We start from the raw sequence: 72,089 nt of genomic DNA on the forward strand, positions 1-72,089 counted from the left end.
AATTTAGTAAAGATATAGTTTGCTATGTAACAAAATGAGTGATCAATGATTAAATAACCGTCTTGTAACTCTTATAGAAAGAGATGTTCTTGCAACAATTGACAATGATGTCAGTTTAATTAGCTCATTTGCAACAAATGAATGGTAGATGATTTTCGTTGTAAATGTATTGTACTTAACAATATTATATCTTATTTTCAGTATAATTTAGTTCATTGTTTCTTCATTTTTATATTTTTTTTTGTCACATTTTCTTTAAGATTTTAGCCACACCAGATTTTCATGTCTATATCCGTCCCTGCTACCCATATGTAAGACTCTGATTTTTAGAGCGTTGAAGATGGAATCCAACCTCTAAAATATGGGATAATTTTGAAAGTAAATATATTTTCTCTTAAATAAGCCGGTCTTACACTTGACAGAATAACTAATTGTCACGATATAACGAATTATTGGTTAAGCCACTAAGATTGGTCCAGTTGTGAGGAGTTTGAGTAATATGTTGTAGGTCATGGTTAAGCCACTAAAAAAAGTTATATTGGTTATTATGCATGCAAGTAAGGAACTGAATCAAAACTTTTTCAAAAATAAAAGGTAGGGTTCAAATCTAACAACTGCGATATGATAGATCCATAGTTTTTATGGTAAAGAAAGTTTGCTAACTACATGCAAGAACTCCATTTGCATGTAAAACTAAGATCCTTAAGATTATCTTTATTTATTTGTTTTTTTATTTTTAAGAAGCTAAATTAGCCCACCTAAATTGGCGTCAGAGAGAATCAAATATCCAATGTTTTAAAAACTGGACCGGACCGGCCGGTCCGACCGGTTGAACCGGGAACCGGAGGGTATTCATAGGGTAAAGCAGCATTTGACTGGAATACCCGGGGATACTGAAATTTGCAAGGATGTGCCTCCAGAAGTTCGTTTTTTGGTGAAACAAAATTATGATGAAAATAGCAAGAAAAGAAAAGCCTCAGAAGCGGGTGAAGTTTCAGCCACCGCAGAGGGGGTGGATTACAACAAGTAGAAGCAAACTCAACACCGACAACTTCTAAAAAAGGAAAGAATGTTGGTCGAATTGGTACTTATTTTTTACCTAGAACAACACCGGGAGCTCAACCTACTTTAAAAAGTGTGATACAAAGTAAAGAAGTGGTAGAAAGGTGTGATCTTGCTATTGCGAAGTGGTTTATTGATGCATCTCTTCCTTTCAACGCTGCAAATTCCCCTTATTTTCAACCTGCAGTTGATGCTCTTTGTTGCATGGGTCCTGGATATAAAGTACCTACTATGCATGCCCTTCGTGGTAACTTGTTAAATAAGTGGGTTGTTGATGTGAAGAAACAAATAGAGGAATATCGTACTTATTGGAAAGATACGGGCTGTACTCTTATGGCAGATGGTTGGACCGATCGATGCAGGAGAACTCTTATCAACTTTTTAGTTTATTGCCCTAAAGGAATAGTTTTCATCAAGTCTGTTGATGCTTCTCAACATTCTAAGACTGCAGACATGTTGTTTAAGCTTTTCAAGGAAGTAGTGTTATATGTTGGCCCTGAAAATGTTGTTCAATTCGTCACGGATAATGCTGCGAATTACGTTGCTGCTGGAAAGTTGTTGGAAAATGAGTTTCCGAGATTGTATTGGTCTCCTTGTGCAGCACACTGTATCAATTTAATGTTGCAAGACATGGGTAAATTAGAGGAAGTAAAGGAGGCGGTGTCACATGCTTCAAAAATTACCAAATTCATATATAATCATTGTTTTGCATTGTATTTGATGAGGCAATGCACAAGAGGAAGAAAATACTTCGTCCTGCTCCAACTCGCTTTGCTACTAATTTCATTGCTTTGCAAAGTATTTTGAATCATAAAGATGCTTTGAGAACCATGGTAACATCCAAAGAATGGACAAGCACACATTATTCCAAAGATGCCAAGGCAAAACAATTTGTGGAACAAGTCTTAGACTCAAAATTCTGGTCTGAATGTGCTGACATAGTGAAAATCACAGAACCACTTGTACGTGTGTTACGTATTGTTGATAGTGAAGATAAGCCTGCTATGGGATATCTCTACCGAGCTATGTATAAACCAAGAGAGGAGATTGAGAAGAGGTTTAAAGAAATAAGATGAAGGTGGAGCCTTATTTGAAGATTTTGGATAACCGTTGGGATGCACAACTTCGCAAAAATCTTCATGCTGCTGGTTATTGGTTAAATCCTTCATGTAGATTCAGTCCAGAATATGAAAACCACGAGAACACCACATCTGCCACGTTGGATGTCATTGAAAAGTATGCTTATGATAGTAGAGAACTTCGTGCAAAATTAACAGCTGAGATGAGATCGTTCGGAAATTGTCGAGGTAGTTTTGGAAGGAAAACAGCAGTAGAAGATCGAACTAAAGTGTTACCAGGTAAAATAAATTGATAATCTCTTTTTGTATTTTAGTTCAATGTCAATATGTAATATGTATTTTAAAATGTTTTTATTTTTTATTTTATCACATAATATTGTAGATCAATGGTGGGAAATGTATGGGACTGAAGCACCCCATTTGAAAAAATTGGCTATTCGGATTTTGAGTCAAACTTGTAGTGCCTCCGGTTGCGAAAGAAATTAGAGTGTGTTTGAGCACATTCATTCAAAGAAAAAGGAATAGGTTGGAGCATCAAAAACTTAATGATCTCGTCTTTGTTCGTTACAACTTAAGGCTACAAAATAGGTATTACAAATTTACAATTATTATGCACAAATTTATAATTCATATATAATCAGTTTGGGACTGCTGGTTTTTTTTTTCTTTTGGTGCGGTTTTGCCTTTGTTAGGGGACAACCTTGGCTTTTTAATAGCTACTCTAGCACTTGTTGATTATTATAGCAAATGGAAACATTAATCTATAAAGCTGTTGGTGATGCATTTTGATAAATTATGAGTTCCAACTGTTACACCAGTAGCACCATTTGAAACTTGTTTTTCCAAAATGAGACCTGGTGTGCCTTTTATTGATTTGGTTTTGCATAGTGAGAATGTGAGCTGCTATTGTTAGTGATTCTGTTTAGAACTTCAATATTCTGGTTTATGTGAAATCTATAGTTAGTGAATAAGTGAGCTGCTATTGATGTATTGCCTCCAAAGTTTAATTTCTTTTTGCAAAATAAATACTAGTATAAATACTTATATCTTTTCTTGTATACTGATTTTTTATTTGTAGCATATAATCAAATTCTCTTTCTAATGATTTGTAGAAATCAGAAGAAACAAAATTATGACCCTATCAATTTTGAAACACTCGGTGACCATTCTGATTGGGTGTTGGAGGATTCACCACCATTTTTAACTATTGAGGAAGTGGAAGCACTACACACCGAGCTTGCTAGTATGACAATTGAACCTGTTTCGAATGATATTGGTAAGTTAGTTATTGTGATTGCATTTTTCTTATTTTAATTCATTACTATGTCAATTGCTAAAATAAATCTCTAAATTGATTTTATTGTAGATTTGAATTTGGATGAAGTTGAAGATGATACATGATGACGGATCGTCACACTCTCTAATCCATGCCTATTTTAGCAACATTAGATGCATTTTATTAGGTTTTAAGCAATAAATGTAAGAGAAATCTATTCATAAGCATGATTACTTGTTTTGCAAGAAAACAGGAAAAATTGCAGGAAATTGCTGATTTTCACTACGCTGGGGGCGTAGCCCATCACGCGCTGCGTGATGGAGTTCACAGGGAGCCAAGTTTTTCACCATGATCACGCGCGGCGTGATGCCTGACCACGTGCGGCGTGAAGCTTTGATCAGAATTGGATTGCTCTCTGCCTTGATCACGCGCGGCGTAGCACTTTAGTCTCTCGATGTGTGATATCCATTCATGTATTGTCTCTCGATTTTGCTTGTCGTCTTTTTATTTGATTGGTACTTTTGTAGCACACACGAGGCATGTTCCTTGGTACCTTTGAGCTTTTCTATCCACCCTTACATAGTATTATCCTTTGCTTAACCAATTTGAGCTGAAAAAGAAAATGTTATTTTGCACAACCTTAAGAAATGTTTGATGTAAAAAAAGGAATGACTTTCTTGGAGGTTAGGCACCTAATTAGTGGTTGATGCGCATTGCTAACCACTAAGTTTGGGGTTGCTCTTTGGAATTAGCAACAAATAAAGTTTGGGGTGAGGGTACTAGAGAACTTATACAAAGTTTTGATTGAAAAATTTCAAAAAATTTTGCAAGGCTTTAGTCATGAGAAAGATAGAAGAAAAGTATGAAAAAGAGAAAAAAAAAAAAAAAAAAAAAAAAGGGGCATGAACATGGAAAAAAGAAAAGAAATATTGAAAAAAGAAGTACAAAAAGAAGTGATAGCCTTGATTTCAAAAGAATTACAAAACTTTATTTGATGAATTGAAAAAGTTCTCTAGTCCACTATAGTTCAAAAGAAGAAGTTGGTTTATGAAAATTTTTGACCTTAGGGGGATCTAACTCCAAGTTTTTCTACTACTTATCCCAAAAATGTCACCATCCACCCTAGCCAAGCCACGTTATAACCCTAAAAGACCTCTAAAGTGTGTGCACAAAGTGAACCGAATGAATTCTTAGACTACTTGCAAAATTATTGTTGACTTGCATTGATGTGTTGATTTGAGTGAATTACCAAAATTGAAGAGTGTATGCGAGTAGTGTGATGGAATCATAGAGCCTTGGTTGAAAAGTGTGAATTACTTGAAAATGCCTTGCGGGAACGATTGTGCAATTGAGAATTGTTTGCAGGTGGATCATTGATCATCAGGTGATTCTCACGTATGTATGATTCGAGTGAATCTAAGGAAAATGCCAAGGTCTTGACACAAAAGCTTGAGGTAAAAGTTGTTTCCTTGAGGACAAGGAAAGGTTTAAGTTTGGGGTTGTGATGACGGATCGTCACACTCTCTAATCCATGCCTATTTTAGCAACATTAGATGCATTTTATTAGGTTTTAAGCAATAAATGTAAGAGAAATCTATTCATACGCATGATTACTTGTTTTGCAAGAAAACAAGAAAAATTGCAGGAAATTGCTGATTTTCACTACGCTGGGGGCGTAGCCCATCACGCGCTGCGTGATGGAGTTCACAGGGAGCCAAGTTTTTCACCATGATCACGCGTGGCGTGAAGCTTTGATCAGAATTGGATTGCTCTCTGCCTTGATCACGCGCGGCGTAGCACTGACCACGCGCGGCGTGAAGAAAGGAAAGACAACTACGCCGGGGGCGTGGAGCTATCACGCGCGGCGTGAAGATTGCAGAGTTGAAGATCAGAGACCTCAGATTTGATCACGCGCCGCGTGATACCGTTACACGCACGGCGTAGTTGAAGGATTTGCAACCACGCGCGGCGTGGTTGCGATTATTATATAAGGATTCTGCATTTTCTGTGAAAGGGGTTGGAAAATCTGCTACATTCATCTACTTTCTGGTTTTGGAAGCTTTAAGAGTTGGATCGAGACCTTTATAGGATAGCTTCAAGCTCCTCAATAGCATGGAATCTCAAGCCATGAAGTTGAAGCTAGGACGCGATCGAAGCAACATGAGGAGCTAAATTCCTTGTGGAGGTAGGATCTAGGATAGCTTAGGATGTAGTTGAATCTCATGTAATCTGCTCAATTGTAAGGATTTACTCTGTTAACAGTGTTTACTTAATGCAATTCTTCTCTTAATGCTTTATGATCCTTCATTAGTGTTGTAATGATTTTGAGTTAAGTCACGTATGAGAATATTGATTTAATGTCTGAACTGAATTGCATTGAGCACTCGAGTGTTTCCGGTCGAGAGATTGAAACATAGAGTGTAGCGAACGATCGACGCGCTTTCATATCATTCGTTGTAGGTAGCATCCGCCCGAGAGATCGGGGAAGTATCGACAACGAATAGAGTGGATTTTGACAAGAGATTGCGATTCACTAATTTGTTGATCCAGTTGTGAACACTTGAGTAAATTCGTATGATGCGGTAGATTGCATGTGATTTAGCTATAGACTAGGTGATTCCGATGATTCTACCTCGTTTTTCCACTTATCACAAAGCACGTTTTCTAACAATTCATCACTCAACATACCCCCAATTTATGTGTATTTCTTGCATAATGTTTATGAACACTATTAGACTAGTTTAATCACACAATCCCTGTGGATCGATATTTTATTACTACGTGGTATTTCGTTCACTTGCGAAAATTATCCATCAATACACAACTCAATTCCGGAGAAAACTTGGAACAAAGGGATAATATTGTTGATGGGGGACATGATGTGGATGCTTTTGATGTGGATGCTTTTGATGAAGGAGAGCCCCAACATTGAAACAACTATGCTGCCTCCTTGGAATTAAATTTATTAGACACCGTTTATGTTTTATGTTTAAAACTTATTTGGATTTTTATTTTGTACTATTTTAATGTGTGTGATGTGATGACAATGTTTAAGATTTTAATTTAAGAACTTGTGACATTGTGAGTTTATGGCAGTTTCAAATTTTTATATTTTTTATGCTTTTTTTTCAAAGACCGATTTATCTTATTCGACCGGTTTAATACCTATATAGTATTATTATAGAGACCGGTTCATTCTGCCGGTTTAATCCGGTTTAATCCGGTTTGTCATGCGGTTCGACCAGTGACCCAATGGTTCGACCAGTGAACCAGTGCCCTCGTCAGTTCGATGTCCGGTCCGGTTTTTAAAACACTACAAATATCTTTATTTATCTTTATTTATCTGTAACACGAGCATTAAAACATATAAATCAATTTTTTATACAAGATCATTTATAAGTCTCATGAACAAATATAACGATGCAAATATCTTTATTTATCTTTATTTATCTGTAACACGAGCATTAAAACATATAAATCAATTTTTTATACAAGATCATTTATAAGTCTCATGAACAAATATAACGATTTGCCCTCTTTGTTCTTCCAACTCTCGTAGAAATGAAATTTCTCCATAATTAACCATAAACAATATTTTCAATTAAGTACAAATGTCAAAACCCAACTTTCTAGCTCATAATCAAAACAAGTTGGTAAAAAGTGAAAACTTTATGATCTACCATTTAAAAAATATATGCATGATTCAGAGATTAAACATATTACCGTTTATTTAAGGAGTTTAAATTTCTTACCATTTACATCAATTTATTGTTAATATATAAAATATTTTACTCGCAGGGACAGATGCATTAAGAGGCATGGTGTGGCTAAAGCCACACCAGATTTTTTGATATTTTATTTATACACATGTATATAAATATATATTGTGTTAAATACTATTTTTCGTTACTAGTTAAGTGTATTAATAAAGAAATTTATGTCGTATTTTATGCGTTTAATACTTTAAAAATATACTACTAAAAAATTATTTTTTTAATATTAATTTTATCTTTGATTTTCTCTTTGGTTACTAGTATGCTTAACAAGTGCCCCGGAGCACTGTTTAACATGACTCATAAAAAAAAGTTAAATTGGACAATTGGGCCTTAACTTATTTATGGGTTTCGTATTGGTCTCTTAACTAATTAACGTTACAAATCGGTCTCTTAACTAATTAAAGTTACAAATTGATTTCTTAACATTAATTATGTTGGGCATATTTGTCATTTCCTTTAATTTTACTCAAAAAAACGTTAACTTTATCTTCGGTCTAAGAAAGAGGTCTGAACTCGTAATTATATTTCTTAGCATGCCTATCAATATTACTCATAAATAAATTATTTATGAGTACATATAACGAATAACATAAAACAATGTTAACTTTTTTGAGAAAAACTAACGAAAATGACCAATATGACAAACAAAATTAAAGTTAATTGGTCAATTTGTAACGTTAATTAATTAAAGGACCAATATGAAACCAATAAATAAGTTAAAAAACCAATTGTCCAATTTGGCCAAAAAAAAAAACACATTGTCTTCAATTGAAGTAGTAAACACAAAACACGTATGTTTCTCTCCCTCTTCATCAATCAACTTTATCGCTCACCCTCACGATAGCCACCACCCACCAAATTTGAGCCTCTCATTGTCATTTGGAGCTTTAGATGTGAAAAAATTATTGAGAATGGTTGAGCTTTATCCAAGTGATTTTGTAGATGAGCTAGAAATGGTGGTGCGACATCAACTTCAAAATTATATTAGAAATGTTTAATTTTAGCCACACCAGTATTTTATGTCTGGATCCGTCCCTGATCATACCTATTTCATTGCAAAAGAAAATAAATTATTGTACATATTTTCTCATAATGTTGGGCATGTATTCTTTTCTTTGTCTGAAATATGAAACATGCATCTATCAATACACATACATATTTTTCCACCCCAACATGAGTTTAAATGTACTTATTTTTAAACTGCCTATGACTAATTAAAAATTTGGTACATCTTGAAAAAAACCAAGGAGCATTTCATAGTCATATGACTCAATGTCAGGAATCTCGTCTGAAATAACAAAATCAGCAATGCTCTCGGTCTTGGTCCGACGTTTTTTCACAATCTTTTGCGGTTGATAGAACTCGCACCAGATCTGGTTTGTGGTCTTCGACGACCTGTTTCTTTGCTCCATGTTGAGTTTTTCTTGAACTCATTATTGCCTATATATTACTCCCTTATTAGTTTATAATTGATATGTATGATGAATATAATGTGCAAATAGAAGTAGCTATATATACATGAAGAAAAGAAATAGATTTTTTTCTCCCTGAACCCCCACTTTTTAATTTTATTTCCGTAATACCCCATTCTAAAAACAATTATCGTAATACCCCTGTTTGGAGACAAAACTGCTGCGCAGCAGGCACCTGCACATGGCGGAACTGCCAACCGCGCCATGTCTGTATACATGGCGGAAAAGGCAGGCTTGCCATTGACAAAGGATGGCGGAATTGGGAATGGTGCCATGTGCTCAGAATGGCGGAACTGCCACTGATGCCATGTGCAGGAGATGGCGATATGCAGAAGCACGCCATTGACTATGCTTTCCAACGCTGCTCATCATACCAGTTTTGTTTTTTTTTTTTCCATTTTCCACACTCTCATACCATTTTATATAAATACACACTTTACACTTTCATTTTTCACCCACTAACTTCATCTTCTTCATTTGAATTTTTCCTCATTCACTTTTTATTATACAAAAGATGGCATCTTCTTCCAATGTTTGTGACAACTATTTATCATCAACACCTCTATTTTCTGTGAAATTTGAAGGCCGCCAAAAACATTTTAAATTAATGATTGACAAATTGAGTTCTCTTTCGGCTTTAAAGAGTAAGATTCAAGAAATGTTTTTGTTGAAAAACAATGAACATATAGAAATCGAGCATATGGCCTATTTAAATTCATGCACGGACATCACAAGTGACTCACTCGAAGCTACAACGACAAAATATTGGTACAAATTGAAGGGTGATTTGGAAGTGCAATTGATGTTTTCCTTTGTTGAAAATGAAAAAGAACCACATCGTGGGGAGCCCCTAATATGGTCCTTAAAAATTTAGGTGCACTGGTGATCCTCTTAATTTGACCTGCTACAACAGGTTTCCTTAACTTTTTTGTTGGTGGGTCTCATAACAGTAAAAAAAATTAAAAATTTGTTGATATTAAATTAGGATGATAGATTCCGTTAATGCCTTTGCATTGAACCGTGAATCTAAGTAGTAGTAAGTACAACTCTATCAAAAAACAACCAACAGCCAATCTCACAGTATCAATGCTTCATTGCAAATAAAATCCAAACAGTTTAACAAGATTTCCATTCTCATTGGACCTGTTAATTATCACCGCTCATGAAACTGAAACTTTCTATTTTCATATTATCAAAAATAGATATTTCTTTAATAGATCTTTCTCCTTCTCTATCACGTTTCCCACTCCCATAAGAAATAACTTTAACATACTTGCAGTCTCCAACAACTGATAGTATTGGATCTGTCTTATTCATTGCAAAAACATCTCCTAGACCAACTGGTACATCATCACGACCCATCATATGAAGTATGTCATAAATTATGTCTATTGTTGCAAAGGACGCGTGCGTTTGATGTGGTGTTGCACGAATAGAAAACAATAGCACGAATGAGGAGATGGAGGTGCGGCGTCACTGTTGGGTTGTTCGTCGACGGCGGCGGCGCGGTGGCGCTTGAAAACAGAGGACGCGTGAGATCGAAACAGAATACGATCTGGTTCGCGACGGTTCTTGCAAGGACTAAGAGCAGAGTCACGATAGAGAATATCAGTGTTGGATGAGAACATAAAGCGTTTTTTATATGTTGATGAAATTCTGGGTTGTAGTTGTTCAATTGATGATTTTCTTTTTATGGGTTTACTTTAAAAAAAAATATATTGAGTTTATACGAAGATCGTGATTAATTTGTGGATTTTTACGAAGTTTATGATGAATTTCTGTTTTTAATTAAAAATATTTGTAAAATTGAAATTATTAATATTTCAACATTTTTCCTAACATTATATTATAGTATTAAAAGGAACTACTACTACTAATGCATTAATAAAAAGAAAAAGAACTACGGTTAAAAAAAAAAGATTTGTTCTCATCAATTTTAATAATATTTTATATCTTTTATCTTTAAATGTAATTTTATCTTTAAAGATAAAAATATAAAAAAAATACAAAACATAAAGTCAGGAACAAAAAAATAATTAGTTAAAATAAAAGAAATCTACCCATAAAAATAAGAACCAAAACCATGATAAAATATATGCATAAAAAATAGGTCCTTTATTTTTTATACTGTAAATAAATAAGGGATCAAAGTGTTACAAAAAAAAACTAAAGGACTAAAGTGTTACAAAAAATAAGATAAATGACATGTAATGTAATTTTGCCTAAAAAATAAAAATTTGGGGAAAACATAATTTAGGGATTTAGGGTTTGAAGTTGGGTTACCCTTTGATTAAAACTAGGTTTTCGATTAGACTATTATTACGATCTATCTATACATTTGGAGTTCAATGATCAAAATTTTTTTTCTCATTTGTTTGTTGGTCCAATTAGGTGATATTGAATGATCAGATTGATAAAATTCGAAATCTCCAATCAAAATCGGTAGATTTTGTCAAACTTCACGGCTCATTAATTAAAACTAAGTTTCATATGAGACTTTTTACAATCTGTCTATACATTCGGAGTCTAATGATAAAAAAAAAAAAATCTCATTTGTTTGTTAGTTCAATTATGTGATATTGAACGGTCAGATTGATAAAATCCGAAATCTCCTATTAAAATCAATAGTTTTTGTCAAACTTCACGATCTTTTCATTTAAAATAGGTTTCCGATGAGAGCCCAATACTAGAGCTGTCAAAATGGGCTAGCCTGCCAAGCCTGATAGTTTCCCGGGCTCGGGCCTTGAAAATCCTAGCCCGAATTATTTCCAGGCTTTTTAGCCCGGCCCGATAAAGCCCAATAAAAATATGGGCCGCGGGCGGCCCGCAAACCCGAAAAAATTATAATTTTAAAAAATTATAATTAAAAATAAATATAAATAATCTGTTTTGGATGATTTGAACTTAGTTTGTAATATAAATTACAAAATATCGTCTACTAGACTAGTACTTAAGTAGCGGATGAGTAAAAATAAGGCACCCAAGAAACTCGTAGGTAGTGGATGAGTAAAAATAATATGCGCGAGAAACTCGTACGTAGCAGATGAATAAAAATAGGGCGCGGGAGAAAGTCGTAGATAACGGATGAGTAAAAATAGTGCGCGCGAGAATTATTATTATATATATATAATATAAGTAACAGATGAGTAAAAATAGGATGTGCGAGAATTATTAATCCTAGAAGTAAAAAAAAAAACAAAAAAAAACCGGGCCGGGCTCGGGCACTAATTTTGGTAGCCCATTTTTTATTCGGGCTTTTTAGCCCGGCCCGACGAAGCCCAAAGCCCGACCGGGACGGCCCGAAATCTGTCGGGCCGCCCGTTTTGACAGCTCTATATGAGACTGTTATTATGATCTGTCTATACATTCGGAGTCCGATTATCAAAATTCTTTTTCTTATTTGTTTGTTAGTCCAATTAGGTGATATTGAACGGTCGGATTGATAAAATTCAAAATCTCCAATCAAAATCGGTAGTTTTTGTCAAACTTCATGACCCTTTCATTAAAAATAGATTTCCGATGAGACTGTTATTACGATCTGTCTAAACATTCGGATCTGATGATCAAAATTCTTTTTCTCATTTGTTTGTTAGTCAAATTAGGTGATATTGAAGGGTCAAATTGATAAAATTTGAAATCTCCAATCAAAATCGATAGATTTTATCAAACTTCACGGCTCTTTCATTAAAACTAGGTTCCCGATGAGACTTTTATTACGATCTGTCTATACATTCGGAGTCTGATGATCAAAATTCTTTTTCTCATTTGTTTGTTAGTCCAATTAGGTGATATTGAACATTCATATTGATAAAATTTAAAATCTCCGGTCAAAACTTAAAGTTTTAGTAAAAAAAAAAATTTAGATTTTGAAATATTAAAAAAATTCTTCTTCATTGAAAGCCAACATGACAACACAAAATGGTCATAAAAGGGAAAAATTAATTCATATTCGTATTTTAATTTATACTAAAATACAACACCCAAATAATTTTGGAAATAATCAACGATTTAAAAAAAGTTATACATTGTGTGTAAAAAAAAAAAAGGTTATACATCCAATAATATGTAGTTCTTTGCTAATCGAAAAACAAAATTATATAATGAATTTATGTTTTTTAGTATTTAATTCACCGTAAATATTAGATAAGAAAAAAGATGAACAAATAAAAAAACTAAAAAAATTTCAAAACCAATATTATTTCAGATGAAGAAGATGAGAGCATTATGAAGTTTTAGATATATGACTATGACTAGTTAAAGGGGCAAACATGTAATCAACTACTCATCTCTAAAAAATTTGTTTTTTTTCTTTTAAAAATTTTGTGGGCCCCACTCACCAATAAAAGGAGCAACCTGCTATAGCAGGTTCAATAGAGAGGTTCATTGGTGGACCTTTTATTTGGGGGTTCATATTAGGGGGACCCTTGTACGCGACCTTGAAAAAAATTGGTTAAGTTGTTGTTGTATGTGGTTTATTTTTTATATTATGTCATTTTTTTATGTTTTATGTTTGTGTAATTTTATTAACGATGTAATCCTAAATTTAGCAATTTAATTTTATTTCCTGATTTCGTATGAATGTGGAAAATAATATATATGTGTGTTTTGTTGCGAAATATTAAAATATAATATATTGATAATAGATAGAAAAACACATAGAAATTACATAAAAAAATAAAATTAACTACGATTAATTAGAGGGTCCGGCTGCATTAGGACATTCTCGATAGTTATGACCCGGCACTCGACATAAGCCACATCGGAACTCTCTTTTTTCAAAATCGTCCATTTCAGTTCGGATGCGTGTCTTTTTGGGACGTCCTCTCTTGGTTCTTTTCATATCGGCGCGAGGACAAACAACGTCACCTTCATAAATGGGCCATAAACTCTTGCTTCGAACTACCGGGAAGGCCTCGTCATACACAGCATTTACAGTGGTAACTCGGTACACGTCGTCAATGAATGCTTCATATGAAATGTTAGCATGATTACATGCAGCAATAACATGCGAACATGGCAAGTGTAACGCCTGAAACTTTCCACAGTCGCACATCTTTTCTCTCAAGTGTACCCAGAAATGATCCTTTGGTCGGCCTTCATGGGGATCCTCAGTTTCCTCCACTGAGAAACTATAATTTCGCCGATCAAACTCAGTGACGATACATGAGTTTGACTTACCGAGTGCATCTAAATTCCGCCCTCCTTTGTCAATGGCAAGCCTGCCTTTTCCGCCATGTATACTGACATGGCGCGGTTGGCAGTTCCACCATGTGCAGGTGCCTGCTGCGCAACAGTTTTGTCTCCAAACAGGGATATTACGATAACTGTTTTTAGAATGGGGTATTACGGAAATAAAGTGAAAAAGTGGGGGTACAGGGAGAAAAAAATCAAAAGAAATATATAGAAAATACATAAAATGTTAAAATAATAAATGAGATTCAAATAAGATAAGATCACAGTCTGTCATATTTAAATTTTTTAAAAATAAATAATATTTTCAGCATCTTAATAAGATTAAAAAAAAGAAAAATTGTTTCCAAAGAAAAAAGGAAAAAAGAAAAGAAAAAGAAACCTCCTTGCCTTAATTATTCGATAACTTCCTTTTAGATTTTATGTCCTAAAAGAGATCCAGTAAAAAAAGAAATAATCTAAAAGAGATCCATTATAAAAATTTCAACAAGTTTTGATTCTCAAATATTTTCTATCGTGATTTTTGGTCTCTACTTTTCAATCAACTCGTGTATATTATTCAAAATTTTATTTTATTTTTTTTGCATTCATGTTTAGGACATTATAAAAATATGTCTTGCGAAAGTTTAAATTTTATTAACAATGGATAAATTAAATATGAATTTTTTTAGTTTTTTGAGCTTAAAAATTCATAAATAATTCATCTTATGTTAAAAAATTCTAAATTTTTGTGGGAGAGGTTCTTATAATCTTGAATATCAGAGCCTGGTGAATTGAGATGTAATCTCATTCTATTGATCAATAAAAACTCAATATATTACATGGAGAGTTGCTACTAATTTATATACAAATCAATAAACCTTTAAAGTATTGTAACATATGTAAACTAATAAATAGGAAAAGACTAACAGACTTCCAAACTATAAATGAGATGAAATAGCATCCTTATCATGTAATATCCCCCCACAAGCTGGACTATGTATGTCACAAAGGCCAAGCTTGGAAATTAATGACCCAAAAGAGGGCGCCAACAACGGTTTGGTCAGCACATCAGCAAGTTGAGCAGACGAAGGAATAGGAAGGAGATGAATGAGTCCACTCTGGATTTTCTCGCGGATCACATGACAATCAATTTCGATGTGCTTAGTTCTCTCATGGAAAGCGGGGTTGTGAGCAAGATAAATAGCAGATTTGTTGTCGTAGTAAACGGACGCAGGTTGTGGAAAATTAACACATAGGTCACGAAACAAATATTGTAGCCACTGCAATTTACAAGAGAGACTAGCAAGAGCGTGATATTCGGCTTCAGAACTTGATCGAGAAACCGTAGATTGTTTCTTTGATTTCCAAGAGATGAGAGAAGAACCGATAAATACACAGTAACCAGAAACAGAACGACGGGTAGTAGGGCAAGATGCCCAATCCGAGTTAGCAAACCCCGATAGCTTCAAAGGAGAATTGGCAGAGAAGAAAAGTCCCTTTGTTGGGCAACTCTTTGGATACTTCAATACACAAGTAGCAGCCTGAAATGAATGTTTTGGGGACGAGAAACAAACTGACTAAGTTGTTGGACAGCAAAGGCAATATCTGGGCGAGTTGTAGTGAGATACAAAAGGCGTCCAATCAAACGTCTAAAAGCAGATTCATCATGATATAGAGGAGAATCTGCATCATGTAGTTTCAAGGAAGAATCATAGGGAGTAGAACAAGGCTTCACAGCAAGATATCCGCTGTCAGAGAGTAAATCCAAAGTATACTTGCGCTGATTGAGCAAGATACCACTTGGAGATCGAGCTATCTCAAGACCAAGAAAGAAACGAAGTTTTCCAAGATCTTTAATACAGAACTGGTGATCCAAGAAAGTTTTGACATGCTGAATTTGAGCAAGATCATCACCCGCGAGAACAATATCATCTACATAAACTGGAAGAGCCGTTATTTTGGTTCCAGAAGTCTTTGTAAATAAAGAATAGTCAGCAGAGGAATGTTGGTAACCAATGGGAACAAGAGCTGTTGAAAGAAAGTTTGGCATACCACTGATGGCATGCTTGCTTAAGGCCATATAGAGATTTGTGAAGCTTACATACTTTGGTTACCCCTGGAGAAGAGTTGGGAACCACGAGGCCAGGAGGGAGTTTCATGTATACCTCTTCATGAAGATCTCTGTGAAGAAAGAAATTATTGACATCATGTTGTTCAAGAAACCAACCTTTGATAGCAGCCAAGCTGAGAAGAGTTCTAATAGTGTTCAATTTTGCCACAGGAGAGAAAGTGTCAAAATAGTCTACACCTTCCATTTGAGTGTAACCCTTGGCGACAAGGCGAGCATTATAATGCTCAATGGATACGTCATCATGAAATTTTACCTTATAGACCCACTTGCACCCAATTGAGATTTTGCCAGGTGGAAGGTCCACAATTGACCAAGTATTAGTGGCAGCAAGAGCTGTTAATTGAGATGTAATTCTCATTCTATTGATCAATAAAAACTCAATATATTATATGGAGAGTTGCTACTAATTTATATACAAATCAATAAACTTTAAAGTACTGTAACATATGTAAACTAATAAATAGGAAAAGACTAACAGACTTCCAAACTATAAATGAGATGAAATAGCATCCTTATCATGTAATATATAATATTATAAATATGAATAAAAAAATCATTCAAAAATGTGAAAGTATAAAAACGTTGATATAAAAATAAGGACAAAAAGTTGTGATAGAAAATATTTAAGGGGCCAAAATTTGCTTTTTTTTTTTTTTTGAACAAGAATTTGCTAAAAAAAATTATATGGACTAAAAACAAAATTTGAGATATTTATAAGGACTCAAAACTTATTTAACCCAAAAATCTTTCCGAGTTATGTTCCCTAGGCTATGTTTGGATTGATGAAATGAGATGAAATGTAAAGTGATGAAATAGAAGAATGTTTCATTGTTTGGATTTTAAAAATAATAATGGAATGAAATGGAATATGATAAAATGAATTTCATCTCATACCACCACTTATCTTCAATATTATGTTCATCTCCTTTTTAAAATATCTAAATATGGAATGGAAGATTTATGTCATTCCGCTCAATTTCATTTCACTTCACTTTATACTGCTCCGCTCAATTCTATTATATTTCATCAATCCAAACAGTGTCTTACCCTAACAAATTCTCCTTGTTGATTCTTTCAAATGTTGTATGATCGAATTAAACTACTTTACAACAATCATCTTCCGTTCATTGTATAATGAAAAAAAGAAGAAATATCAATTGTAGTGCGGTGCATGGTTAGATATTGTAATAGCAATATATAGATCTTTTGTTTTTTTTTTTTTGTTACAATATATAGATCTATTTTATTTTACAAAAGATTATGAAGCATTTATTAACCATTGATCAAATGATTCCTAGGAACATCGTACTAGTTATAATTAATTAATTAAATACGCCATTGTCTAAGACTAGATATATGTAGTACGAGTGCGATATGATGATACAAATATGTGGAATTTTTTAAATTCAGATTATGATATGACTTGTATAAAAAAAAAATATATATGATATGACTAAAATACATTACAAAATTTTAATAATAAGTTAAATTTATATGCATGTAAAATACATGATAGAAATATACATCCATTATTTTTCCTTAACACACATGAGCAAATAATGAGCAGATAGAGCTCCAATATGGCACCTCAAGATTAACATTTTTTTTTTGGGGGGAAGGAAATCTCAAGATTAAAACATGTGTCACAATACTAGTTATATAACTAATTAATAGTTAAACAAATAATTCAAACAATTTATTCTGCACCTCTAAAAAAAACAGTAAATTGGATAAAATACTATCTCATAATGTTGGCCATATATTCTTTTCTTTGTCTGAAACATGCATCAATACACATTCATACATGAGTTTAAATGCACTTATTTTTAAACTGCCTATATGACTAATTAAAAGTTTGGTACAAATAGAAAAAATCCAACCAACAATTCATACTCATATGACTCAATGTATGGAATCTCATCTGAAATAACAAAATCAGCAATGCATTTCGAAGATAGATTAATGGTCTTGGTTCTACGCTTTTTCACTATCTTTTGTGGGTATAAGGTTGACAGAACTCACACCAGATCTGGTTTGTTGTCTTCGACACTCTGCTTCTTTCGCCTGTGTTGAGTTTTTCTTGAACTCATTATACCTATGTATTATTCCTTTATTAGTTTATGATTGATATGTATGATGAATTTAGTTATCAAATATGAATATGCAATAATAAGTAGTTATATATACATGAAGAAATCGAATATATGAATATAAAATGTTAAAATAACAAATGAGATTTAAAATAAGATAAGATCACAGTCTGTCATATTTAAAACTTTTAAAATAAATAACATTTTCAGCATTTTAATAAGATTAAAAAAAGAAATTGTTACCCAAAAAAAGGAAAAAAGAAAAGAAAAGAAAAAAAACCTACTTGCCTTCATTATTCGATAACTTCCTTTTAGATTTTATGTCCTAAAAGAGATCCAATAAAAAATAAATAAAAACAGTGAGGTTTCTCTTTCAAATTTTTATAGTAATAAATTTAAATTTTAAATAAATTTTTCCTGCTGGATACCAATACCCAACCAATTTTTAGAAAATCTAGAACTTTACCATCTAAATTCAATAATTAGTAATTGCATGGTAGTATATTTTAATAATTTTTCTTATATCTTAAAAATATTTTAAATTTCTAAATATTTTGAAATAGTTATTTGTTTATTTTAATATTATTACTCCCTCCATGCCAAAATATAAGAAAAAATGAGAACAAAAGTTAATATATATGGCTAAATTTTACACCAAATACATCAACTTTTACTTATATTTTTGGGTGGATTAAGTAAAAAACTACTTTCAAATCTAATAAATAATTTTATCATTTTATCTATCAACTAGAAATATGCAAACTCGTTCATATTTGACTTCTTGGGATTGATATAAAGATTACACGAGATTTTATTTAAAATTTTAAATTAAAATTAGATCAAACTTTTGATTTGATTGAAATTATATTAAATTCAATTATTTAATTGGGTAAAGGAAAATAAAATTGTAAATAACTTTTTTAAGACGGACTTTTTCGTGCATTCAAATTTGAAAATGTATTGGTACATCTATGACGTGACGCTCATCCACCCTCACATCTCTACTAATAATATGGTGAACCTTGCTTACATGATCACCACTCCTACACCAACATTTTGTCCCTTCATCTCGAGATTTTTCTCGTGACAAACTAATGAACTCCTCTACAAAGGTCATTTTCGGCCACCACGACACTAGATCATTAAGATGGATACAATGTTGGCGCAGCTGAAGCTTAATCACAAAATCACTTAGGCCTGCACAGGCTGGCTTGGGCTGGCAAGAACACACGCGCGCGCTGCACAGTCTCTAGGCCTTGCCTATGAGCACGATATGCAGGATCTACGGTTCTTGCAGCAACAATGGTGTTTGAATGAAAAGAATGAAAAGCATTGAATGATTGAAAGGATTGAAGAAGAAGATGATGATTAGGGAAAAGAGAGATCAATTTTATTCATCCACATAGGGGGAAAAGAGTTGATTACACACACTAATTGAGCCAAACACTTATATACTAGATCACCACATTGATTGGTGATTCTCTTAGGCCCTAACAAACTAATAACAATCTAACCAACTCTAACAACCTATGACAAACAAACTCTAACTGACTCTAGTTAGTTATTCTAACAAATTCACTAACTAACTTGCCACATAAGCAATTAGTTACACTTTCTCTTAATTGCTTGCACACCAAGCAATCTCATCACAATATGAATTAACCACTAGAATCAACTTAGATTCAACACTCCCCCTTAATTCATGTTGTCCACTGTCTCAATTCCCATTTCACTTCTTAATTTTTCAAACACTTGTACTGTCACAGCCTTGGTTAACAAGTCTGCAATTTGCTCTTCACTTCTGCAATGCATTAGAGCCAAGTTACCATTGCTTACCTGCTCTCTTAAGTAATGGAACCTCAGCTCTATATGCTTGCTTCTTCCATGAGCAATAGGGTTCTTTGCAAGATTGATAGCAGACACATTATCAATCTTCAAAGTAACTGTCTCACACTTGTTTTGACTGATCTCTTCAATTAGGTTTTTCAACCAAATGGCTTGACAGGTGCTGAGTGATGCTGCTATATACTCTGCCTCACAGGAGGATAGGGCCACTACAGGTTCCTTCTTTGAACACCATGATATTGGTGATCCACCATAGAAAAACATATAACCAGCAGTTGATTTTCTATCTTCATGATCACCACACCAATTTGAATCTGTGTAGCCAACTAGCTTGCATTTTTTGTCTCTGTCACTTGCAGGGAACATAATACCATAGTTTATGGTCCCTTTCACATATCTAAGTATTCTTTTCACTGCTATCAAGTGTGAACCTTTAGGCCTTTCCATGAACCTGCTAGCAATCCCTACACTGTAAGCCAAGTCAGGCCTTGTATTGCACAAATACCTCAAAGAACCAATCAGCTTTCTATAGAATGTAGGATCTACATCCTCTTCTTCTGCACATTTTGTTAACTGTGACCTTGGCTCAGCAGGTGACAATGCAACATTGCATTTGTCCATCTCAAACTTCTTCAAAATCTCTGATGCATATCTAGTCTGATGCATTAAGATTCCTTGCTCATTCCTCAGAAACTCAATGCCTAGAAAATATGTCATGAGGCCTAAATTTGTCATTTCAAACTCTTCTTTCAAGTCATGGTGCGAAAATTAATCCAGAAGAGTTTGAAATCAACACAAGTGACATTCAAAAGGGAGTTAATGGCGTGGGGGCTGTTGTGAGTCATCATCAAGGGCTGAGTTTAATTACTTGGCTATTTTAATCATTTTTCATCAATTAAGACAAATAAAATTCAGCCATTTAAAAGCCTATCCAGAGTGGTTACACAAGGAGCATAAAAAGGACAATCAAAGCCTTAAATGGCGTGTGGCTAGTTATAGAGAAGGAGTTACAATAGCTGATTTCATAAATGTCATTTTTATTACTAGTTTAATTGCATTTTATGTTGCATTTTTATTTTGTGTTGTAATTTGGCTATGCATTTTCGGCCATATAAGCCATGTATGATCATTTTTGAAGCATTCAATAAACAAGAACAATTTCAGTCAAATTAGAATTTGTGTCTACATTTTCACCTGATTATTTGCAAGTGTCACCTTGAAAATAGTCCGATTAGCTCAATTGGTGTTGAGTGCTAATCTCTTTGTTAGGCTATTGGTGTAGTTTAACATTGCCTATCCCTTGCTGTTTTCACTAAAACAAAAGAAACAAATACCCAAAACACTTAATAGAATACGACTAATAAGGGTGGTACCTAGTACCTTCGTTATTGGTTGTTTGCTTCCGCTATCCTTACGAATTAAAGCACTCTAATTCGTATCATTAGTGGTATCAGAGCACGGCTCTGATTCCTTGTTATGTGACAACAATGGATTTCGACAGCGATGATTTCATGGACAGATTGCGTGAAGCCTTAAGGAACGTCGATTTGAGAGATGAACGATGGAGGCCTAGAAGGGGTGAACCACGTCCAAACGTGGATGAGTTCAAAATCACCGAACTACCTGAATTCAATGGTAGTGCAGACCCGGAGGTTTATTTAGAATGGGAGCGCAAGATTGATAGAATGTTTGACTTCAAGGATCTTGATGATGAGAAGCGTTGCAAATATGCTATTCTGAAACTTGGCAAAAGTGCATCGTTGTGGTATGAGGGATTGAAGACTAGAAGAACACGAGATGGGAAGGAGAAAATCCGCTCTTGGCAGTCCTTGAAGAGGAAGTTGCGCAAAAGATATGTACCATCAAACCACCGACTGAATTTGTATAAGAAGATTTCAGATTTGGTGCAAGGCAAAATGAGTGTCACTGAGTACATTGATGAGTTTGAGAACCTATGCCTAATGGGTGAAGTGGAGGAAAATGAAGAGCAAAGAATGAGCCGTTTCCTTCGTGGGCTGAATAAGAACATAGCCTTTGCTGTGGAGCTATGTAATTACACGGATTTCAACACTTTGTGCACCTTGTGCTTGAAGATTGAAAATCAAAACAAGAGTAGGTATAATGCTGGGAGTTCATGTGGTTGGTCCAAGGGAGGTGTGTCGGGTAGTGCAAATCCAGCCCCTAGCACTAAACCAATGGTGAATCAACCAAAACAAAGTGATCCTACTCCTAAACAACCCATTGCCACGGCCAAGGAGACTAACCTGTCAAAGGTTAGGTGTTTTAAGTGTCAAGGCTTTGGACACTTTTCTAGAGCTTGTCCTAATCAACGAGTTGTGACCCTCCGAGAAGCAATTAGCATGCGTGATGAGTTGGTTAAGGAAGAGGAAGAATCTGGTGGTTCATTTGGTGGCAATATTGAAAGTGATGGAGTTGAAATTGTTGAAGATGATGATGATGAGGTAGAAGTATATGGACCTCCCATATATGATACTTTGATGCTCAGAACTTTGCAAGCCAAGGCTGTACCCGTGGAAGGAGATCAAAGGAATCAAATCTTCTATACTAAGTGTCAAGTGAAGGATAAGTGGTGTAGTGTCATTGTGGATGGAGGTAGTTGTACCAATGCAGCTTCAACTGAAATAGTGTCTAAATTAGGATTGCTCACAACAAAACATCCTAAGCCTTATGCACTACATTGGTTGGACAATGGAAGTAGTATAAATGTCACAAGGCAGACGCGTGTGGGATTGACCATGGGGTCTTATGTTGATGAAATCTTGTGTGATGTGGTGCCTATGGATGCAAGTCACATACTTTTGGGACGCCCTTGGCAATTTGATAGAGATGTGACGCATAGAGGAAGGTCCAATGAGCATGAATTGAACTTCAATGGCAAGAGAATTGTGTTGAAACCAATGGCATCAAATGAAGTCCGTTCCATGATTACAAAAAGAGGTAAAAAGCCTAGTCTCGCTATGTTTGCTACTGAAAATGAAGTGAAGGATGCTATTGATAATGGTGAATTAGTCTACATGTTGGTTGCAAAGAATGCTAAACAAGATAATGTAGAGACTCCTCTTAAACAACAATTGGAGGCTGTCTTGGGTGAGTATGAAGATGTGTTTCCAATTGAACTACCAATTGGTTTGCCACCTATCCGTGGGATTGAGCATCAAATTGATCTAATTCCGGGAGCCCCATTACCAAACAAGGCTGCCTATAGGTGTAATCCAGAGGAGACAAAGGAGTTGCAACAACAAATTGAAGAATTGATAAGCATGGGTTATGTGCGCGAATCAATGAGCCCATGTGCTGTCCCGGCATTGTTGGTTCATAAGAAGGATGGTTCATGGAGAATGTGTATCGATAGTAGGGCGGTGAACAACATAACCATCAAATATCGTTTTCCCATTCCAAGACTAGATGATATGCTTGATGAGTTACATGGGTCGGTTATCTTTTCAAAAATCGATCTAAGGAGTGGATATCACCAAATCAGAATGCGTGAAGGTGATGAATGGAAGACGGCATTCAAGACTAAGCATGGTCTATATGAATGGCTAGTTATGCCATTTGGGCTCACAAATGCACCTAGCACCTTTATGAGGCTCATGAACGAAGTACTCAAGCCTTTTTTGGGTAAGTTTGTTGTTGTTTATCTTGATGACATATTGGTGTATAGCAAGTCTATTGAGGATCATTTCACTCATTTGAAACAAATCTTTGAAACCCTAAGAGCACAAAAACTCTATGGGAAGAAGGAAAAGTGTGATTTCTTGGTTGAAAGTGTGGTGTTTCTTGGATATGTGGTGTCTAAAGATGGAGTATCAGTTGATCAAACAAAGGTGGATGCTATCAAGACTTGGCCGAGCCCTACAACAGTTTCGGAGGTGAGATCTTTCCTTGGTCTTGCATCATTTTATCGGCGCTTTATCCAGAATTTTAGCACTATAGCAAGTCCCATGACCGAATGTTTGAAGAAGGGTGCGTTTGTGTGGAATGAGCAAGCACAAAAGGCTTTTGAATTGATTAAGTTAAAGCTTTGTGAAGCTCCTGTTTTAGCTTTATCCGACTTCACTCAACCATTTGAAGTTGAATGTGATGCTAGTGGAGTTGGCATTGGGGCTGTTTTGATACAAAACAAAAGGCCTATAGCTTATTTCTCGGAGAAACTGGGGGGAGCCAGATTGAACTATTGCACCTATGACAAAGAGTTCTATGCCATTGTGAGAGCTCTTGATTATTGGAGTCATTATTTGCGTTCTAATCACTTTATATTGCATTCAGATCATGAGTCTTTGAAGTATATCAATGGGCAACAAAAGTTGAGTCCAAGGCATGCTAAATGAGTGGAATTTCTTCAATCTTTTAATTTCTCTTCAAAATACAAGGATGGTAAGAGTAATGTGGTGGCTGATGCACTTTCAAGGAGGTATGCTTTAATTTCAATTCTTGAAACTCGCTTACTTGGTTTTGAGACTTTGAAAGATTATTATAAAGAGGATGTGGATTTTGGTGAAATATACTCTAATTGTGAAAATGGAGCATTTGGAAAGTACATAGTGCAGGGTGGATTTTTGTTCAAGGAGAATCGGCTTTGCATCCCAAGGCATTCAATTCGTGAGTTACTAGTTCGTGAAGCTCATGGTGGAGGTTTGGCTGGTCATTTTGGCATTACAAAGACCTTGGAGATTTTAAAAGAACACTTTCATTGGCCAAAGATGTTAGGAGATGTGCAAAAAGTCATTAGCAAGTGTGTTACTTGTCATATGGCAAAGAGTTCTTTCAAACCCGGGGCATATACTCCATTACCAACACCTAGTGGTCCTTGGATGGATGTGAGCATAGATTTCATTGTGGCTTTGCCCCGTACACAGCGAGGTAAAGATGCTATTATGGTTGTTGTTGATAGGTTTTCAAAGATGGCACACTTTGTAGCTTGTCACAAAACAGATGATGCTAGTAATGTTGCTGATTTGTACTTTCGTGAGATTGTACGTTTACATGGAGTTCCTAAAACTATTGTTTCCGATCGTGATTCAAAGTTTTTGAGTTATTTTTGGAACACATTATGGAGGAAATTGGGTACTAAGTTGTTGTTTAGTACTTCCCATCACCCTCAAACCGATGGGCAAACCGAGGTGACTAATAGAACTCTTGGTACTTTGCTGCGTGGTTTGGTTAGCAAGACTCAAAAGGATTGGGACTTGAAGCTAGCTCATGCTGAATTTGCCTACAACCGGTCCCCTACATATGCTACTAATCATTCTCCTTTTGAAGTTGTTTATGGTGTGAATCCTTACTTGCCATTGGATTTGATAACTATGCCAAAAGAGGAATTAGTTCATCCAGATGCCGAGGCCAAACTCAAATCAATGATCAAGCTACATAAGCAAGTGCAAGAAAGAATCAAGGCGGTAAATGAAGTCTACAAGCAAAGGTCCAAGAATAAGAAGCCTAAGTTGTTCAATGAAGGTGATCTTGTGTGGGTCCATTTGCGAAAAGAAAGATTCCCAAGCAAGAGAAAGAATAAGCTCATGCCTAGAGCTGATGGTCCTTTCAAAGTTATATCAAAGATCAATGGCAATGCATACAAGATTGAGCTGCCCGGAGAATATGGAGTACATGCTACTTTCAATATTGGAGACCTCTCACCATATTTAGATGATGATGGTATTCAAGAATTGAGGTCAATTCCTTTCAAAGGGGGAGGGGATGGTGCGAAAATTAATCCAGAAGAGTTTGAAATCAACACAAGTGACATTCAAAAGGGAGTTAATGGCGTGGGGGCTGTTGTGAGTCATCATCAAGGGCTGAGTTTAATTACTTGGCTATTTTAATCATTTTTCATCAATTAAGACAAATAAAATTCAGCCATTTAAAAGCCTATCCAGAGTGGTTACACAAGGAGCATAAAAAGGACAATCAAAGCCTTAAATGGCGTGTGGCTAGTTATAGAGAAGGAGTTACAATAGCTGATTTCATAAATGTCATTTTTATTACTAGTTTAATTGCATTTTATGTTGCATTTTTATTTTGTGTTGTAATTTGGCTATGCATTTTCGGCCATATAAGCCATGTATGATCATTTTTGAAGCATTCAATAAACAAGAACAATTTCAGTCAAATTAGAATTTGTGTCTACATTTTCACCTGATTATTTGCAAGTGTCACCTTGAAAATAGTCCGATTAGCTCAATTGGTGTTGAGTGCTAATCTCTTTGTTAGGCTATTGGTGTAGTTTAACATTGCCTATCCCTTGCTGTTTTCACTAAAACAAAAGAAACAAATACCCAAAACACTTAATAGAATACGACTAATAAGGGTGGTACCTAGTACCTTCGTTATTGGTTGTTTGCTTCCGCTATCCTTACGAATTAAAGCACTCTAATTCGTATCAAGTCACCCTTGAACTCACTAATATAAGATTCATTGCTTCCTGTGATAAGCAAATCATCTACATATAGACAGATTATAATAACTCCCTTTGCAGCATCTTTCTTGACATACACTCCATGTTCTGTGACACATTTCTTAAACCCTATTTCATTTAAGAACTTGTCAATCCTTTTGTTCCAGGCTCTTGGAGCTTGTTTCAGTCCATAGAGTGCTTTCTTAAGCTTGTACACTTTAAGCTCTTGACCTTTCACTTCATAACCAGGTGGCTGGGCAACATACACTTCTTCTTCTATAGGACCATTCAGAAATGCTGACTTCACATCCATTTGATACATTGGCCAATCATTTAGGTTAGCAATAGCAGTTACTAACCTTATTGTTTCCATTCTAGTAACAGGTGCAAACACTTCATCATAGTCAATTCCTTCTTTTTGAAGGAATCCCTTTGCCACTAGTCTTGCTTTATATCTGGTTATTTCACCCTTTGAGTTCACTTTCAGCTTGTAAACCCACTTCACATCTATTGCTTTCTTTCTCTGTGGAAGATCCACCAGCTCCCATGTTTGATTGCTTTCAATTGAATCCAATTCTTCTTTCATAGCACATCTCCACTTTTCACTTTGTAGAGCACTATTCACATCAATTGGTTCAGATTCAGCCATGAATGCTAAATGGATCAACTCACCATCATTGTTCACTTGACCATCTGAGTTCATTTCACACTCTTGTAATCTTGCTGGTAGAACTCTAGGCCTATTTGATCTTCTTACCTCAGGCACTGGTTGATTTACTTGTTCTTCACTAACTTCTTCAATCATCACACTAGTTGACTTCTTTCTGTCATTAGTGTTCCAGTCTCATTCCTTAAGTTCATCAATTATCACATCTCTACTGATCACCACATTGTTATTGATTGGATCATAGAGTTTGTAACCTCCAGTTGAATGATAACCAACCAATATCATCATTGTTGACTTATCATCCAGCTTCTTTCTCAATTGATCTGGTGTGTGTCTGAAAGCTAGTGAACTAAACACTCTCATATGATTCACATTTGGCTTGTGTCCTGACCAACATTCTTCTGGTGTGATACCCTTCAATCTCTTTGTAGGGCATCTGTTCAATGTATAAGTAGCAGTAGACACTGCTTCACCCCATAACCCCTTAGGTAAATGCTTCCCTTTCAACATACACCTCACCATATCCATTATTGTTCTATTTTTTCTTTCAGCAGTCCCATTTTGTTGTGGAGTATATGGTGGTACTATGTCATGCACAATGCCTTCATTGTCACAGAATTTTGCAAATTCATGTGATACATACTCTCCACCCCCATCTGTTCTTAGGGTTTTGAGTCTTTTACCACTTTGTCTTTCAACTTTTGCTTTAAATTTCTTAAAGATTTCAAACACGTAACTTTTCTTACTTATCAAGTAAGTCCATAGTTTTCTGCTAAAGTCATCTATGAAACTTACAAAGTACTTGTTACCTCCAATTGAGCTCACTTGCATTGGTCCACATACATCTGAATACACCACTTCAAGCACACTAGTGGTTTTACTTGCTGCATATTTGCTGAAGCTCCCTCTGTGCTGCTTTGATTGCACACATTCTTCACAAATTTCTTCAGGAACTTGCAGGCTTGGCAAACCTGTCACCATCTTTGATTTTTGCAACAAGCTGAGGTCCTTGAAATTCAAGTGCCCCATTCTATAGTGCCATCTCCACTATTCTCTACTTGATGCAGTCATCAAGCACTTGTGATTCAGAACATTGAGCTCAATATTGAATGTCCTATTCTTTGACATTTCAGTTTTTAACAACAAGTTACCTTTAGTGTTGTACACTTTCAGCAACCTATTCTCCATTACAATTCTATAATCTTTCTCTAGTAATTGGCCTATACTGAGTAGATTACACTCCATACCTGGTATGTACAATACACCAGAAATCACTGAGCACTTACCATCCTTTCTTTTGATGGTCACATCACCAATAGCTTGTACTGCAAGGCTGCTATTGTCTGCAAACTTTACATTGTGATTCTGAGTAGCTTTTAGGCTTGTGAACCAGTCTTTCCTCCATGCCATGTGTGTTGTACATCCAGTGTCAAGATACCATTTCTCTTGAAAGTCACTTTCATCCTTTGTAGTTACAAGAAGCGTCACTGAACCCTCATCATCATCATCATTTCTAGCCATTTTGGCCTCAACATCACTTGATTCCTCTCTGAATCTACATTCATCTGCAAAATGACCATAATTTTGGCAATTATAGCATTGAATGTTTTTCTTGTCAAACTTTCCTCTTCCACCTCTGCCACCTCTTCCACCTCTATGACCTCCATTGTAACCACCTCTTCCACCATTAGATTGTTTCTTCTGATTTCCACCACCTTTGGTATCTTGATTTTCTTTTCCATTACCATTATGATAACCATCTTTTCCCTTATTGCCTTGCCATTTTCCCTTTCCTTTCTTATTCTTATTACCCTACTGAACTTGTAATGCTATCTCACCATTGGATTTATCAGAATTTCTCTGATTCATCCTTTGTTTATGTGCTTCTAAAGATCCTTGCAGTTCCTCAACTTTTATACTGTCAAGATCTTTAGATTCTTCTATAGCAGCTACCACATAGTCAAACTTAGGAGTTAAAGATCTCAATATCTTTTTTACTCTCATTGTACCAGACACAATTTCTCCACAGGCTTTCATCTCATTAACTATTTTTGCAATTTTAGTGAAGAATTCACTTACAGTTTCTTTCTCTTTCATTTGTAGCTGTGCAAACTTGCTTCTTAGGGTTTGTAACTTCACTTTCTTCACCTTCTGATCTCCAGCATAAGCTGTAGCCAAGATATCCCAAGCTTGCTTAGCTGATTCACAATCTCCAACCTTTTCAAAGATATCAGGGCTTACACTTTGATGAATTATGAACAATGCCTTGTAGTCTTTCTTCTTCAATTCTTTGTGTTGTGTTCTTTGAACCTCTGTTGCACCTTCTGAAAGTGGTTCCACACCACTAATCACTTGTTCCATCACATCTTGATAATTGAATAGCACTTTCATCTGCTTGCTCCAATTATCATAATTCTTTCCATCCAAAACTGGTAGATTCGCAGGGAATTGACCATTGTTAAAGGTTGCCATGGTTAAAGCACCAACCAGGCTCTTGATGCCAGATGTTGGCGCAGTTGAAGCTTAATCACAAAATCACTTAGGCCTGCACAGGCTGGCTTGGGCTGGCAAGAACACACGCGCGCGCTGCACAGTCTCTAGGCCTTGCCTATGAGCACGATATGCAGGATCTACTGTTCTTGCAGCAACAATGGTGTTTGAATGAAAAGAATGAAAAGCATTGAATGATTGAAAGGATTGAAGAAGAAGATGATGATTAGGGAAAAGAGAGATCAATTTTATTCATCCACATAGGGGGAAAAGAGTTGATTACACACACTAATTGAGCCAAACACTTATATACTAGATCACCACATTGATTGGTGATTCTCTTAGGCCCTAACAAACTAATAACAAACTAACTAACTCTAACAACCTATGACAAACAAACTCTAACTGACTCTAGTTAGTTATTCTAACAAATTCACTAACTAACTTGCCACATAAGCAATTAGTTACACTTTCTCTTAATTGCTTGCACACCAAGCAATCTCATCACAATATGAATTAACCACTAGAATCAACTTAGATTCAACATACAAGACTCTCGCTATTCGTCATGAAGCCTCTCTATTGAATCACTTGTTTATCTTTTCTTGGAGGAGTATTCAACATTCAGCTTGGATCCTTAAAAGAGGCAGCTATTATTGGCATATAGATGGTGCTTCTATTATTAGAACGGTTTAAAGTGTGGAGCAAAGAACTAAGTCATTCAGCTACAATGCTATATATATATGAGTCAGGATCCGTTGACACCAACTAGTTTGACACCAAATGTTACACCTCTCAATAACGTTTTAACCGATATAAATTTTATAAAATCCACCGTTGGATTGAAAGTTTACATCATATAGATCATTTGTGTAAAATTTCAGACAAATCCAAAATCATTTGATATGCTATTGAGACACATAAAGATTAACGGCATTTAAAAAAATACAAAAACCGTTAATTTTGATGTATCTCAATAACATATCAAATGATTTTAGATTTATTTGAAATTTTACACAAATGATCTATATGATGTAAACTTTCAATCCAACGGTGGATTTTATAAAATTTATATCGGTTAAAACGTTATTGAGAGGTGTAACATTTGGTGTCAAACTAGTTGGTGTCAACGGATCCTGACTCTATATATATATATATATATATATATATATATATATATATATATATATATATATATATATATATATATATATATGTGTGTGTGTGTGTGTGTGTGTGTGTGTCTGATAAAAGAATTTCCTAGGTACATTTGTCTTATGGTTGGAGAGCATGTGCCCTTAGCGAAGGTTTGTCTTATGGGGTTACCCTTTTTGTGTTGGTCATATTTTGCTAACCAATTTTATGACAAGACATATTTGTGATGAATTGAAAGTTCGGTTGGGATTTGACAAAGATGAAAAAAATGGATTAGTGTCAAGTAAAAAGTTGATCAATTGCTTAGTGATGAGAACATAAGGTTAAGGTATATGGAGATAAAGGGGGAGGGTGAGGTCATAAGGAACTTAGCACAAGGATGTGGATCTTCAGAGAATTTTAGCAGGTTTGTTGAGTGGCTGAAAAAAATAAGAACTGGCTTTTTTTATTGGCTGCTTAAGTATCTAGCATGTGTACTCCTAAAATGGTGAAGTACTTGTATCGGGTACGTACCAGTATCGGATACTTCATTGTACAAGTATGGTACGCACTGATTCCGTACCCATTTTTATTTGGTTGATTTATGATGATGAATACAGAAAAAACATATTGACTATTGAAAAATCTCTTAAAATATTATAATTTTTTATTATATTTTAATTAGCTCTTATTTTTTATGAAAATAGTTGAGACGTGGACCAAAAAAAATTAAATCTTCTAAGCATGATGATAATAATTCACTTAAAAATAATTTTTCTAATATTTTACGTACCCGTACCTTAAATTTTCTAAAATGTAGTACCACGTACGGCGTACGAGTACCCGTACCAAATACCGTACCCGTACCTAGGCAACATAGCTTCTTAATGACGATTAAATCAAACAAGGTGTTCAATGGTCATGAACAATAATTCAGCAACAACAAGAAAAATACTTTTCAAATAGTTGAAATAGTTAGAGTGGATTTTATTTGCTCAATCATGAAATGTTTTTCTAAGATGAACATGCATTATCTAGATTGATTGTTTTAGCAACACTTGATTTACTTTGTTTGCTAGATTAATTTCATGATTTACTTTGTTTACTAGATCCATTTCATTTTTAGGAATTTTTATTAGTTTTTCTTTTTTTAACTAATAATTGTGATAGTAATTTAGATATTTCCTCCCCTTAATCCTTACTTTTCCTATGCTTTAAAAATGGAGGGCAATTTTAAGTATTCAGCGCTGCATCTTTGAGCATCGTCTCAAGTCGTATTAAACAGTGTGCGGTAGAAACACGGACTTCTATTTTTGACGTGACAAAGTAAGAATGTTGTTTACAATTGATCACATGTCTTACACTGAACACGCCCTCAATATGAAGTGTATGTGTTATATAGGATAAAACACTAGCAGTAGTTCTGCCTCACAAAATTGGCTTCAAACTCAAACAGTTCCATGTATGAGAGATCAAAGTTTACGTCACTGCACCGGAATATTTGAAGAAATGCAAAGTTTTGAATCTGCTCCACCACTGATAACACTATCACCTTTCCACCAGTCAGCACACAATACCTGAGTTAAACAGATTAAAATTCATTAGCAACCATTTTAGCCCTTTTCTAGGGTAAATAGCAGTTTGTTCCAATTTCATAATACAACAGTGTGGTCCTTGGGAAGGATACCGAGTTTTCAAAAAAAAAAAAAAGTGTTATAGTACTGCTATAGCCGCAATATAGCAATTTGTTTAAATTCAGTTATGCTATAACGCTGCTATAGCCACTATTTAACAACATTGTTTACTTCCCATTCTAAAACATGGAAAGAAAGTTCCATACCTTGTCGCTGTGTGATTCAATGACTGAAAGAGACCACTGCAACAGTAATGAACAAAAGTTATTTGTTAAAAACACAAAGATGATGTATAATCACACCAAAAGTAAAAATTACTACTTAGTTAAAATACGTAGATATTACCGCAGTTCTCAGATCCCATAACATAACTTTCCCATCATAAGATGCAGACAGTAAATGAAACGGAGAATTATCATGCCATTTGCAGCTTGATACCCAAGAAGTGTGAGAAGCAAACTGAAGAACAGGAGCAGAAGTGCCTGCAGAAAAAAATAAAAAACTTTATAAGATACTGGCATGCATATGATTTGTGTGTGGAAGTTAGAGGGGCAATTATTTGCTTTGTTTTACTGACCTGGCTTACGAGGATCCCAAATCCTAACGACATTGTCAGAACCACCGGCAGCTATCAATGCAGAACCATCCCCTCCGATGTCAAGGCAGTTAAGAGCCTTCCCGCAAAACTATACAGAGGACAAAGTCGTCTTAAAATTTAACTCTAATTTTTGGTGCTTATTTACTTCTAATTGCCTTATGGAAATATTTTCAATAGTACTTTTTTGTATGACAAAAATTTCCATCCAGTAAGTGAAGGAAAAATAAACAGATGATCATAGAATAATGAAACATATTTATGACCATGAAAAAAAAATTACACTTCCTCCAGAATGGCAAGTACTTAAAATGCGTTATAAAACAAGATGTACAAAACATTTAAGAGAGTTAAACAAAATTGTACTAATTAAGCATAACAATGAAAGCTTCATAACAGGATCAATTAGGGGCTAACTCATGATAATCATAATCATAGTAAGACTAAGGAAAATAGTTGATGAACGAGAATACATAAAATGTAAAGATTAGACAATATTATTCAGAGAAACATAAATAATCTCAAAGATACCAGAACTTTGATCATCATTTAAAGAACAAGAAAAGAAAAATGACCAGCATGCCTAATCCAGTTCAAATTTACCTGCCTGTTTACACACAAATAGTTAACGCAATAAATCACTAACGAGCATGGTGTCACATCACAGCTTAATTTGACGGCAAAATCTAAACTTCAATAGCATACGATTTCAACAACTGAAAGAAAAATAGTAGTGATTTGTTAACTTACTATGTCTGACACGTTTTTTCCTTTCTCAACATCCCATTTCCTAATAGAATGATCCCAAGATGCAGAATAGATTGACCCTCTTTGTGGCCAAATCACAGAAGACACACACTGTGTATGGCCAACAAGGGTTGTAAAAGCTTCTCCCTGTAACGAAACAATGTAATTATTAATGAAAACTTGATTGTCAATAAAAAGGACAGAATGGTACATCAAAAAAGGGAAAGAACAAAGAACTGCTACTAAGAGAATATCTAAAATATTTTTCTTCTTATACATAAAGATGCAGCATGAAAGAACAAGTGAACTAGAGCACAGCAAACTAAACAAGTGGAAAACATCTTTAGATATTACTATTACATGCACCAATTAAAACAAAAGTAGATTCAAATCAAATGCTAGCATTAATGATCTCTTGGGAGTTAAAATGGATTTCTGAATACAAAATATCTGGGAGAAAAAAATGTGACTACACAAATACAAATTTCAACAATACAAGAAAAACAATAAGGTGCAAGGAGACTGTACAGACCTCCAATTGAGAGTCCTCAACTTGACCTTCAACTTTTCTCTTCTTAGACACAAAATCATTTTCTGCATTAGTGTCATTGATTCGCCAAAGGTTGATGGTGCAATCCCAAGAACCGGAACAAACCTGATCATATGAGGCAGCAGACGAAGAATGATGTTACAGATTACACTACATAAACCAAGTGTGGAGAATCTCAAAATAGAAAAGCAGATATAAACCATTTCTCCATTAGTCTGTGCTGCAACACTTTGTACAGAAGACTTGTGACCACGCAAGATTTTGTAAGCTCTAACCCTCAAAGGATGGTCGGTAGCCTCCTCCTCGGTATTGATCTATAATATAAAAAAGAAAAATATAACATAGTAAGCATAAGGCGCAACATAAGGAATTCAGCTCAAAAGCTTCTTTTACTTACCTTCCATAGCCTTAGTGTCCGGTCTTTAGAAGCAGTTGCTAAAGTTACAGTTTCCACACCTGATTACAATACAAATTTTGATAACTTGGAACAATTCAAGTAAAATATTGAGTGTCTATATTTTGCCACATACGGATCGTCCCAAACATATTGATTTGATAACTTGGAACAATTCAACTAATACTCCTTTATTTATTTCTTACTTTTGATGATGCTGAAGCTAGGCGACTTTGCAAGCATAGAAGGCGAACCTCTAGGAGGCAATCTTCTGTGCCACAACCCGCTAATCCCCCCGTCCCTTTTGTAATGAGAGTGAATTGCTATTTATAGGCATCAAGTGGTCGCTCAGCCACCACCTGGTCGCTCAGCCATCAACTTGCCTTGGTGAAGGGGCTTTCTTGACACGTACAAAAGTTGAAGCTTGATGCCCAAGATTTCCTTCAATTTGGTTGCTCAGCCACCACCTGGTCGCTCAGCCACCAACTTGGCTTGGTGAAGAGGTTATTTGACACGTGTGGAATTCTTTGCTTGTTTCCCAAGATTTCTTTTAAATTGGTCGCTCAGCCATCACCTGGTAGCTCAGCCACCAGCCTCTTGGGAAAAGAATTAAATTTTGCTCCTCTTTTAATCATGAAAGCTTAAAAAGCTAGGATTAGGACATAAAACATCTTTAGTTAAAATGTACAACGTTTTGGGGTTTTAACTATAAATATCTTTGAAAATAAGTCGATAATTGCCTTAATTGAATAAGAATTTTAACTACTTTTTGGCACTTATCAACTCTCCCCAACTTAGGACTTTGTTTGTCCTCAAACAAAAGGTAATATCACAATATAGACAAATTTAAAATTTGCAATCTCAAGAGTGGGTTTGTAATCAATCAAAGTTTGAAAATCTTCTTCTTCTAGCATAAGTAAAACAATGCCTACTAAAGACTAATCCTCAAAATATTCAAAGAAACAAAGCATGATCATGAAGTGATTGCTATGCCTAAGCAAAATTCTCAACATTCTTATCAAACAATTAAGATTCAAGTGTTATCACAAATATATCACTCAAGGGTAAGTGTTTCACTCCATCCAAGCAATGTGCATGCAATAGTTTAATTCAAACATTTATCCAAGCAATATCACAAAACATGCTATCAGTCGTGGATCACTAAGGACTTCATAAAGCTTGTAACGGGGCTGGGCTTACAAAAAACATCATTGTTTTTCTTTGGATTTCAAAAGGCCTCAAGGATAAGAGAGCAAAAATAAAACTTAAAGAACTTATAAAAATTTTCATTCATTTACTCCCTTTCTTTTTCTTTTCTCCCCTATTTCATTGGTGATCCTTTTCTTTCTTCACAATGAGATTTTTTTTTTTTTTTTTTTTTTTTTTTTTGCAAATCACCAAATCAACTACTCTTCAAACCATTTTATTTTTGTAACTTTTGTAACCTACTTTTCCCCAACTTAAACCTTATCATAACCCTAGTTGAAGTACAATTGCTCTCCTATCCTAAGACAAGGGTAGAGTAGTTGTTTTTCCATTCTTTCGGTTTCAGGGTTTAACAAACAATTTTCAAAATTTAAGGCTCAACAGGGGACACAAAAAGATCACTATCTCACAAGGTAGGTTAAATTTGGCCAAGTAGTTATCACTCAAAAAGAAACAGGGCCTTGATCATATCCACAACATCAAACACATCAATGACAGCAAGATTAAGTTAAAATCAAATGAGCATACACAATTGTCGGCTCTCAAATATTTATGTAAACAATGGAAAGTTCACACATTCTCACCCGGCTAGATTGGATAACACAAGCTTCAATCATGTTTAACAAAAATAATGAGAATCATCTTAGGACAAACAACACACTTCAAGAACATGTTAAGTTCCTAAGCATATTTCAAACATTAATCAAAAGTTGACATAAAGTTCTACAAATCAAAATTATCATGCTTGATCATTTGATTTTACAACCCATCCTCTTGATTCACTTAAAATTTTAAAGCTTGTTTCTAACATACATGCATAAATTAAAACTATTTTTACTTAGAAATTTAAACACATGCTTCCAAACTATTTTACAAAGATATTAAAGTTCACAAAACCATACATGCTTGTCTTAAACCAAAACATTTTTCAAAGTTCATGCATCATAGGTTCACCAAAACATTCTTTTAGAGTGCATGCATCAAGAGTTTTGTTTCAAAAAGTATACTATATATATCACAAATAAGAAATAAACTACTGAAAGATTTTAAAATATCACTCTTTTTTGGCGAGTTTCAGTCGTTATCTGATCTCCTCTCAAAACTCATCTGAGACTGAAGTCTGGTCCTCTTCAGCCATCTCGTCATCGCTTCCACCCCTGTTCAAAGAATCCATCATCTGCCTCAAAGTCGTCTGATCATCAATGTCAAAATCACCAGGATCATCAAATGTGTTTGCTCCACTTCCTACACCTGCACCTGTATCTCCCATATTAGCATTTGTACCTGAGGTGCTACCCCCTCCTGGAATAAAAGGCCTGTCCCCAGGCCACTGAACATAAGTGGCAAACTGGTCTGGAGTCATGACTGGCTGCACAACCTGAGTATTATAGATGGACTGATGCACAGCCTGCATAGCCCTGTAACCTGCATCATGCAAATCCCAATTATAAGAAACCATATTGTGGAAAGTAAGGGGATCCATGGGTGGGTATCCTGTGGGAGGAAATGAGGGAGGATTAGCGGGTTGTGGCACAGAAGATTGCCTCCTAGAGGTTCGCCTTCTATGCTTGCAAAGTCGCCTAGCTTCAGCATCATCAATTTCTTTTAATTTGAAATCTACTGCTTCTTCAGGAATAGTCATGTGGGCTTGTTCTTTAATTAAGCCCATAATGAGGCCTGGATATCCTAAAGAAGCATTGCCTCTGAGCTTGGTTGGTCGGAGTCCTGTTAACACTATCTCCTTCATTTGATCAGCAATTACCCGAGCAACATCAATCTCTTTGTTATTTTCCACGAAATGCATGAACTGTAGCACTCTCATAGTAGCATCTGAGGTGTGGGAACGAGGGATGATATTATGAAGAGTGAAAAGCAGCAAAAGTTGGCTTGGAATTGTTAAATCCTCCTTCAAAGCACGGATAGGGTGAGTGTTGTTTCGGTTCCACACGAACTCGTGTCCAGGTTCCAATAGTGTCTGGGTGATAGCAGGAATGTCCCAATTTCTTTGGACTACACTTCTGGTATAAGCACAGTAAGTATCAGTGGGAAGGTCACTTGGTTGGCCAAGGAAAGTGTTAATTGTATCTCGGTCAAATCTGATGGTGTGTCCTCTCACCATGATTTTGAAGGACACTGGATCTTGATCGTCCAAAGGCATGGCATTAGCATAAAATTCACGAACTAAATCCTCATTGATCTCTTCAACTGGGCTGGCTAAGACGCCCCAATTCCTTTCATCAATAATCTCTTGGAAGCGTGAAAAGATGCCTCTCCTTTCAATTCTGAAAACATTTTCTCCCCAAATAGTTCTTGCTTCCAACTCTTCGAACCGAGCGTATTGTGGGTGGCCAAGGAAACGGATGGGATCAATTTGGGCACGTGAAGAACTACATTGGTTGGTTGCTGCTTTTTTTGGTGCCATTACCTGTTTACAAACACAAAGTGTTACATGTGCAAAACAGATCAGAATGTGAAAATTTTTCAGAACTGAGGCCTGGTCGCTCAGGCCAGCAATGGTGGCATAGCGACCAGAACAGGAAGCAGGCAAAAAGTTTTTCATGGTCGCTCTGGCCAGCAATGGTGGCTCAGGCGACTGGGCAGAACAGGGGAAAAAATTAGCGGGTTAAGCCACATTCAAATTGAAAAACAGAGCAATATCAAACAAAGTTACAAATAAACACCCATTTCATCACAAATACTCAATTAAATGTTGAATAAATCACAACTAAGTATGTAGAGCTACATGCATTTCTCATGACCTTTTAACAACTTATGGGTAAGTGATTTTCAAAGGTTTTGCCAAAACATGTACAAAGTGTGATTTCTACCTTAAATTTGGATAAAAAAAAAAAAAAAAAAAATGGGTATTTCCTAAGTAGAACATGTAACATTGAAATGGTTTTGCCCCTTTCTAACCCTAACCTTCAAGATTCAAAATTTAATTTTGAAGTGAACATACCTTTGAAAGATGAACTAAAATAAGAATAGAAGGTGTGGAAGAGATTGCTTAGAAATTGCTTGAAACACTTTGGATTTGATAAAATTTTTGAAATGGAGTTGATTTAGAATGAAATGTGGAAGTGGGTGTTTAGAGAGAATGAGTTTTGGGATGAGAAAGAGTTGGGGTAGTTTGTTTTTAGGGTTTTCTAAGCAAAAACCGTGTTTTGAGTGGTGAGGGTGATGAGTCATCAAGTGACTCAGTGAGTGGGCCAGCTGGCGCCATTCTGCAGAGTGCAGGTGTCACTCTGGTCGCTGAGCCAAGGATTGGTGGCCTGGGCGACCAAATCTGAATTTTTGCCTAGTTCCTTTATTCATGTTACCCTTGCTGAAAATAAAAAAAAAACACAAGGTTGGGTTGCCTCCCAACAAGCGCTTGTTTAACGTCATTAGCTCGACGCCTTTTCGTTGAAATTATGGATCGGAAAGTGGCATTTTTGTGGTGAACCGATCAAATTCGCCACCAAAATAGAGCTTGAGCCTTTGTCCATTGACAGTCCATGTATCCTTTGTCTTTGGATCCTCCAAAAGAACTGCACCATAGGGTTTTATTTCTTTGATTCTAAAAGGTCCGGACCATTTTGATTTTAATTTTCCGGGAAACAATTTTAATCTTGAATTGAACAAAAGAACCATTTGCCCGGGCTTGAATTCTTTACTGAGAATTTTTTTATCATGGTAACTCTTGACTTTTTCTTTATACAATTTGGAGGACTCATAAGCTTGAGCTCTCATTTCCTCAAGTTCATGTAGCTGCAGTTTTCTCTTATCTCCTGAAAAACATGGATCAAAGTTAAGAAATTTCAAAGCCCAATAGGCTTTATGTTCTAACTCGACTGGCAGGTGACATGCTTTGCCGTATACCATCTGGAAAGGGGTGAGACCTATTGGTGACTTGAAAGCAGTTCTGTATGCCCACAATGCATCATCAAGTTTTGAAGACCAATCCTTTCTTGATGTAGAAACCGTCTTTTCAAGAATCCGTTTTATCTCACGGTTTGAAACTTCTGCCTGCCCATTTGTTTGCGGATGGTATGGGGATGCAACCTTGTGTCTGACTCCATAGTGTTCAAGGGCTTTTTCCAGTTGTGAATTACAAAAATGTGACCCTCCGTCACTTATGAGCACCCGAGGAGTTCCAAAGCGAGTAAAAATGTTCTTTTTGAGAAATTTTATCACCGTCTTGCCGTCAGCTTTAGGTGATGCAATTGCTTCAACCCACTTTGATACATAATCTACTGCCACAAGTATATATTCGTTTGAGAATGATGAAGGAAATGGGCCGACAAAGTCAATGCCCCAACAATCAAACACCTCAACCACAAGAATGTTTTGTAATGGCATTTCATTCCGCTTTGAAATTCCACCCGTCATTTGACATTTGTCACATTTCTGAGCATGTTGATATGCATCTTTAAACAATGTTGGCCAAAAGAACCCTGATTGTAACACTTTTGCAGCTGTCCTTTCTCCATTGTAATGACCCCCATATGGTGAATTGTGGCAATGCCATAGAATGCTAGTGGCCTCCTCAGTAGTAACGCATCTTCTTAACAAGTTATCAGCTCCTATTTTGAACAGATACGGATCGTCCCAAACATATTGATTTGCATTACGGAGGAATTTCTTCTTTTGATGCCAATTTAAATCTTCCGGAATCAATCCAGAAGCTTTATAATTAGCCATGTCAGCAAACCACAGCCTTTCCTGCATCATTAGTAATTTTTCATCTGGAAACTCCTCACGAACTTCATGCTCATGCTTGGTCACCTCTTTGTTCACCAATCTTGACAAATGATCAGCTACCAAATTTTCTGTACCTTTCTTATCTTTGATCTCAAGATCAAACTCTTGCAACAAGAGCATCCATCTAATGAGTCTTGGCTTGGAATCAGATTTTGTGATGAGATACTTGATAGCTGCATGGTCAGTGTATACAACAATTTTTGAACCAATTAAATAAGAACGAAATTTTTCCAGCGCATACACTATTGCAAGCAATTCTTTTTCTGTTGTTGCATAATTAATTTGAGCTTCATTTAGTACTTTGCTTGCATAGTGTATAGCATGAAAAATTTTGTCCTTTCTTTGACCAAGGACTGCACCAACCGCATAATCACTAGCATCGCACATAAGTTCAAATTTAAGTGTCCAATCGGGTGCTATGATTATGGGTGCAGTGGTCAATCTCATTTTTAATTCTTCAAAAGCATTTAAACAAGAGTTATCAAAGTTAAAAGACTTATCTTTATTAAGCAGGTTGCTTAAAGGCTTTGCAATTTTGGAGAAGTCTTTGATGAATCGCCGGTAGAATCCTGCATGGCCAAGAAAACTTCTGATTCCTTTCACATTGACTGGTGGTGGAAGCTTTTCAATTACTTCAACTTTTGCCTTATCCACCTCAATACCTTTTGCAGAAATTTTGTGGCCTAACACGATGCCTTCCGTTACCATGAAGTGACACTTCTCCCAATTAAGAACCAAGTTAGTTTCCACACATCGCTTCAGAACGGTGTCCAAATTCTTCAAACAGCCATGAAAAGAGGGGCCAAACACCGAGAAATCATCCATAAACACTTCAATGCATTTCTCAATCAAATCAGAAAAAATAGCTTGCATACATCTTTGAAATGTTGCTGGAGCGTTACACAACCCGAATGGCATTCGTCTGTACGCAAAGACACCAAAGGGACATGTGAAGGCTGTTTTCTCGTGATCTTCGGGATTGACTGTGATCTGATTGTACCCCGAATAACCATCTAAAAAACAATAGAATTCTTGTCCTGCCAATCTTTCAAGCATCTGGTCCATGAATGGTAATGGAAAATGGTCTTTTCTGGTGGCTTTATTGAGTCTCCGATAATCAATGCACATTCTCCACCCCGTAACTATTCTTGAAGGGATCAACTCATTTTTGTCATTTGCGATCACCGTCATCCCTCCTTTCTTTGGAACTACTTGGACTGGACTTACCCAGGTGCTATCTGAAATTGGATAAATCATGCCAGCTTCAAGCAACTTTAAAACTTCTTTTCTCACAACCTCTTTCATTGTTGGATTCAGACGACGTTGAGGCTGTGCCACGGGCTTATAGTCATCTTCCATCATGATGTTGTGCATACAATAGGATGGACTAATACCTTTTAAGTCAGATAAAGCCCACCCAATTGCTTCTTTATTTTCTTTCAAAACTTTGATCAACTCCTTCTCTTCTTGATTTGTCAATGAACTACTGATAATCACCGGCTTCTTGTTATCTTCTTCAAGAAAGGTATACTTCAAGTGTGACGGCAATGTCTTTAATTCGAGCTTTACTTCCACCGGTTTTGGTTCATTTGAATCAATCTTCAATTCATCTATTTTGGCTTCAAGAGGAGATACTTCTTCAAAATCATCAAGCTTTTTCAAAAAATCTTCAATTTCATTCTCTTTGTCTGGATCAAGTTCATTGAACGCATCAGTCAAGGCTTGTTCAAGAGTCGAGCGGTTGTCCATTTGTATTCTTACATCAAGAATAGCCTCTTCAGCCATCTCGTCATCGCTTCCACCCCTGTTCAAAGAATCCATCATCTGCCTCAAAGTCGTCTGATCATCAATGTCAAAATCACCAGGATCATCAAATGTGTTTGCTCCACTTCCTACACCTGCACCTGTATCTCCCATATTAGCATTTGTACCTGAGGTGCTACCCCTCCTGGAATAAAAGGCCTGTCCCCAGGCCACTGAACATAAGTGGCAAACTGGTCTGGAGTCATGACTGGCTGCACAACCTGAGTATTATAGATGGACTGATGCACAGCCTGCATAGCCCTGTAACCTGCATCATGCAAATCCCAATTATAAGAAACCATATTGTGGAAAGTAAGGGGATCCATGGGTGGGTATCCTGTGGGAGGAAATGAGGGAGGATTAGCGGGTTGTGGCCCAGAAGATTGCCTCCTAGAGGTTCGCCTTCTATGCTTGCAAAGTCGCCTAGCTTCAGCATCATCAATTTCTTTTAATTTGAAATCTACTGCTTCTTCAGGAATAGTCATGTGGGCTTGTTCTTTAATTAAGCCCATAATGAGGCCTGGATATCCTAAAGAAGCATTGCCTCTGAGCTTGGTTGGTCGGAGTCCTGTTAACACTATCTCCTTCATTTGATCAGCAATTACCCGAGCAACATCTATCTCTTTGTTATTTTCCACGAAATGCATGAACTGTAGCACTCTCATAGTAGCATCTGAGGTGTGGGAACGAGGGATGATATTATGAAGAGTGAAAAGCAGCAAAAGTTGGCTTGGAATTGTTAAATCCTCCTTCAAAGCACGGATAGGGTGAGTGTTGTTTCGGTTCCACACGAACTCGTGTCCAGGTTCCAATAGTGTCTGGGTGATAGCAGGAATGTCCCAATTTCTTTGGACTACACTTCTGGTATAAGCACAGTAAGTATCAGTGGGAAGGTCACTTGGTTGGCCAAGGAAAGTGTTAATTGTATCTCGGTCAAATCTGATGGTGTGTCCTCTCACCATGGTTTTGAAGGACACTGGATCTTGATCGTCCAAAGGCATGGCATTAGCATAAAATTCACGAACTAAATCCTCATTGATCTCTTCAACTGGGCTGGCTAAGACGCCCCAATTCCTTTCATCAATAATCTCTTGGAAGCGTGAAAAGATGCCTCTCCTTTCAATTCTGAAAACATTTTCTCCCCAAATAGTTCTTGCTTCCAACTCTTCGAACCGAGCGTATTGTGGGTGGCCAAGGAAACGGATGGGATCAATTTGGGCACGTGAAGAACTACCTTGGTTGGTTGCTGTTTTTTTGGTGCCATTACCTGTTTACAAACACAAAGTGTTACATGTGCAAAACAGATCAGAATGTGAAAATTTTTCAGAACTGAGGCCTGGTCGCTCAGGCCAGCAATGGTGGCATAGCGACCAGAACAGGAAGCAGGCAAAAAGTTTTTCATGGTCGCTCTGGCCAGCAATGGTGGCTCAGGCGACTGGGCAGAACAGGGGAAAAAATTAGCGGGTTAAGCCACATTCAAATTGAAAAACAGAGCAATATCAAACAAAGTTACAAATAAACACCCATTTCATCACAAATACTCAATTAAATGTTGAATAAATCACAACTAAGTATGTAGAGCTACATGCATTTCTCATGACCTTTTAACAACTTATGGGTAAGTGATTTTCAAAGGTTTTGCCAAAACATGTACAAAGTGTGATTTCTACCTTAAATTTGGATAAAAAAAAAAAAAAAAAATGGGTATTTCCTAAGTAGAACATGTAACATTGAAATGGTTTTGCCCCTTTCTAACCCTAACCTTCAAGATTCAAAATTTAATTTTGAAGTGAACATACCTTTGAAAGATGAACTAAAATAAGAATAGAAGGTGTGGAGAAGATTGCTTAGAAATTGCTTGAAACACTTTGGATTTGATAAAATTTTTGAAATGGAGTTGATTTAGAATGAAATGTGGAAGTGGGTGTTTAGAGAGAATGAGTTTTGGGATGAGAAAGAGTTGGGGTAGTTTGTTTTTAGGGTTTTCTAAGCAAAAACCGTGTTTTGAGTGGTGAGGGTGATGAGTCATCAAGTGACTCAGTGAGTGGGCCAGCTGGCGCCATTCTGCAGAGTGCAGGTGTCACTCTAGTCGCTGAGCCAAGGATTGGTGGCCTGGGCGACCAAATCTGAATTTTTGCCTTGTTCCTTTATTCATGTTACCCTTGCTGAAAATAAAAAAAAACACAAGGTTGGGTTGCCTCCCAACAAGCGCTTGTTTAACGTCATTAGCTCGACGCCTTTTCGTTGAAATTATGGATCGGAAAGTGGCATTTTTGTGGTGAACCGATCAAATTCGCCACCAAAATAGAGCTTGAGCCTTTGTCCATTGACAGTCCATGTATCCTTTGTCTTTGGATCCTCCAAAAGAACTGCACCATAGGGTTTTATTTCTTTGATTCTAAAAGGTCCGGACCATTTTGATTTTAATTTTCCGGGAAACAATTTTAATCTTGAATTGAACAAAAGAACCATTTGCCCGGGCTTGAATTCTTTACTGAGAATTTTTTTTATCATGGTAACTCTTGACTTTTTCTTTATACAATTTGGAGGACTCATAAGCTTGAGCTCTCATTTCCTCAAGTTCATGTAGCTGCAGTTTTCTCTTATCTCCTGAAAAACATGGATCAAAGTTAAGAAATTTCAAAGCCCAATAGGCTTTATGTTCTAACTCGACTGGCAGGTGACATGCTTTGCCGTATACCATCTGGAAAGGGGTGAGACCTATTGGTGACTTGAAAGCAGTTCTGTATGCCCACAATGCATCATCAAGTTTTGAAGACCAATCCTTTCTTGATGTAGAAACCGTCTTTTCAAGAATCCGTTTTATCTCACGGTTTGAAACTTCTGCCTGCCCATTTGTTTGCGGATGGTATGGGGATGCAACCTTGTGTCTGACTCCATAGTGTTCAAGGGCTTTTTCCAGTTGTGAATTACAAAAATGTGACCCTCCGTCACTTATGAGCACCCGAGGAGTTCCAAAGCGAGTAAAAATGTTCTTTTTGAGAAATTTTATCACCGTCTTGCCGTCAGCTTTAGGTGATGCAATTGCTTCAACCCACTTTGATACATAATCTACTGCCACAAGTATATATTCGTTTGAGAATGATGAAGGAAATGGGCCGACAAAGTCAATGCCCCAACAATCAAACACCTCAACCACAAGAATGTTTTGTAATGGCATTTCATTCCGCTTTGAAATTCCACCCGTCATTTGACATTTGTCACATTTCTGAGCATGTTGATATGCATCTTTAAACAATGTTGGCCAAAAGAACCCTGATTGTAACACTTTTGCAGCTGTCCTTTCTCCATTGTAATGACCCCCATATGGTGAATTGTGGCAATGCCATAGAATGCTAGTGGCCTCCTCAGTAGTAACGCATCTTCTTAACAAGTTATCAGCTCCTATTTTGAACAGATACGGATCGTCCCAAACATATTGATTTGCATTACGGAGGAATTTCTTCTTTTGATGCCAATTTAAATCTTCCGGAATCAATCCAGAAGCTTTATAATTAGCCATGTCAGCAAACCACAGCCTTTCCTGCATCATTAGTAATTTTTCATCTGGAAACTCCTCACGAACTTCATGCTCATGCTTGGTCACCTCTTTGTTCACCAATCTTGACAAATGATCAGCTACCAAATTTTCTGTACCTTTCTTATCTTTGATCTCAAGATCAAACTCTTGCAACAAGAGCATCCATCTAATGAGTCTTGGCTTGGAATCAGATTTTGTGATGAGATACTTGATAGCTGCATGGTCAGTGTATACAACAATTTTTGAACCAATTAAATAAGAACGAAATTTTTCCAGCGCATACACTATTGCAAGCAATTCTTTTTCTGTTGTTGCATAATTAATTTGAGCTTCATTTAGTACTTTGCTTGCATAGTGTATAGCATGAAAAATTTTGTCCTTTCTTTGACCAAGGACTGCACCAACCGCATAATCACTAGCATCGCACATAAGTTCAAATTTAAGTGTCCAATCGGGTGCTATGATTATGGGTGCAGTGGTCAATCTCATTTTTAATTCTTCAAAAGCATTTAAACAAGAGTTATCAAAGTTAAAAGACTTATCTTTATTAAGCAGGTTGCTTAAAGGCTTTGCAATTTTGGAGAAGTCTTTGATGAATCGCCGGTAGAATCCTGCATGGCCAAGAAAACTTCTGATTCCTTTCACATTGACTGGTGGTGGAAGCTTTTCAATTACTTCAACTTTTGCCTTATCCACCTCAATACCTTTTGCAGAAATTTTGTGGCCTAACACGATGCCTTCCGTTACCATGAAGTGACACTTCTCCCAATTAAGAACCAAGTTAGTTTCCACACATCGCTTCAGAACGGTGTCCAAATTCTTCAAACAGCCATGAAAAGAGGGGCCAAACACCGAGAAATCATCCATAAACACTTCAATGCATTTCTCAATCAAATCAGAAAAAATAGCTTGCATACATCTTTGAAATGTTGCTGGAGCGTTACACAACCCGAATGGCATTCGTCTGTACGCAAAGACACCAAAGGGACATGTGAAGGCTGTTTTCTCGTGATCTTCGGGATTGACTGTGATCTGATTGTACCCCGAATAACCATCTAAAAAACAATAGAATTCTTGTCCTGCCAATCTTTCAAGCATCTGGTCCATGAATGGTAATGGAAAATGGTCTTTTCTGGTGGCTTTATTGAGTCTCCGATAATCAATGCACATTCTCCACCCCGTAACTATTCTGGAAGGGATCAACTCATTTTTGTCATTTGCGATCACCGTCATCCCTCCTTTCTTTGGAACTACTTGGACTGGACTTACCCAGGTGCTATCTGAAATTGGATAAATCATGCCAGCTTCAAGCAACTTTAAAACTTCTTTTCTCACAACCTCTTTCATTGTTGGATTCAGACGACGTTGAGGCTGTGCCACGGGCTTATAGTCATCTTCCATCATGATGTTGTGCATACAATAGGATGGACTAATACCTTTTAAGTCAGATAAAGCCCACCCAATTGCTTCTTTATTTTCTTTCAAAACTTTGATCAACTCCTTCTCTTCTTGATTTGTCAATGAACTACTGATAATCACCGGCTTCTTGTTATCTTCTTCAAGAAAGGTATACTTCAAGTGTGACGGCAATGTCTTTAATTCGAGCTTTACTTCCACCGGTTTTGGTTCATTTGAATCAATCTTCAATTCATCTATTTTGGCTTCAAGAGGAGATACTTCTTCAAAATCATCAAGCTTTTTCAAAAAATCTTCAATTTCATTCTCTTTGTCTGGATCAAGTTCATTGAACGCATCAGTCAAGGCTTGTTCAAGAGTCGAGCGGTTGTCCATTTGTATTCTTACATCAAGAATAGCCTCTTCAGCCATCTCGTCATCGCTTCCACCCCTGTTCAAAGAATCCATCATCTGCCTCAAAGTCGTCTGATCATCAATGTCAAAATCACCAGGATCATCAAATGTGTTTGCTCCACTTCCTACACCTGCACCTGTATCTCCCATATTAGCATTTGTACCTGAGGTGCTACCCCCTCCTGGAATAAAAGGCCTGTCCCCAGGCCACTGAACATAAGTGGCAAACTGGTCTGGAGTCATGACTGGCTGCACAACCTGAGTATTATAGATGGACTGATGCACAGCCTGCATAGCCCTGTAACCTGCATCATGCAAATCCCAATTATAAGAAACCATATTGTGGAAAGTAAGGGGATCCATGGGTGGGTATCCTGTGGGAGGAAATGAGGGAGGATTAGCGGGTTGTGGCACAGAAGATTGCCTCCTAGAGGTTCGCCTTCTATGCTTGCAAAGTCGCCTAGCTTCAGCATCATCAATTTCTTTTAATTTGAAATCTACTGCTTCTTCAGGAATAGTCATGTGGGCTTGTTCTTTAATTAAGCCCATAATGAGGCCTGGATATCCTAAAGAAGCATTGCCTCTGAGCTTGGTTGGTCGGAGTCCTGTTAACACTATCTCCTTCATTTGATCAGCAATTACCCGAGCAACATCTATCTCTTTGTTATTTTCCACGAAATGCATGAACTGTAGCACTCTCATAGTAGCATCTGAGGTGTGGGAACGAGGGATGATATTATGAAGAGTGAAAAGCAGCAAAAGTTGGCTTGGAATTGTTAAATCCTCCTTCAAAGCACGGATAGGGTGAGTGTTGTTTCGGTTCCACACGAACTCGTGTCCAGGTTCCAATAGTGTCTGGGTGATAGCAGGAATGTCCCAATTTCTTTGGACTACACTTCTGGTATAAGCACAGTAAGTATCAGTGGGAAGGTCACTTGGTTGGCCAAGGAAAGTGTTAATTGTATCTCGGTCAAATCTGATGGTGTGTCCTCTCACCATGGTTTTGAAGGACACTGGATCTTGATCGTCCAAAGGCATGGCATTAGCATAAAATTCACGAACTAAATCCTCATTGATCTCTTCAACTGGGCTGGCTAAGACGCCCCAATTCCTTTCATCAATAATCTCTTGGAAGCGTGAAAAGATGCCTCTCCTTTCAATTCTGAAAACATTTTCTCCCCAAATAGTTCTTGCTTCCAACTCTTCGAACCGAGCGTATTGTGGGTGGCCAAGGAAACGGATGGGATCAATTTGGGCACGTGAAGAACTACCTTGGTTGGTTGCTGCTTTTTTTGGTGCCATTACCTGTTTACAAACACAAAGTGTTACATGTGCAAAACAGATCAGAATGTGAAAATTTTTCAGAACTGAGGCCTGGTCGCTCAGGCCAGCAATGGTGGCATAGCGACCAGAACAGGAAGCAGGCAAAAAGTTTTTCATGGTCGCTCTGGCCAGCAATGGTGGCTCAGGCGACTGGGCAGAACAGGGGAAAAAATTAGCGGGTTAAGCCACATTCAAATTGAAAAACAGAGCAATATCAAACAAAGTTACAAATAAACACCCATTTCATCACAAATACTCAATTAAATGTTGAATAAATCACAACTAAGTATGTAGAGCTACATGCATTTCTCATGACCTTTTAACAACTTATGGGTAAGTGATTTTCAAAGGTTTTGCCAAAACATGTACAAAGTGTGATTTCTACCTTAAATTTGGATAAAAAAAAAAAAAAAAAAAATGGGTATTTCCTAAGTAGAACATGTAACATTGAAATGGTTTTGCCCCTTTCTTTCAAAATTTAATTTTGAAGTGAACATACCTTTGAAAGATGAACTAAAATAAGAATAGAAGGTGTGGAGAAGATTGCTTAGAAATTGCTTGAAACACTTTGGATTTGATAAAATTTTTGAAATGGAGTTGATTTAGAATGAAATGTGGAAGTGGGTGTTTAGAGAGAATGAGTTTTGGGATGAGAAAGAGTTTGGGTAGTTTGTTTTTAGGGTTTTCTAAGCAAAAACCGTGTTTTGAGTGGTGAGGGTGATGAGTCATCAAGTGACTCAGTGAGTGGGCCAGCTGGCGCCATTCTGCAGAGTGCAGGTGTCACTCTGGTCGCTGAGCCAAGGATTGGTGGCCTGGGCGACCAAATCTGAATTTTTGCCTAGTTCCTTTATTCATGTTACCCTTGCTGAAAATAAAAAAAAAACACAAGGTTGGGTTGCCTCCCAACAAGCGCTTGTTTAACGTCATTAGCTCGACGCCTTTTCGTTGAAATTATGGATCGGAAAGTGGCATTTTTGTGGTGAACCGATCAAATTCGCCACCAAAATAGAGCTTGAGCCTTTGTCCATTGACAGTCCATGTATCCTTTGTCTTTGGATCCTCCAAAAGAACTGCACCATAGGGTTTTATTTCTTTGATTCTAAAAGGTCCGGACCATTTTGATTTTAATTTTCCGGGAAACAATTTTAATCTTGAATTGAACAAAAGAACCATTTGCCCGGGCTTGAATTCTTTACTGAGAATTTTTTTATCATGGTAACTCTTGACTTTTTCTTTATACAATTTGGAGGACTCATAAGCTTGAGCTCTCATTTCCTCAAGTTCATGTAGCTGCAGTTTTCTCTTATCTCCTGAAAAACATGGATCAAAGTTAAGAAATTTCAAAGCCCAATAGGCTTTATGTTCTAACTCGACTGGCAGGTGACATGCTTTGCCGTATACCATCTGGAAAGGGGTGAGACCTATTGGTGACTTGAAAGCAGTTTTGTATGCCCACAATGCATCATCAAGTTTTGAAGACCAATCCTTTCTTGATGTAGAAACCGTCTTTTCAAGAATCCGTTTTATCTCACGGTTTGAAACTTCTGCCTGCCCATTTGTTTGCGGATGGTATGGGGATGCAACCTTGTGTCTGACTCCATAGTGTTCAAGGGCTTTTTCCAGTTGTGAATTACAAAAATGTGACCCTCCGTCACTTATGAGCACCCGAGGAGTTCCAAAGCGAGTAAAAATGTTCTTTTTGAGAAATTTTATCACCGTCTTGCCGTCAGCTTTAGGTGATGCAATTGCTTCAACCCACTTTGATACATAATCTACTGCCACAAGTATATATTCGTTTGAGAATGATGAAGGAAATGGGCCGACAAAGTCAATGCCCCAACAATCAAACACCTCAACCACAAGAATGTTTTGTAATGGCATTTCATTCCGCTTTGAAATTCCACCCGTCATTTGACATTTGTCACATTTCTGAGCATGTTGATATGCATCTTTAAACAATGTTGGCCAAAAGAACCCTGATTGTAACACTTTTGCAGCTGTCCTTTCTCCATTGTAATGACCCCCATATGGTGAATTGTGGCAATGCCATAGTACAAAAGATCACTAGTCCCTATTGGGCTTTGAAATTTCTTAACTTTGATCCATGTTTTTCAGGAGATAAGAGAAAACTGCAGCTACATGAACTTGAGGAAATGAGAGCTCAAGCTTATGAGTCCTCCAAATTGTATAAAGAAAAAGTCAAGAGTTACCATGATAAAAAAATTCTCAGTAAAGAATTCAAGCCCGGGCAAATGGTTCTTTTGTTCAATTCAAGATTAAAATTGTTTCCCGGAAAATTAAAATCAAAATGGTCCGGACCTTTTAGAATCAAAGAAATAAAACCCTATGGTGCAGTTCTTTTGGAGGATCCAAAGACAAAGGATACATGGACTGTCAATGGACAAAGGCTCAAGCTCTATTTTGGTGGCGAATTTGATCGGTTCACCACAAAAATGCCACTTTCCGATCCATAATTTCAACGAAAAGGCGTCGAGCTAATGACGTTAAACAAGCGCTTGTTGGGAGGCAACCCAACCTTGTGTTTTTTTTTATTTTCAGCAAGGGTAACATGAATAAAGGAACAAGGCAAAAATTCAGATTTGGTCGCCCAGGCCACCAATCCTTGGCTCAGCGACCAGAGTGACACCTGCACTCTGCAGAATGGCGCCAGCTGGCCCACTCACTGAGTCACTTGATGACTCATCACCCTCACCACTCAAAACACGGTTTTTGCTTAGAAAACCCTAAAAACAAACTACCCCAACTCTTTCTCATCCCAAAACTCATTCTCTCTAAACACCCACTTCCACATTTCATTCTAAATCAACTCCATTTCAAAAATTTTATCAAATCCAAAGTGTTTCAAGCAATTTCTAAGCAATCTTCTCCACACCTTCTATTCTTATTTTAGTTCATCTTTCAAAGGTATGTTCACTTCAAAATTAAATTTTGAATCTTGAAGGTTAGGGTTAGAAAGGGGCAAAATCATTTCAATGTTACATGTTCTACTTAGGAAATACCCATTTTTTTTTTTTTTTATCCAAATTTAAGGTAGAAATCACACTTTGTACATGTTTTGGCAAAACCTTTGAAAATCACTTACCCATAAGTTGTTAAAAGGTCATGAGAAATGCATGTAGCTCTACATACTTAGTTGTGATTTATTCAACATTTAATTGAGTATTTGTGATGAAATGGGTGTTTATTTGTAACTTTGTTTGATATTGCTCTGTTTTTCAATTTGAATGTGGCTTAACCCGCTAATTTTTTCCCCTGTTCTGCCCAGTCGCCTGAGCCACCATTGCTGGCCAGAGCGACAATGAAAAACTTTTTGCCTGCTTCCTGTTCTGGTCGCTATGCCACCATTGCTGGCCTGAGCGACCAGGCCTCAGTTCTGAAAAATTTTCACATTCTGATCTGTTTTGCACATGTAACACTTTGTGTTTGTAAACAGGTAATGGCACCAAAAAAAGCAGCAACCAACCAAGGTAGTTCTTCACGTGCCCAAATTGATCCCATCCGTTTCCTTGGCCACCCACAATACGCTCGGTTCGAAGAGTTGGAAGCAAGAACTATTTGGGGAGAAAATGTTTTCAGAATTGAAAGGAGAGGCATCTTTTCACGCTTCCAAGAGATTATTGATAAAAGGAATTGGGGCGTCTTAGCCAGCCCAGTTGAAGAGATCAATGAGGATTTAGTTCGTGAATTTTATGCTAATGCCATGCCTTTGGACGATCAAGATCCAGTGTCCTTCAAAACCATGGTGAGAGGACACACCATCAGATTTGACCGAGATACAATTAACACTTTCCTTGGCCAACCAAGTGACCTTCCCACTGATACTTACTGTGCTTATACCAGAAGTGTAGTCCAAAGAAATTGGGACATTCCTGCTATCACCCAGACACTATTGGAACCTGGACACGAGTTCGTGTGGAACCGAAACAACACTCACCCTATCCGTGCTTTGAAGGAGGATTTAACAATTCCAAGCCAACTTTTGCTGCTTTTCACTCTTCATAATATCATCCCTCGTTCCCACACCTCAGATGCTACTATGAGAGTGCTACAGTTCATGCATTTCGTGGAAAATAACAAAGAGATAGATGTTGCTCGAGTAATTGCTGATCAAATGAAGGAGATAGTGTTAACAGGACTCCGACCAACCAAGCTCAGAGGCAATGCTTCTTTAGGATATCCAGGCCTCATTATGGGCTTAATTAAAGAACAAGCCCACATGACTATTCCTGAAGAAGCAGTAGATTTCAAATTAAAAGAAATTGATGATGCTGAAGCTAGGCGACTTTGCAAGCATAGAAGGCGAACCTCTAGGAGGCAATCTTCTGTGCCACAACCCGCTAATCCTCCCTCATTTCCTCCCACGGGATACCCACCCATGGATCCCCTTACTTTCCACAATATGGTTTCTTATAATTGGGATTTGCATGATGCAGGTTACAGGGCTATGCAGGCTGTGCATCAGTCCATCTATAATACTCAGGTTGTGCAGCCAGTCATGACTCCAGACCAGTTTGCCACTTATGTTCAGTGGCCTGGGGACAGGCCTTTTATTCCAGGAGGGGGTAGCACCTCAGGTACAAATGCTAATATGGGAGATACAGGTGCAGGTGTAGGAAGTGGAGCAAACACATTTGATGATCCTGGTGATTTTGACATTGATGATCAGACGACTTTGAGGCAGATGATGGATTCTTTGAACAGGGGTGGAAGCGATGACGAGATGGCTGAAGAGGACCAGACTTCAGTCTCAGATGAGTTTTGAGAGGAGATCAGATAACGACTGAAACTCGCCAAAAAAGAGTGATATTTTAAAATCTTTCAGTCGTTTATTTCTTATTTGTGATATATATAGTATACTTTTTGAAACAAAACTCTTGATGCATGCACTCTAAAAGAATGTTTTGGTGAACCTATGATGCATGAACTTTGAAAAATGTTTTGGTTTAAGACAAGCATGTATGGTTTTGTGAACTTTAATATCTTTGTAAAATAGTTTGGAAGCATGTGTTTAAATTTCTAAGTAAAAATAGTTTTAATTTATGCATGTATGTTAGAAACAAGCTTTAAAATTTTAAGTGAATCAAGAGGATGGGTTGTAAAATCAAATGATCAAGCATGATAATTTTGATTTGTAGAACTTTATGTCAACTTTTGATTAATGTTTGAAATATGCTTAGGAACTTAACATGTTCTTGAAGTGTGTTGTTTGTCCTAAGATGATTCTCATTATTTTTGTTAAACATGATTGAAGCTTGTGTTATCCAATCTAGCCGGGTGAGAATGTGTGAACTTTCCATTGTTTACATAAATATTTGAGAGCCGACAATTGTGTATGCTCATTTGATTTTAACTTAATCTTGCTGTCATTGATGTGTTTGATGTTGTGGATATGATCAAGGCCCTGTTTCTTTTTGAGTGATAACTACTTGGCCAAATTTAACCTACCTTGTGAGATAGTGATCTTTTTGTGTCCCCTGTTGAGCCTTAAATTTTGAAAATTGTTTGTTAAACCCTGAAACCGAAAGAATGGAAAAACAACTACTCTACCCTTGTCTTAGGATAGGAGAGCAATTGTACTTCAACTAGGGTTATGATAAGGTTTAAGTTGGGGAAAAGTAGGTTACAAAAGTTACAAAAATAAAATGGTTTGAAGAGTAGTTGATTTGGTGATTTGCAAAAAAAAAAAAAAAAAAAAAAAATCTCATTGTGAAGAAAGAAAAGGATCACCAATGAAATAGGGGAGAAAAGAAAAAGAAAGGGAGTAAATGAATGAAAATTTTTATAAGTTCTTTAAGTTTTATTTTTGCTCTCTTATCCTTGAGGCCTTTTGAAATCCAAAGAAAAACAATGATTTTTTTTGTAAGCCCAGCCCCGTTACAAGCTTTATGAAGTCCTTAGTGATCCACGACTGATAGCATGTTTTGTGATATTGCTTGGATAAATGTTTGAATTAAACTGTTGCATGCACATTGCTTGGATGGAGTGAAACACTTACCCTTGAGTGATATATTTGTGAGAAATTTGTGATAACACTTGAATCTTAATTGTTTGATAAGAATGTTGAGAATTTTGCTTAGGCATAGCAATCACTTCATGATCATGCTTTGTTTCTTTGAATATTTTGAGGATTAGTCTTTAGTAGGCATTGTTTTACTTATGCTAGAAGAAGAAGATTTTCAAACTTTGATTGATTACAAACCCACTCTTGAGATTGCAAATTTTAAATTTGTCTATATTGTGATATTACCTTTTGTTTGAGGACAAACAAAGTCCTAAGTTGGGGAGAGTTGATAAGTGCCAAAAAGTAGTTAAAATTCTTATTCAATTAAGGCAATTATCGACTTATTTTCAAAGATATTTATAGTTAAAACCCCAAAACGTTGTACATTTTAACTAAAGATGTTTTATGTCCTAATCCTAGCTTTTTAAGCTTTCATGATTAAAAGAGGAGCAAAATTTAATTCTTTTCCCAAGAGGCTGGTGGCTGAGCTACCAGGTGATGGCTGAGCGACCAATTTAAAAGAAATCTTGGGAAACAAGCAAAGAATTCCACACGTGTCAAATAACCTCTTCACCAAGCCAAGTTGGTGGCTGAGCGACCAGGTGGTGGCTGAGCGACCAAATTGAAGGAAATCTTGGGCATCAAGCTTCAACTTTTGTACGTGTCAAGAAAGCCCCTTCACCAAGGCAAGTTGATGGCTGAGCGACCAGGTGGTGGCTGAGCGACCACTTGATGCCTATAAATAGCAATTCACTCTCATTACAAAAAAAGACGGGGGGGAGAGAGTTAAAAAAAAAAAACAGAGCAATTAAATTAGAATTAAGCTTAGGTCATAGGCAAGAGAAGGTGGATCCATCCAACTTGAGAGATCAAGGGATTGATGTGCACTCTTTGTTCCTCTTTCCACATTTATAAGTTTACCACCATGACAATGAGTGGCTAAATCTTTTGTTGTTGGGATTAGGTGTAGCTCATTCATAAATATGTACAACTCTTAATCATGTTATATATGTTTTAATTTATCATCAACTTAGTGTTATCTTTGATTTGCATGTTTATCTTTAAGATTTGAATTGTTATAGACATATTTCACTTTGAATCAAATGGAAAAGATAATCACTTATTAAAAATCCTAAAACTCTAGACATAGATTTAGGTTTTTAATATTCACTTTTGTATTGAAACTTAATGCTGTTGTGTTATTCAAATGTTTCGAGACATCGGAGTTTAAATAATACAATTTAGCCGTTATATTAATTATTCAATCGAGACATCGAGGATTAATAAGTATAACGTGATTCTTGTCGTTATCTGGACACAGAAACGTCCGTGAGCAATACGTGATATGTTGATGATTAGTTAAAATATATATGAATGTTTTAGAAACGTACATATAAGTGAAAGAGTGAAGTCTAATCCCGACAACCTTTTCTCTCTGAATCTTTAATCACATTTTTATTTACATTTATATGCTTTTGCAAGTTTTTACAACAAAAACAAACTTTAAATACTTCACTTAAAATTATGGTAATTGTTGAACGGTTTTTAATATCACACTAGTCCCTGTGGAGACGATAATTCTAAAACTTACTTTTGTACTTTCAACAAAATGAATGACAGCAATATGCACAAAAGTTGGCATTTTCCAACAAGCATTCCCGGCTAAAATCATAAAATGTGTATCGATGATCTGTGTTGTGCATAAAAGCATAATCATTGGATTAGACTGCACAGATTTATGCAATGCTATTGGCTAAATAACGTTTTTCAATGAAATTAAAACATCTTCAGTCAATAGCAGCCTCTATTGCAGCATAATGGCTCCTAGGCGCCACGCGAAATGTCATAGCATTGCAGTTTCGAGTAGTGGCTGTAGTGCCGCACATAGCAACCACTTCAGTGGTGATTGTGAGAATACCTGAGAATACTCTCAAATTATAGACATTACTTGTGTTTTTTTATCAATTCTTGTCATTTCACCCTAATATTCTGATTTCTTCTCCATTGAACCCTTAGTTCTTTCCCCATAAAACCTAAATAGTGTCTACTCTCTATGCAACATTCCGGTGGCCCTCTATATATAGTCGTCTCCTCTCTGTGTCCAATTATCTCTGTTCTCTATCTATAATAAATAAAACCCCATCAAACGAGTCCCAACCCCTAGCCACAACTCCTCTAAAACTTATTTTCTTTATATTGGTTTTGTATATTATTACAATAAGATTTGATTATTAGTTATGAGTGCGTTTATACCGCTATAGCATTTTGGAGGCAAATGCAATCTACAATTAACTAAAATTTGACAACTGGCAATCAAAATTAAACAAAGTTAGTAGCATGAGGGGGAGAATCTATGTCTTCATACCTTCCGGATTAAAAACACTAACAGCAGTTACACCGTCGCTATGTCCCTCCAATATATGTGTACATAATCCGGGACCATTCCAGACCCTAATTTTTTTTCCCATGTCATGGTAAAATAGAAGGATCAATAAATGGAAATTAATCAAATTACAATATCAAATAATCTCAAAGTACGTGAACAACTTAAGAAGAACCAAACAGTGTAAGAAAAACTAGTACCTTCCAAAACCATCATAACATCCTGTCAAAATAAACCTGCACAAAATAATGAAAGTCAACCGTAAATTCTTAGTGAATGGGACATTCAGGTCAAAAATTAAGTTAATTAACATACTAAAACAGAACTAAAATTCTTATATTTCAGACAATTAAAATAACACAATGTCAAGGATTGAACTCGCAAGACTACAAAAGACTTGTTAACCCAATGGCAAAAAAATTGAGTCCTGCAAACGAGGTCCATTAGAACATTGATTAATGAAATGAGAAATAGAAAGTTTTTATTTAAAAGTGTAGCACACTAGCACTCAATGCATTAATAAAATTTGATATTTTACGAGCATGGTTAGATATTTAGGATGTATCTTCTGACTACAGTCATGCACCACATTACAAATAAACCCCATATGGTGAAAAACTAATCATGATGATATACTCAAACCCTGTGTTATCAAAAAAATAATTCAATCAATCTTGCCATTGTCACCAAATAGGATAAAAAAATTAAGGGAAGCCAATAAAAACCAACCACACTTACTTAAATTTAACGTTTCCAACTCAGTAAAATCATTCACAAAAAACAGTTAAGTATTGGAGTTTTTCATACAAAAAATATTAGTTGTCGGCAGTAATAAAGGTAAGAGTTAATAAATAACTAAAACTTGGACCATTATTATGAATAGGCTAAATCATTAGAAGTCTGAGAAATTATCCATAAAAAATGTACACAATCACAAACTTACCGAGAAGAAGAACCATCAACAGCACTGACCCAGTCATCATGTAAAGAAGGGTCTTCTTCCTTTCGTGGGGCTACAGCCCTTGTGTACTCAATTTCCAATATCCTTTCCTAGAATTGATCATTCACAATGGTTAGCTGTGAGATTACAACATCAGAGACAAAATAGCCATGGTTTGTGTAAAGATTAAAAGAATGAATGAGTTATTGTTTCATATATCCTGATTCAATCCCAGAAATTTCAACAATTTCACCATAATATTGAGATTTCCGATTTAAAACTAAACAGAACTGTTCAGTAGTCATCAAATTCACAATTCAAATTGAGTACATAAATCTATGCAAGTATACCCAAACCATTTTATAAGTGACTTAAACTAATTTATGATAGCTAAAGTTGTCGACTCGTAGGATTTTATGAGTTACCTCGACATTTTGACATCCATGTCACAACCATAAACTCTTTCACTTCATTTTTATTTATACTTCGAAATACTACAATAGAGTTAGTGGTTGCTAATATCCTACTACCTGATTTAACATCTTCTAGTTATGTATACTACAAACAATTACAGAACATATACAGCAACAACCGAACCTTATAATGCATTAAATGATGATGACAATATTCCCTATAATGTATTCTTTCAAATTTATAAAATCAACGACTATTTTTTTGTAACTCTGTTAATCAATGGTGCAACATGCAGATTGTTTTTAAACTGACAACATGAAATATAACAGGTTAGGTTCTTGGATTGACCTATTTGAGCTTATCTACTGGCACGAGCACTTATGAGACTGCTTGAGATAACTTATGGAAACAACTTATGATATGCCCATAAACTCTTAAGAATAGGCTATGAAAACACAACTTATAGCTTATATGAAAACAATTTGACTAGCTTATACATAAGCACTTATACGACTAACACTTATATTAATCAAACTATTTATTCAAACCAAACCTAAGTGTGTTTGAAACAAGTTCTCAACTTAAGCCAGGTTAGAACTATTTCTAAACCTCAACAAAACCTATGGATAAAAAGTTAAACACATTCTTGCCTTCTAAGAAAACAACCAAACCATAATCATTGCTTACCGCGGAGATTCCCTTCGCGAGAAGAAACTGCTCAAGCGACATACGAACAAACTCGCCATCAATCAAAAAATCAAAAGCTTCGGTTTCATAATCTTCATCTACCAAAATAAAATCAACCTGATATCAACAATCACTTAACTTCAAATAACAATGATAATAAGACGGTGAAAACAGTGTAATTGAGAATTGTTGGATTCAATGTGTACCGTTGGATTTGAGAAGGCCGTTAACAATAGAGGAGAGGCCGAATCTGGTGAGATCGGAAGGAATGGAGATGGTTGGTGGGTTTGAAAGTTTGAATGGTTCGGGTAAGTTAGTTATGAAACGGACTTGGATTATTCTTGTGCTGGTTTTGCCATTTTCTTCGGCGGTGTTCATCTTTCTCTGCTCTGTTTGCTCTGTTTTGGGGGTTTCGGTGTGTAATGGGTTTTAGGCTTGGCAGAGGTAGTGGACAGGATATGCAAATAACGGGTAAATATTCTTTTTTTTTAACAGATGTAAACTTAATGCATTTCATTTATTTATTACTAGCGGGCCAGGCAGGCGATGTACCCAAAAAAAAGATACGCCTTATGTTATGGTGAGTTTGTTAATAAAAGATTTTTGTTGCTACTAAAAAAAAGCAAGGGTAATGTTGGTATTATGAAAATTTTACCCCAAAACTCATGTATTCTTTTTATATATTATAGTATAGAATAGATATAGTTGAAAAAACCATAAAAAAAAAAAAGAGGAAGTTAAGGGCAATTATGGAATAATTAAAAAACCATAAAGGAAGTTAAGGGCAAAATGGACCCAAAAAAATCCAGCCCAAACTCCCTTATCCCCTTTATATATTGTTATAGAAGTATAGAATAGATATAGATAAAAAAACCATAAAAAAAAAAGAGGAAGTTAAGGGCAATTATGGAATAATTAAAAAACCATAAAGGAAGTTAAGGGCAAAATGGACCCAAAAAAATCCAGCCCAAACTCCCTTATCCCCTTTATATATTGTTATAGATTTATATATTGTTATAGATATAGTATAGAATAGATATAGATGAAAAAACCATAAAAAAAAGAGAGGAAGTTAAGGGCAATTATGAAATAATTAAAAAACCATAAAGGAAGTTAAGGGCAAAATGGACCCAAAAAAATCCAGCTCAAACTCCCTTATCCCCTTTATATATTGTTATAGATAATAATAGGAGTAATACAAATAGGAATTGAATCAAGAGTATTGCGAGAAACATGGCAAGAAGATGAGCGCTCCTGTTTGTTTGTTTTCCGCCTAGCAAATACATCTACACATATTTTTTAGAAAAAACTGAGAAAGAAAAAGATAAGTTTTTACGATCATTACATTGGCTTTTAGAATTTCTTTTGTACCAACTTTTTTAAAGAATTATATAAAAGTATTTAAATTTTAACAATTGTTGTCAAAAAAAAATTAGCCATTTATATTGATCTTATAGTAATTTTACAAGAATTGAGTCAAAAAATAATAATTTTATAAGAACATCCGCACATTGGTTGATTAGTTCCCTTTGCAAAGAGTATGTTGCAAGGTAGTAGTTTGATCTTTCGCCTAAAATTCACGAATAGACACCAAAAGTTTGACATAATAATGATGAAAATTTAACTTTTTAAAATTTGTTTGCGAACATAGTTTAATATCAAACAAGCAAACTTGGATCTCTACATGAAGCACATTAGAAATACCAACACTACCGTAAAAGGCGAACTCGAAGGAGCTTTCGTAGTTCCTAACTAAAAATCCAAAGCCTGTTTTTCCTAGATTTGTAAGGGCGCTTCCATCAACATTAAGGACCATAGTATATACATCACCATGTTGCCAGCGGACTTCCTATGCTGGTCGAGGGCCATGTGAGGGATTTTAAGAACCAAACATCTGACTCACAACTTGAAGCTGAGTATGAACCGCCAAAACTGTTAAACTCAATACGGAGTTAATGAAGATGGACCTTTGGAGCTTGTACCATTAGCCACATCATATCAGTTGATTCCGCCACAGTTGTGATCGATTTGTTTGGAACCCGAAATATCCATAAGCCACATTGTACCAGTTTGCATGTCTCATTTTCTCTTTTTTTTTTTTCTCTTCATGCTCTATGTTATTGGAGTGTAATGACACTCAATTAGTAAAAAAAAGTGACCTTTTAGTTCTAAAGAAAAATGAGACCTGATAATTTATATATATGGCAATGGGGGCGGGGCAAGGAGGATTTTGCCTTTCCCAATCAGGGGCGGATCCAGGAATTTTAGTAAGTGGGGTCAAAATTATAACGTAAAAAAATATAAATTGTTATTTATATAATTTTAACATTTTTTTAATACAAAATTACTTATTTTGGTTTATTAGTCAATACTCTTAAGATACTCATTAGTATTATAAATCAGTCTTATTAATTTTATATTTGTTATAGTGCAATAAATTGACTATATAAAAACGATAATATCAAATATATGGGGTCACATTGCATAAATAATACTAGTATTAACTAAAAATATAATAGGCAAGTGGGGTCAGCTGACCCCACTGCCCCCAGACTAAATCCGTCCATGTTCCCAACCCAAACCCGTAAAGTTTAGATTTTCCTAAACCTGTCTCAATTCTCAACGAGTATGAAAATTGAAAAGTAGAACCTCAAACCCATATCCTACGGGATTCGGGTATCCCCTATGTTTCGGGTATCCCAATTCTGCATCACTTCCATATGAACTTGGTTAAGTGTTGATATTTTTTTTTTTAATAAAAAATGGGTAACAATATGATTTTATCGAATACTCAACTTTGTTTTTGTTACTATATATTGAATACTCAACTTAAAAATAAACACAAGAATATAATTTAAGACTTTATTTAAGCGTTTATAATTTAAGAGATGTAAAATGTAATTATTATATATAACGGGGAGTGATGTTCGGAGTGAGTATCAATGTGTTCATTACCCGCCTCACCTCCGGTCTTTTAAAATCGGAAAAACCCAAATCCAAACTCAGTCAATTCAGTTTTTCTCGTCAAAATCGAGGCAAAGCGGGGGGACAGGTACCCACACGAGTATGAGTTATATTGTCATGAGTAAGTAAAATTTTCTACTTATGTACAAAAAAAAAAAAAAGTAAAATTTTCTACTCAAATCAAATTCAGATTTTACTAAATAATTCGTCTTAAATGAACTCGTTAATCTTTTAAATTCGACCAAAAATGTTTTTTTGCATCACTAATATCTGATTCACTTAACCGTCTAATTAATTCGGGAATCCCGTTGAGGCAATGTTTTTTTTTTTTTTTTTTGATAATTGGCAATGTTTTTTCTTTGAACATAAAAAGAAAGACAAATAAAGTTTAGGATTGAAACACATCTGGCTCGGATATTGCGGCAACCGCGTAAGAGAGCAATGCTGTGTCCGTAATCACTTATATATACTTCTGCCTGCGTGTGGTTTTCATTCTTTCTCTTTTCAAAAACGCCGTTCTCCTCTCAATTTTCTGTATTTTATTTTCTAACAAACAAACGAAACCCTTGTTTCCCTCTCAATCAAAAATCATCAAATTTCTCTCTATTCTGCAACAAATCAATCAAAGCAGCGTGAGAGGTAGAGAGAGAGAATAATGAACTGCGATTCCATTCACTGAGAAAGATCTGAGTTTTTTTGTGATCAATTTGACGCGCTTATGGGTGCTTCTGGTTCCAAACTTGAAAAGGCTCTCGGTGACAATTTCCCTGAAGGAGAACATTACTTTGGCCTTGAGAATTTTGGCAATACTTGTTATTGCAACAGCGTTTTGCAGGTTTATATCTATCTTACAACTTCTTTTACTTCCAGATTCAGATTTTCATTCGCTTATTTACAAAATAATCACTTTTTGTTACTTAATTTAATTGTTGATTTGATTAATTCTATGAATGTTTTTGTTTTGCTTAGTTTTTTAAGTGCTTCATTAAACAATGATTATTAGGATGAGTTTATTTGACATTGATTCTGATACCTAATTATCACGTGATACATTCTTAATGATAACATTTCCTCAATGATTTTGTTGCATTTGAGTAAGCAATTTGATTTCATTGACTAAAAAAACGGTTTGCCAATTTTTATTTTATATTATACTTTTTAGTATTGTATGTATCAAATATTCAAATGTGAATGTGAATACTTGTTTGTTGTTTTGCCCTGGTCTGATCAATAACTGGCAAAACTAGTTTTTAGTTCTAACTATTGGAGAGGATACTAGAATCAAAATATCTAGACAATGATCACCGAATTTGTTAAACTAGCTTTGTAGAGTAATTTTAATTTCAACCCTAAAGAATTGTGTTTTTGGATACCATCAGTATGTTGAGCTATGAAGCACGGACACCGGACACGACACTGACCTTGACACGTCGACACCGGTAATAATCTGAGAAAATAACATAATTCAATGTAATCATATGTGTCGGTGTCAGACACTGCGTGTCCAACACCGTGACACACCTAGTCCGAGGAGTGTCCGTGCTTTGTTGAGTATGTTAGTTTATATACCTTCTAATCGATTATGTGTGTTTTTGGTTGCTAACACTTAATTATTAATTTTTTACCTCACATTCTACAGGCTCTATACTTCTGTGTTCCATTTCGAGAACAATTGCTACAGTATTATGGAAAAAACAAAAACACAACAGATGCAGAGGAAAATCTTTTGACTTGCTTAGCTGAACTATTTTCGCAGGTAACAAATCTACATTTAGAAAAACTAGAAAAACACTTGATTGCACGAGACCTCTTCATATTTGTTTGATTAAATCATGATTTATCATTGTAGAATTTATACTGGTTTCATTGTTTGTAAATAAGGTACATGATGTTGATGTTAGATACTTACATGGATGAAGCAACCCAGTCCACCAAATTAGTAACTTATTAACCGCACTCAGACCCATTAATTTTTATCACAGATATTATATTATGTAAAACCGTTGTAAGAATGCCAGACAGGTTTGCCCTTGTGACCATCCAAATATAGAATAGGGTGATTTGCAAATTCTATCCAAGTAACGTACATTCCTTTAGATCCAGTTCTCTAGGCCATCTCCGTATGTTGTTTATCGTTATGATTTAGACACCCACTTTAATAGTGAAAATGTCACACTGGAGCTTGGCGAAGACCCATTATTCATTCTTTACGTGACTGTTGAAACCTTTTCTCTCTAAGTTGTTACTAAGGAAATTTCATACCCTATTATTGTATTTGTGAAGTTTATCAAAACATGACTAGCTACTTGTTTTGTAGGGCCTAAAATCTGTTTCCTTAGTTACATTTATGTTCCTCTTTGTCAGCTGTTGTGTTTTGTTCTTTTTGTTTCTGTTGTACAAGGGCTTTGCAGGCAGTAGTAATTGCATGGCTCTCTAAATCTTTGATGAACTATACTACATCTCTTATTTTTCTCTTGAAAAATTGCTTCAAAGTATATGTGATGTGTTTTTTAATTTTGTTGTGTCTATTTTCCCATCTGTGCTTTTCCTTCTGAGAGATAAGAAATTGGCCGAGGTGATTGCATGCTTGCCTAAATATGATCGTTGTATGTTTATTTTGTATATTTTCAACATTCTGAAAATATCTTGCTTCAGATGTCCAGTTAATGTACTCACGCCTGCTTGTTTATTACTTTCACGGTTTTGAATTACCATGTTACTTCCTTTGATATAGATAAGCTCCCAGAAGAGGAAAACAGGTGTAATTGCTCCCAAACGATTTGTACAGAGGTTGAAAAAACAGAATGAACTCTTCCGTAGCTATATGCACCAGGTACTTGTTTAATCTGACATGAATGAGCACAAAAGTAAAAGGTGTGATTGTTTTGTAAATTATCAACTTTCCTTTGAGAGCAATGCATAGAATATTACTCCCTCCGTCCTAAATCTCTGGTCCTTTTAAGTATGGACACATATTAAGATACAATATAATAGACTTAACAATTTTACGCATAATTCACTTAATGAAAGAAACATTCATTTAATGCATATGATTTTGCTTTTGTAAGGGTACAAAAGGAAAAATATCATTAATTTTGTCTTGATTTTCTAAAAGAACCAAATTTTTGGGACAAAACTAAAATGCTATAAGAACCAAAAATCGGGGACGGAGAGAGTAGTTTGTACTCGTGCACAGTATAAAGATAGGTGATGTACTTAGTTGCTTCTCAGTTGCAATTGGTTTTAATATGAAACTTAGCTATAAATATGCTTGCAAGGCTTAGTCTAGGGTGGGCAAGTGAAACAGGTCTCCCACTGTGGGAGAGTCATTTTAGCCATTAGATAGGTGATGTTCCACAGATCTACGATGCACCCTCAACCTTACCAATCTCTTTTATCTCTCCTCCGTTCATCTCTGCTACTTCCCTTGAGTTCAAATTAACAAATTAAGCCAAGAGGAATTGAAAAATTAAACACAGCCAGCAAATAATTGAAAAATAAAACACAGCCAGCAAAACATGATGGTTTATAGGAGATAGGTAGTACAAAGTTAACAAGGTGCAGTGTGATTGAGAAGGGAGACTTTTGTGGTAAAAAAACTCATGTTAAATTACGCTATGACAAATAGTTGTAGAAAAAGAACCAAGAGTTCTGAAGAAAGAAGAGTGAAGAAGAAAAAGATCCATAGCTCATAAAAAAAACAAGGAAAAGTCCATTACTCCATTAGATTATTTTTTATTTAATAGTATGATTATGAAGCTATAGTCCCTGTAACATTTGTATCCTATATTTCTAAGCCTATTTTCCTGACATTAGATTTACAAGACTTGGATTTTGTGATATACTCATACCTTAAAAACTGAATCAATTGAATAGTAATCTCCAAAGCCTAGGATCCACGATTTTTAAGACCTATAGGATTTGACCCATCAAAAAGTTCATCAAACTGTTACAAATCATCAAAAAAATTAAACATTAGAAATGAAAACTATAGTTCTTAAACTTTTAATGTAAAATAACTACAAGCCCTTTTAATTCAGCACCCATCATCACAGCTCCTTGAGCAGAAATCAGTTCATACACAACTCCAAAAGCATATACATCTATTTTGGAAGATACACTACCATATACATATCTACAACATAATTGCAAATGCCCATTAAGTCTATCCTGTGTTAAAACTTCAATAGGATTATGCATAGTAAGCTATGCAGCAATAGTATATCAAAGAGATCACAATGATTCACTCTGACTTCCAGTGGTTTGGGATAATACCAAACATAATAAACGAAAAAGTGAAACATCAAATTTGAAAACCCAAATACAATAATATTCGATCTCAACCATACATCACCAAAATTTTAAAATCAAAGAATGCCACTGTCACTGTCATATACCATATAATTCATACCTTCTCGTGGAGAGCATTAAGAGCATCAGTGATCATGGGATACCCAACACAAATGTAGGCACAAAGTGACTCCCCACTGTATCAAACAGAAGCTCAATACAAGCTGACTTGTGATGAGCATAGCAACTGTACCAAAATTCAAACACCAGAATCGAACCACCCTGCTACTGCCTTGTAGGAACAGATCGTAGACACAAATGCTATTAGAAATAAACCAGGATAAAGGCAAATCAGTAGCAGAAAATTAAACCAGAAAAGAGAGGACATAGAGCCTAAAATCAACTAATATCAAGAATATCTCTCTCCAGAAAATTAAGTTGTACAATATGAGGTAACCAAGTTGCCGAAAATTCTTCATCTTAGGAAGAGAAATGATTTATTTCTTACAAACTTCAGCACCCAAAAACTTCAACACCAGCTCGTACACTATCGAAGAACAATTATTCAGCTCGAATACATAGACATATAAGTAAAACTTGACCAATTATATCTCAATGATATCATATTCTTGCCCAAGCTTACAGAGAAGAATCAACAAACATGGATGCAGAACATGATGGTTCATGTGTGTACTCATTAATTTGTTCACAAGATGATACACTATAACAAATAGTTGATAAAAAAAACACAAGAAAAAGAAAGAAGAGTAAAATAGTTATCCAAACCAAGTCAATGATCAGAAGATCATAGTTACAAAGAGTGCACCACAAAGTTGTTCCAATTTTTTGCACTGTAAGATTATAGGTCAAAAACTTAAGGCTAAACTTTTCAGTTATATAACCACCAACCCTCACCGCACATCAATAGGCTTACCAAGAAGACAGGACACTAAAACAACATAAAGAACAGATGAAAGAGTGTACAAACTTGATTGCTAGATACTACACAAAACATTATTAATGTTTTAAAACACACTACACTGTAATAAACAGCTACACATATATGAAGTACTAGAAAGATATTAAGTTGGTAATATGAATTTGAAATTATCTGATTAATGTTACGGATGCATTCAATAATATATTCAGATAGAGTAACCAACTTGATTAACATTTGCAATTATATGGATCATTCTAGAATATTGATAATATATGAAAAGTTAAAAATGCTACAATTTTTCAGCACCTCCAACTCATAAGATCCCACACTGGATATGTCACATTCTTTTCACTTTCAAACCTAGTGACTGCAATCTGTTCACTTTCAATTAACCTATTGCCCTAAAGAAAGAGAGAGCCGAGAAAATTGCATATTTATTATGGGAGAAGACAAGAAAAAAGTTAAGTACCTTAGTCACTTTCTTTATAGATGGTCTTGATGTGTTACCTGGATTAGCACACCAAAGTCCAATCCATAAAGGGAAAATGGGAAATACATTTGAAGAATGTAATTCCCTTATATGTTAAAGCTTGTCAAGTGAAATGCATGCAACCAATTAAACTAAAATACAAACAATGTCAATGTATTTATTTTTGTAACTATCAGGGCATGATGTAATTATACTATGTATAAATAACACATAAGGATCCTTCATTCAAGGCTTCGTTTCTAACAGGAGCACAACAACCCGCGAAATATTTGAAGAGCTTTGTGAAAATATATGGGAAAAATCTTTGTTACCGTTGAAAGAGTTGCTCGAGCATTCAGGCTTGTCAACAGATCAAATATACGCGGTGGGAACAAAGACAACACACACACACACACGCATATATATGTAAAAAAAAAAAAACCAATTGTATCCCAAGGATGAATGAAAAAGTATGTGCTAAACCCAGCCCAAGCTTTTGAGAAGAATAGAGAAGCATGGAAGCAAAAATTTTCACACCTAAGTTCAGATCGCCAAATTAATTTCACATTTTAATTTCACATATCTCTTTGCCTCTGCATATCTCACTCATCTCTCGTCCAGAAAATTTAAGGATATCATATGCAAATGCAAAAACAAAAAGGGTTCAAAATAACGACGACGTATATACAACCGCTGGTTCGTCGGAATCCCAGTCTCAGAACAAGCGCCGTTGTACACCAAATTTGAAAACATCAAATTTATTCCTTTCTTTTCTTAGAAACATAAAATATTTATTAAAACTACTTTGAGAATAAATTGAGAATAAAAAATGCTCTTACAAAGGGCTGCATAGCAGCAGAAAAAACAATACAACTAAAGCCTAGAAAGAACAACCAAGGCCACAAGGAAAAAGAAAAACGCAGGGTCAGCATAACAAGTAACAACACCGCACCCTCCCCAGTGAGCCTATCATTCTTGGATGATAAACCTCCTACAATAGAAGGATCTATAGTCACATGAATGAATTGGAAAACATGCAAATCCAACCATCAACAAATCGAACATTACATTCTAAAGAAAATAAAGAAAAAAGTATATCAATTTTGAGCAAGCTTTTAACTTTGTTGAACCTGATGATATGCTTTTGTGGGTTGCAAAACAACCTAGAAGAATTGCTTAAAAAGGTTTTGAAACAAGTGAATGAAACAAAAAAATTGTGTTTGTTACTAGAAAATTAACATCAATTAACGGTGAAATAAAAGAGAAGAGGCTGAAAATTGAGAAGAAGCCAAGAAGGGGTGTTTCACGGTGACAAAGGGGCATTTTGCGGCGACAAAGTGGCGGTGAAAAATTATATTTTTTTAGTAATGAAAATATACAATTTAATAGAGAGGTGGATATGGCACAGCCAAGTCTACAATACACCCACTTTCCCAAGGTGGGAGACATGTGTGGCTTACCCACCCTAGAAGGCGCCTTCTTGCAAAGTCACATTTTTTTTTGGTTTGCAATGAGCTGGGGATTGAACCCAAGACCTATAGCGTACTACCCGAATCCCTCACCACTAGTTCAAACCTAGTGGCTTGCAAAGTCACATTTTTTTAAACAGGTAGATCATTGATAGAAACCAGAATTTTAGGCACAATGAAAAAGAATTATTTTTGAAATATAGGTGAATACAATGGAGGTAAAACAGAAAACGAAGGGAATAACCAGAGTTCTATGAACTCCTACCAGAGCTAAGCTCCTAATCTAGAGAGAACTTTTCTCCTAACAAACTCATAACAACTTTTTTCCTTTTTCACTCACCTCTCTATCGTTTCTTTTATAACCAAAGACTCCCTAAAACTTAGGGAGAGAGCTAACTAACCCATACTCCCTAGTAACTAAATAACCAAAGACTCCCTAAAACTTAGGGATCGAGCTAACTAACTCAGTGCTCTATCAATCATTGTGGTGGCATCTGAGTTACTGTTGTTGTATCACTGGGTCTCTGTGTCACACCTAATAGCAAAATGGTTTTGAGCCTATAGTTAAATATGATACCAGGTTAGGATGACGATCCGTTAGCTGAGCGGTCAATAGAAAATAAATTCTTTTTAAACTACATTTCATAAGATGGAAAACTGTTGCTTATAAAAAAAAATAAGATGGGAAACTGTTGATGTGCGATGAGGGTGTATTGACCCTCTATAGGATGAGTATATTAAGATCTCTCTACCTGGAACATGTGTAGGAAGGGATTTTTATTGACTAGTATTATATTATATGCCTTTCAGGATATGCAATCTTTTAAAACCTGTGTTTCCTTAACGCATTCAGTGAGAGGTTGAATAATGAATCTTCTTAGTTTAAACAAGGTTGTTGCATATATCTATTTGTTTACTAGTTGTCTCCTTCCTCATCTGAGTTACTTCAAAGTGAATGTCATTCCTGATTTTCAAATGTGTTTGTTGTATGATGTCTGTTGTTAATGTATTTCTTTAAAAAAAAAAAGTATGAAGATTAAAAAGCAACAGTCATCATGAATCTTCTCATTTCTGGCAGGATGCCCACGAATTCTTGAACTATTTGTTAAACGAACTTGTTGACATTCTGGAGAAAGAGGCCCAGGTTGCAAAAGACGATCAAGAGACATTACTACCTTCTGAGAAGATTGCAAATGGACCAAAGAAGAATGGTTTAGCTAATGGTGCTAAAAAAGAGCCGCCTTTAGCTACTTGGGTGCACAAAAATTTTCAGGTGATACGGCAATTCAATGTTTCTATTTTAGCGTGTTGCTTGCAGCAAAGCTTGTGGAGTTACCATAAACTGGGAACTTGTTATTTGTTCAATCCATTCTATTATTGGGGGGGGTCACTGCACTTACACTCCAGAATGATCACAAAAATAATATTTTTAAATTTTCATTTTGAATCTCATTATTGTAAATTGCTTTCATCAGGGAATACTTACCAATGAGACAAGGTGCTTGCAATGCGAAACAGTAACTGCTAGGGATGAAACATTTTTCGACTTGAGTCTTGATATTGAACAAAACAGTTCAATTACAAGCTGTTTGAAAAATTTCAGTTCGACTGAGACATTGAATGCCGAAGACAAATTTTTTTGTGACAAGTGCTGCAGGTATATAACATTTATTCTTGGACATGAATTTTAAAATTACCTGAATAATGTTTTTTTTTTTTTTGAAAACTTGGTATCCGGCCTTAGGACCGACTAATCCAAAGGGACCAATCCCACCGCCCACTTGTTGGGGCCCATTTAAAGCCAGAGTTTTTTTGCTCTATATGGACTTAGCCCACTGAAATTGGCACCAGGGGAAATCGAACCTGAGACCTTGAGAGGAGCATACTCCAAGGACCCAAGCCAACACCACTAGACCAACCCTAAGTGGGTTAAAATTACCTGAATATTATTTTTGTGGCATCAGTGGAAGGTAGTCTACTTCATGAGTACTATTGTGATGGAAAGGGCCAGTTCAACCGTTTTCAATTGTTTTTGTAGCTGACCTATTTTACTGCTTTTAGTATTAAGAGGGCTGTTTTATGATGAAACAAATATGCCAATGGCTGTTAGGAACCCAAAATTTCAGAGAAATAGAAAAGTATTATTAATGATCAAAAGAGAAATATTACAGAGATTGAATCCCTATAATCCCCAGAGCTAAGCTCCTCAGAGAAGAGATAGTTCTCTCTCTGCCAAAACTTTCGGTTCCTAACTGCAAAGATACTGAATAATTCCTCTTCCCCTTACCTCACTATATATACTACTAAGAGGCATAACAAACTTGGCAACTCAGCACCCTATCTCACTCACTAATTACTCATAAAACCTCACTATACTCTTTATTACAATAATAGCCCTTTTCCTATATCACTCATACTTGGTCTCTATCATGAAACAAATATGCCAATGGCTTCATTATTATTTATTAATTGTTGCAATTTGTCATGTCATTTTAATTGAAAATTGATTGCTGTTTATGTTTATTTACTAGTTATATAATGTTTTCTGGATTTAGGG

At 35.9% G+C, this 72,089-nt stretch overlaps 2 protein-coding genes and 1 long non-coding RNA gene across 4 annotated transcripts in view; 2 read left to right on the forward strand and 1 right to left on the reverse strand.

Annotated features, from left to right (window-relative positions):
• The first annotated feature begins 852 nt into the window (after positions 1-852).
• Positions 853-3,539, forward strand: LOC123908798. 2 transcript variants are annotated; one of them, XR_006809712.1, is made up of 5 exons: positions 853-1,696; positions 1,944-2,420; positions 2,524-2,729; positions 3,254-3,417; positions 3,508-3,539. It is a non-coding gene; the product is annotated as an uncharacterized LOC123908798 (long non-coding RNA). The 2 variants fall into 2 exon arrangements; XR_006809711.1 differs by having other exon boundaries at positions 853-2,420.
• A 28,324-nt stretch (positions 3,540-31,863) lies between these two features.
• Positions 31,864-59,846, reverse strand: LOC123908780 (ribosome biogenesis protein WDR12 homolog). The gene is made up of 13 exons (XM_045959510.1): positions 59,607-59,846; positions 59,401-59,498; positions 58,303-58,409; positions 57,560-57,595; positions 57,342-57,427; positions 34,533-34,591; positions 34,336-34,449; positions 34,118-34,240; positions 33,589-33,732; positions 32,821-32,929; positions 32,589-32,725; positions 32,450-32,485; positions 31,864-32,186 (listed from the first exon to the last, which is right to left on the reverse strand). The coding sequence occupies exons 1-13, from the start codon at positions 59,776-59,778 to the stop codon at positions 32,094-32,096; spliced, it is 1,314 nt and encodes a 437-aa protein (XP_045815466.1). The 5' UTR covers positions 59,779-59,846; the 3' UTR covers positions 31,864-32,093.
• Positions 59,847-62,727: 2,881 nt separating this feature from the next.
• The window catches only part of LOC123909125 (ubiquitin carboxyl-terminal hydrolase 4-like), a 10,552-nt gene continuing 1,190 nt past the window's right edge, over positions 62,728-72,089 (forward strand). Inside the window, exons 1-5 of the mRNA XM_045959895.1 lie at positions 62,728-63,199; positions 64,004-64,120; positions 65,099-65,197; positions 70,611-70,805; positions 71,008-71,189. Coding sequence (XP_045815851.1) covers positions 63,083-63,199; positions 64,004-64,120; positions 65,099-65,197; positions 70,611-70,805; positions 71,008-71,189 — 710 coding nt within the window. The 5' untranslated portion in view covers positions 62,728-63,082. The remainder of the gene's footprint in view (positions 63,200-64,003; positions 64,121-65,098; positions 65,198-70,610; positions 70,806-71,007; positions 71,190-72,089) is intronic.

The sequence above is a fragment of the Trifolium pratense genome, linkage group LG2 (genome assembly GCF_020283565.1).
Source record: "Trifolium pratense cultivar HEN17-A07 linkage group LG2, ARS_RC_1.1, whole genome shotgun sequence".
NCBI classification, from domain to species: Eukaryota; Viridiplantae; Streptophyta; class Magnoliopsida; order Fabales; family Fabaceae; genus Trifolium; species Trifolium pratense.

What these genes read in the sequence shown, in the direction of transcription:
- LOC123908780 (XM_045959510.1), bottom strand. Translation starts at nt 59,778, where the DNA reads ATGAACACCGCCGAAGAAAATGGCAAAACCAGCACAAGAATAATCCAA. An exon ending in TTGAGGACTCTCAATTGGAG is followed by an intron (nt 33,733 to 34,117) that starts GTCTGTACAGTC and finishes GTTTCGTTACAG; the next exon opens with GGAGAAGCTTTTACAACCCT. An exon ending in TATGGGATCTGAGAACTGCG is followed by an intron (nt 32,486 to 32,588) that starts GTAATATCTACG and finishes TTACTGTTGCAG; the next exon opens with TGGTCTCTTTCAGTCATTGA.